Source organism: Nothobranchius furzeri, chromosome 11 (assembly GCF_043380555.1).
Source record: "Nothobranchius furzeri strain GRZ-AD chromosome 11, NfurGRZ-RIMD1, whole genome shotgun sequence".
Taxonomy (NCBI): Eukaryota; Metazoa; Chordata; class Actinopteri; order Cyprinodontiformes; family Nothobranchiidae; genus Nothobranchius; species Nothobranchius furzeri.
This window is the reverse complement of record NC_091751.1, coordinates 11224782-11296205: the sequence shown is the minus strand read 5'-3', so window position 1 is coordinate 11296205 and position 71424 is coordinate 11224782.

Below are 71424 nucleotides of genomic sequence, written 5' to 3'. Positions count from 1 at the left end.
GAGCGTCTTGCCTTATGTCAGCACTCGGTCTGACTGAGCGCCTCCAGGAGAGAGGCCCAAGCAAGACGCGCCCCGAGGAGCGTCTTGCCACATGTCAACAATGGGTCTGACTGAGGGCCTCCAGGAGAGAGGCCCAAGCAAGATGCGCCCGGAGGAGCGTCTTGCCACATGTCAACACTGGGTCTGTCTGAGCGCCTCCAGGAGAGAGGCCCAAGCAAGACGCGCCCCGAGGAGCGTCTTGTCACATGTCAACACTGGGTCTGTCTGAGCGCCTCCAGGAGAGAAGCCCAAGCAAGACGCGCCCCGAGGAGTGTCTTGCCACATGTCAACAATGGGTCTGACTGAGGGCCTCCAGGAGAGAAGCCCAAGCAAGACGCGCCCCGAGGAGCGTCTTGACACATGTCAACACTGGGTCTGACAGAGGGCCTCCAGGAGAGAGGCCCAAGCAAGACGCGCCCCGAGGAGTGTCTTGCCACATGTCACCACTGGGTCTGACTGAGCGCCTCCAGGAGAGAGGCCCAAGCAAGACACGCCCCGAGGAGCGTCTTGACACATGTCAACACTGGGTCGGACTGAGGGCCTCCATGAGAGAAGCCCAAGCAAGACGCGCCCCGAGGAGAGTCTTGCCACATGTCAACACTCGGTCTGACAGAGGGCATTCAGGAGAGAGGCCCAAGCAATACGCGCCCCGAGTAGCGTCTTGTCACATGTCACCACTGGGTCTGAATGAGCGCCTCCAGGAGAGAGGCCCAACCAAGACGCGCCCCGAGGAGCGTCTTCCCACATGCCAACACTGGGTCTGACTGAGCGCCTCCAGGAGAGAGGCCCAAGCAAGACGCGCCCCGAGGAGCGTCTTGCCACGTGTCAACACTGGGTCTGACTGAGCGCCTCCAGAAGAGAGGCCCAAGCAAGACGCGCCCCGAGGAGCGTCTTTCCACGTGTCACCACTGGGTCTGACTGAGCGCCTCCAGGAGAGAGGCCCAAGCAAGACGCGCCCCGAGGAGCGTCTTGCCACATGTCAACACTGGGTCTGACTGAGCGCCTCCAGGAGAGAGGCCCAAGCAAGACGCGCCCCGAGGAGCGTCTTGCCACATGTCAGCACTGGGTCTGACTGAGCGCCTCCAGGAGAGAAGCCCCAGCAAGACGTGCCCCGAGGAGCGTCTTGCCTTATGTCAGCACTCGGTCTGACTGAGCGCCTCCAGGAGAGAGGCCCAAGCAAGACGCGCCCCGAGGAGCGTCTTGCCACATGTCAACAATGGGTCTGACTGAGGGCCTCCAGGAGAGAGGCCCAAGCAAGATGCGCCCGGAGGAGCGTCTTGCCACATGTCAACACTGGGTCTGTCTGAGCGCCTCCAGGAGAGAGGCCCAAGCAAGACGCGCCCAAAGGAGCGTCTTGCAACATGTCAACAATGGGTCTGACTGAGCGCCTCCAGGAGAGAGGCCCAAGCAACACGCGCCCCGAGGAGCGTCAGGCCACATGTCATTACTCAGTTTGACTGAGCGCCTCCAGGAGAGAGGCCCAAGCAAGACGCGCCCCGAGGAGCGTCTTGCCACGTGTCAACAATGGGTCTGACTGAGGGCCTCCAGGAGAGAAGCCCAAGCAAGACGCGCCCCGAGGAGCGTCAGGCCACATGTCACTACTCGGTCTGACTGAGCGCCTCCAGGAGAGAGGCCCAAGCAAGACGCGCCCCGAGGAGCGTCTTGCCACATGTCAACACTGGGTCTGATTGAGGGCCTTCTGGAGAGAGGCCCAAGCAAGACGTGCCCCGAGGAGCGTCTTGCCACATGTCAACAATGGGTCTTACTGAGGGCCTCCAGGAGAGAGGCCCAAGCAAGATGCGCCCGGAGGAGCGTCTTGCCACATGTCAACACTGGGTCTGACAGAGGGCCTCCAGGAGAGAGGCCCAAGCAAGACGCGCCCCGAGGAGCGTCTTGCCACATGTCACCTCTGGTTCTGACTGAGCACCTCCAGGAGAGAGGCCCAAGCAAGACGCGCCCCGAGGAGCGTCTTGCCACATGTCAACAATGGGTCTGACTGAGGGCCTCCAGGAGAGAAGCCCAAGCAAGATGCGCCGGGTGGAGCGTCTTGACGCATGTCAACACTGGGTCTGACAGAGGGCCTCCAGGAGAGAGGCCCAAGCAAGACGCGCCCCGAGGAGTGTCTTGCCACATGTCACCACTGGGTCTGACTGAGCGCCTCCAGGAGAGAGGCCCAAGCAAGACGCGCCCCGAGGAGCGTCAGGCCACATGTCATTACTCAGTCTGACTGAGCGCCTCCAGGAGAGAGGCCCAAGCAAGACTCGCCCCGAGGATCGTCTTGCCACGTGTCAACACTGGGTCTGATTGAGGGCCTTCTGGAGAGAGGCCCAAGCAAGACGCGCCACGAGGAGCGTCTTGCCACATGTCAACAATGGGTCTTACTGAGGGCCTCCAGGAGAGAAGCCCAAGCAAGACGCGCCCCGAGGAGCTTCTTGCCACATGTCAGCACTCGGTCTGACTGAGCGCCTCCATGAGAGAGGCCCAAACAAGACGCGCCCCGAGGAGTGTCTTGCCACAATTCAACACTGGGTCTGACTGAGCGCCTCCAGGAGAGAGGCCCAAGCAAGACGCGCCCCGACGAGCGTCTTGCCACGTGTAAACACTGGGTCTGACTGAGCGCCTCCAGGAGAGAGGCCCAAGCAAGATGCGCCCCGAGGAGCTTCTTGCCACGTGTCACCACTGGGTCTGACTGAGCGCCTCCAGGAGAGAGGCCCAAGCAAGACGCGCCCCGAGGAGCGTCTTGCCACGTGTCACCACTGGGTCTGATTGAGAGCCTCCAGGAGAGAGGCCCCAGCAAGACCGGTCAGGCCTGCAGTGTACACATTAGAGACATGATGTTCTTTCACAGAACTGAGGTTGTTCATTACTAAATGACTTTTACAGGAATATTGTTATTATACTATTCAATAGGTTGATCATAATAATGTGTATTAAACCCACAACCTAGCACTGAGGACAGAGGGACTTTATTTAAATTTGTACTTAATGGAAACGATACATAATGATACATAAGAGCCATGTCATACATTCAGCCTAGGAATAGTAGCATTGTGCACTATTAAAAATGTACACATCAATTGCTCAAATCCCATTGTTGCAAAGTAAAACTCTAATAAAACTCTAGTCTGACATCAACAGAGAAGACTTAGTGTATGTACTACAAATACAGCATTAGGATTTCGAGTGGACCGTGCACCTTGTGAACCATCAGAGGCTTATGACGCAACATATCTTCCAGTTGCTATTAGACAAGTTATAATTTACAGGAATATTGTTATTATACTATTCAACAGGTTGATCATAATAATGTGTATTAAACCCACAACCTAGCACCGAGGACAGAGGGACTTTATTTAAATTAGTACTTAATGGAAACGATACATAATGATACATTAGAGCCATGTCATACATTCAGCCTAGGAATAGTAGCATTGTGCAGTATTAAAAATATACACATCAATTGCTCGAATCCCATTGTTGCAAAGTAAAACTAATAAAACTCTAGTCTGACATCAACAGAGAAGACTTAGTGTATGTACTACAAATACAGCATTAGGATTTCGAGTGGACCGTGCACCTTGTGAACCATCAGAGGCTTATGACGAAACATATCTTCCAGTTGCTATTAGACAAGTTATAATTCTCGACCATTTTTCGGAACTGGTTTCTTGGGTCCGTGAGTAAATGCCAAATGAGATGATAGTCCTTAAGTAAGTTCCTGGCGATCCCATGTCACGCTCTTGCCCATCAGCCGGTGAACGCTGAGACGGAACTCGATGAGAGCGATGTATTTTTTAAGTGCTCCGAATGTACTTCTAACAAGCGTGCGATTCACTTCGTGAGTAAACCGCAGCTGCAGCTGATTCAAACAGTCGAGCCAACTTTCTACATCACAATATTCGTTTTGTAGTTAGTCGAGTTACCTTTTGTGTGGCGCATGCACAGGTAGTTAGCGTCCAGCTCCCAGCTTAGAGAGTCCTGTATTGACACAGACGTCAATACATCTCGATGTCATGCAACACACAAAGTCTGTCGCATACAGGTGGGTTAACACATGTACGATACCTTTTGTGTGGCACATGCACGGGTCGTTAGCGTCCAGCTCCCGGCTTATGGAGAGTCCTGTATTGACACAGACGTCAATACATCTCGATGTCATGCAACACACAAAGTCTGTCGCATACAGGTGGGTTAACACACATGTACGATGTGTGCAATGGCGCGCCCGTTTACAATGGGACACGACGATGATCATTGTTAACCAAACTCTTGTTTCTCACGACAGGTGGTAGCGTTGTCTCCTGCACCTGGTCTTCGTGCACAGAGGGTGTTGTAATGTGCTCGTCATAGTTGCGATCGTTGTCACTCGAATCCGTTGTTCTCACGACAGGTGGTAGCGTTGTCTCCTGCATGTTGTCTTCGCGTGCGGCAAGCGTTGTGCTGTGCTCGTTATAATGGTTGTCTTCGTACAAAGGGGGTGTTGAATACTCCTTTGCGAGTAGTCTAGGAGGTGGTGTGATGGGACGTATCTCAGAGGCGTTATGTGAGCGTACCACCATGGCCTGAGCAACTGCGACTACTGAGAGTACACCCAGTACAGACAGCGAGATCATTTTTTTTCTTGGGTGTTGTACGTGTGGGTACAGCCGCTTTAATGGCAGTGAGAGCAACTGGTCAAATGTATTTATAGGTCACTAGCAGAAACTAAGGCACGTGGTCAGAGTGTAATCGTAACCACCGTAGCTCTTGTCATAATTTAATATACATAGAAATCAGAAACGGGCATGTCAGGATAGACATCGCGAGTGATAATGCGGCCAGTATCTGTGTGCGCTTGAGAGCACCTTGTTGTTCTACTGTGGTGCCCACGCCGCCGGGTCTGTAAATGTCATCGACCTTCTTTATATACGCATACGCTAAAGACCGTATATTCTCTATTGATTTGAACACGTCCTTTGTTTTGCATAACACTTGAGCTGTCTCGAGCGTGATGTTGTGAGTGTACGCCAGTGTTTCGCGTGCACCGAGGTCCGAAAGGGCGTGCGCTACAACTATTAACCAAACGGCCGTCGACGGTCAATGCGAGACACCAACATAACGTTAGACCGCGACCCTCATGCCAGTTTTCTGTAGTACTGGTTGTAGTTTCTGGTGCACACTCGATACGCCATTACGATCACAATTACGTTGATTAATAAATCCAGTGTTGTAGCGACTGAAGCCAGCGCCGTCGCGCAACTCGTGTCGGTGTTATCTCTCGATACCTTCGTTCGTATCCGAGCGTATGCAGAATCTACGGATCTGGTGAAGTTGCTTGTCACTAGCTTGCGCACGTTTGATATGGCACTTTGCGCGAGACTCACACAACCTGCAGTGGCGAACGTCGCGTCAGTGCAAAGTTTTTCCGATATATCGCTCGCAACATCGTTTGTCATTTGCTGTACACTGCGCACACTGGCCGCGAGGTCGCGGAGAGGGTCTTCGTTACGAGTTGTGTAATATCCGCTGACTTGCCGATTCAATTCTGGTGGCGCTGACCCAAACGAGAACACTTTTAAGGCGCATGTCGTGGTAACTCTGGTAGCGCCGTGGTTGACGAGGACGATCATCTTTAGCAATAGTTCATCTCGAAACGCAACGATGGTGAGGGCGACGGGTTGGCCGGTTCTGCCTTCAGGCCACTCGGTTGCCGCTAGATTGCCCAATGCCACACACGCAGACGAACCCTGTACACACTCAATGACCCGTGTGCGATCGTTGATTTCTGCTAGTACGTTTGCTAGTTCTACGTGCTTCCACAGATCGGGCGTGGGCACGCGCTTGTTTTAGAGGCGTTTTTGCGCAGCCTCTACCCTGCACGACCGCTCGTGGCCGCACTAGCTATATTTATCTTTATTTGTTTCACACACACACACACACACACACACACACACACACACACACACACACACACACACACACACACACACACACACAGGCCCTTGCGTGCAAACCCCGGTCAGGCCTGCAGTGTACACATCAGAGACATGATGTTCTTTCACAGAACTGAGGTTGTTCATTACTAAATGACTTTTACAGGAATATTGTTATTATACTATTCAACAGGTTGATCATAATAATGTGTATTAAACCCACAACCTAGCACTGAGGACAGAGGGACTTTATTTAAATTAGTACTTAATGGAAATGATACATAATGATACATAAGAGCCATGTCATTCATTTAGCCTAGGAATAGTAGCATTGTGCACTATTAAAAATATACACATCAATTGCTCGAATCCCATTGTTGCAAAGTAAAACTCTAATAAAACTCTAGTCTGACATCAACAGAGAAGACTTAGTGTATGTACTACAAATACAGCATTAGGATTTCGAGTGGTTCGTGCACCTTGTGAACCATCAGAGGCTTATGACGCAACATATCTTCCAGTTGCTATTAGACAAGTTATAATTCTCAACCATTTTTCGGAACAGGTTTCTTGGGTCTGTGAGTAAATGCCAAATGAGATGATAGTCCTTAAGTAAGTTCCTGGCGATCCCATGTCACGCTCTTGCCCATCAGCCGGTGAACGCTGAGACGGAACTCGATGAGAGCGATGTATTTTTTAAGTGCTCCGAATGTACTTCTAACCAGTGTGCGATTCACTTCGTGAGTAAACCGCAGCTGCAGCTGATTCAAACAGTCGAGCCAACTTTCTACATCACAATATGCGTTTTGTAGTTAGTCGAGTTACCTTTTGTGTGGCACATGCACGGGTTGTTAGCGTCCAGCTCCCAGCTTAGAGAGTCCTGTATTGACACAGACGTCAATACATCTCGATGTCATGCAACACACAAAGTCTGTCGCATACAGGTGGGTTAACACATGTACGATACCTTTTGTGTGGCGCATGCACGGGTCGTTAGCGTCCAGCTCCCGGCTTATAGAGAGTCCTGTATTGACACAGACGTCAATACATCTCGATGTCATGCAACACACAAAGTCTGTCGCATACAGGTGGGTTAACACACATGTACGATGTGTGCGATGGCGCGCCCGTTTACAATGGGACACGACGATGATCATTGTTAACCAAACTCTTGTTTCTCACGACAGGTGGTAGCGTTGTCTCCTGCACCTGGTCTTCGTGCACAGAGGGTGTTGTAATGTGCTCGTCATAGTCGCGATCCTAGTCACTCGAATCCGTTGTTCTCACGACAGGTGGTAGCGTTGTCTCCTGCATGTTGTCTTCGCGTGCGGCAAGCGTTGTGCTGTGCTCGTTATAATGGTTGTCTTCGTACAAAGGGGGTGTTGAATACTCCTTCGCGAGTAGTCTAGGAGGTGGTGTGATGGGACGTATCTCAGAGGCGTTATGTGAGCGTACCACCATGGCCTGAGCAACTGCGACTACTGAGAGTACACCCAGTACAGACAGCGAGATCATTTTTTTTCTTGGGTGTTGTACGTGTGGGTACAGCCGCTTTAATGTCAGTGAGAGCAAGTGGGCAAATGTATTTATAGGTCACTAGCAGAAACTAAGGCACGTGGTCGGAGTGTAATCGTAACCACCGTAGCTCTTGTCATAATTTAATATACATAGAAATCAGAAACGGGCATGTCAGGATAGACATCACGAGTGATAATGCGGCCAGTATCAGTGTGCGTTTGAGAGCCCCTTGTTGTTCTACTGTGGTGCCCACTCCGCCGGGTCTGTAAATGTCATCGACCTTCTTTATATACGCATACGCTAAAGACTGTATATTCTCTATGGATTTGAACACGTCCTTTGTTTCGCGTAACGCTTGAGCTGTCTCGAGCGCATTGTTGTGAGTGTACGCCAGTGTTTCGCATGCACCGAGGTCCGAAAGGGTGTGCGCTACAACTATTAACCTTGGTTTGGGAGTGTGGCGAAACGCTTGCTCCGCTGTAATGGGCGGATGCAATGTTATCACCTGGTACGTTTCGTTAGTCGGGTCGTAACACACCCGTCCGTCACACGGACCGTCACATTGTATGGGGCACAGTAAGGACAACACGCCGCCGACCGTGACTTCGCACTCGACCGCGGTGGTGTTGTCGATTTGCAAAGAATTACATACGCCTCTCCAGTCGCAATGAGGCACATTGTAGTCGACGCGACCGTCGGTCACCATAGCTTTCGTCAGCCAACACACTCGATTGCCCTTCGAAACATCGGCGATCAACGTGAGCGTAGAGGTCGCCGTCGCTTTAATATCCGTGTGTGAGTGCACGCTCGACGTCGATTGACAACCGGTCATGTCAGACCTAATCAGACCTTCCGAACACATGACCATTAGTTGTTGTGCGGCCGAGAGTATCGCGATCATACCGTTGAGATGTGTAGAAAGCGCGTACACGCCAGCCTTCCACGTTTCCATAGTTTCCAGCAGTCTAGAGGGACTTGTCTTAGCGCTACGGCTGTGCTGAATTTGCGTTGAGTAGACACAACGGCTTCGACCTCGCTTAGGATCTGTGGGCTCATGTACTCGTGGTAGGCCAAGACGTGTATAGTCGAGTGCGGTGACGCCCCGAACACTTGACCCGGTTTTGTTGTGGCGATATGCGTGTCCAGTAACGCGGCAAAGTCCGCGTGTCTAGCGTGTATTGATTTTACAGCTCACTCATACCCCAACAGTACGGTCCGTAGAAGTTGGTTCACTTGTTTCCATGCGCTCGTGGAACACAGGACATCGCAACCTCTGTGATACTCAAGTAAAGCGTCACACAGCAGCTGCTTGCACGTTGGAAATACAATCGGTAGTAACTTCTTACTCCACTCTATGTTGAACTCGGATAGTATGTATATGGGCGGTTGCGGCGGTTTGCGCATTTTCTATCTACCCTCCGCTAATATGACTCTGTGGTCTGTCTCCTGAGATGGTGCGGTTGGAACTTGCGAGAGTGCACTATCGACGGTCGGCGTTTCCATTTCGTCAACTGTGCCATTTTCAGCCGCTGGCAAACGGCCGTCGACGGTCGATGCGAGACACCAACATAACGTTAGACCGCGACCCTCATGCCAGTTTTCTGTAGTACTGGTTGTAGTTTCTCGTGCACACTCGAAACGCCATTACGATCACAATTACGTTGATTAATAAATCCAGTGTTGTAGCGACTGCAGCCAGCGCCGTCGCGCAACTCGTGTCGGTGTTATCTCTCGATACTTTCATTCGTATCCGAGCGTATGCAGAATCTACGGATCTGGTGAAGTTGCTTGTCACTAGCTTGCGCACATTTGATATGGCACTTTGCGCTAGACTCACACAACCTGCAGTGGCGACCGTCGCGGCAGTGCAAAGTTTTTCCGATATATCGCTCGCAACATCGTTTGTCATTTGCTGTACACTGCGCACACTGGCCGCGAGGTCGCGGAGAGGGTTTTCGTTACGAGTTGTGTAATATCCGCTGACTTTCCGATTCAATTCTGGTGGCGCTGACCCAAACGAGAACGCTTTTAAGGCGCATGTCGTGGTAACTCTGGTAGCGCCGTGGTTGACGAGGACGATCATCTTTAGCAATAGTTCATCTCGAAGCGCAACGATGGTGAGGGCGACGGGTTGGCCGGTTCCGCCTTCAGGCCACTCGGTTGCCGCTAGATTGCACAATGCCACACACGCAGACGAACCCTGTAAACACTCAATGACCCGTGTGCGATCGTTGATTTCTCCTAGTACGTTTGCTAGTTCTACGTGCTTCCACGGATCGGGCGTGGGCACGCGCTTGTTTTAGAGGCGTTTTCGCGCAGCCTCTACCCTGCACGACCGCTCTTGGCCGCACTAGCTATATTTATCTTTATTTGTTTCACACACACACACACACACACACACACACACACACACACACACACACACACACACACACACACACACACACGCACACACACACACACACAGGCCCTTGCGTGCAAACCCCGGTCAGGCCTGCAGTGTACATATCAGAGACATGATGTTCTTTCACAGAACTGAGGTTGTTCATTACTAAATGACTTTTACAGGAATATTGTTATTATACTATTCAACAGGTTGATCATAATAATGTGTATTAAACCCACAACCTAGCACTGAGGACAGAGGGACTTTATTTAAATTAGTACTTAATTGAAACGATACATAATGATACATAAGAGCCATGTCATACATTCAGCCTAGGAATAGTAGCATTGTGCACTATTAAAAATATACACATCAATTGCTCGAATCCCATTGTTGCAAAGTAAAACTCTAATAAAACTCTAGTCTGACATCAACAGAGAAGACTTAGTGTATGTACTACAAATACAGCATTAGGATTTCGAGTGGACCATGCACCTTGTGAACCATCAGAGGCTTATGACGCAACATATCTTCCAGTTGCTATTAGACAAGTTATAATTCTCGACCATTTTTCGGAACTGGTTTCTTGGGTCCGTGAGTAAATGCCAAATGAGATGATAGCCCTTAAGTAAGTTCCTGGCGATCCCATGTCACGCTTTTGCCCATCAGCCGGTGAACGCTGAGACGGAACTCGATGAGAGCGATGTATTTTTTAAGTGCTCCGAATGTACTTCTAACAACCGTGCGATTCACTTCGTGAGTAAACCGCAGCTGCAGCTGATTCAAACAGTCGAGCCAACTTTCTACATCACAATATGCGTTTTGTAGTTAGTCGAGTTACCTTTTGTGTGGCGCATGCACGGGTCGTTAGCGTCCAGCTCCCAGCTTATAGAGTCCTGTATTGACACAGACGTCAATACATCTCGATGTCATGCAACACACAAAGTCTGTCGCATACAGGTGGGTTAACACATGTACGATACCTTTTGTGTGGCGCATGCACGGGTCGTTAGCGTCCAGCTCCCAGCTTATAGAGTCCTGTATTGACACAGACGTCAATACATCTCGATGTCATGCAACACTAAAAGTCTGTCTCATACAGGTGGGTTAACAAATGTACGATGTGTGCGATGGCGTGCCCGTTTACAATGGGACACGACGATGATCATTGTTAACCAAACTCTTGTTTCTCACGACAGGTGGTAGCGTTGTCTCCTGCACCTGGTCTTCGTGCACAGAGGGTGTTGTAATGTGCTCGTCATAGTCGCGATCGTTGTCACTCGAATCCGTTGTTCTCACGACAGGTGGTAGCGTTGTCTCCTGCATGTTGTCTTCGCGTGCAGCAAGCGTTGTGCTGTGCTCGTTATAATGGTTGTCTTCGTACAAAGGGGGTGTTGAATACTCCTTCGCGTGTAGTCTAGGAGGTGGTGTGATGGGACGTATCTCAGAGGCATTATGTGAGCGTACCACCATGGCCTGAGCAACTGCAACTACTGAGAGTACACCCAGTACAGACAGCGAGATCATTTTTTTTTTCTTGGGTGTTGTACTTGTGGGTACAGCCGCTTTAATGGCAGCGAAAGCAAGTGGGCAAATGTATTTATAGGTCACTAGCAGAAACTAAGGCACGTGGTCAGAGTGTAATCGTAACCACCTAAAGTAGCTCTTGTCATAATTTAATATACATAGAAATCAGAAACGGGCATGCCAGGATAGACATCACGAGTGATAATGCGGCCAGTATCTGTGTGCGCTTGAGAGCACCTTGTTGTTCTACTGTGGTGCCCACGCCGCCGGGTCTGCAAATGTCATCGACCTTCTTTATATACGCGTACGCTAAAGACCGTATATTCTCTATGGATTTGAACACGTCCTTTGTTTCGCGTAACGCTTGAGCTGTCTCGAGCGCATTGTTGTGAGTGTACGCCAGTGTTTCGTGTGCACCGAGGTCCGAAAGGGCGTGCGCTACAACTATTAACCTTGGTTTGGGAGTGTGGCGAAACGCTCGCTCCGCTGTAATGGGCGGATGGAATGTTATCACCTGGTACGTTTCGTTAGTCGGGTCGTAACACACCGGTCCGTGACACGGACCGTCACATTGTATTGGGCACAGTAAGGACAACACGCCGCCGACCGTGACTTCGCACTCGACCGCGGTGGTGTTGTCGATTTGCAAAGGATCACATACGCCTCTCCAGTCGCAGTGAGGCACATTGTAGTCGACGCGACCGTCGGTCACCATAGCTTTCGTCAGCCAACACACTCGATTGCCCTTCGAAACATCGGCGATCAACGTGAGCGTAGAGGTCGCCATCGCTTTACTGTACGCCAGGATATCCGTGTGTGAGTGCACGCTCGACGTGGATTGACAACGGGTCATGTCAGACCTGATCAGACCTTCCGAACACATGACCATTAGTTGTTGTGCGGCCGAGAGTATCGCGATCATACCGTTGAGATGTGTAGAAAGCGCGTACACGCCAGCCTTCCACGTTTCCAAAGTTTCCAGCAGTCTAGACGGACTTGTCTTAGCGCGCACGGCTGTGCTGAATTTGCGTTGGATAGACACAACGGCTTCGACCTCGCTTAGGATCTGTGGGCTCATGTACTCGTGGTAGGCCAAGACGTGTATAGTCGAGCGCGGTGACGCCCCGAACACTTGACCCGGTTTTGTTGTGGCGATATGCGTGTCCAGAAATGCGGCAAAGTCCGCGTGTCTAGTGTGTATTGATTTTACAGCTCGCTCATACCCCAACAGTACGGTCCGTAGAAGTTCGTTCACTTGTTTCCATGCGCTCGTGGAACACAGGACATCGCAACCTCTGTAATACTCAAGTAAAGCGTCACACACTAGCTGCTTTCACGTTGGAAATACGATCGGTAGTAACTTCTTACTCCACTCTATGTTGAACTCGTATAGTATGTATATTGGCGGTTGCAGCGGTTTGCGCATTTTCTATCTACCCTCCGCTAATATGACTCTGTGGTCTGTCTCCTGAGATGGTGCGGTTGGAACTTGCGAGAGTGCACTATCGTCGGTCGGCGTTTCCATTTCGTCAACTGTGCCATTTTCAGCCGCTGGCAAACGGCCGTCGACGGTCGATGCGAGACACCAACATAACGTTAGACTGCGACCCTCATGCCAGTTTTCTGTAGTAATGGTTGTAGTTTCTGGTGCACACTCGAAACGCCATTACGATCACAATTACGTTGATTAATAAATTCAGTGTTGTAGCGACTGCAGCCAGCGCCGTCGCGCAACTCGTGTCGGTGTTATCTCTCGATACTTTCATTCGTATACGAGCGTATGCAGAATCTACAGATCTGGTGAAGTTGCTTGTCACTAGCTTGCGCACGTTTGATATGGCACTTTGCGCGAGACTCACACAACCTGCAGTGGCGACCGTCGCGTCAGTGCAAAGTTTTTCCGATATATCGCTCGCAACATCGTTTGTCATTTGCTGTACACTGCGCACACTGGCCGCGAGGTCGTGGAGAGGGTCTTCGTTACGAGTTGTGTAATATCCGCTGACTTGCCGATTCAATTCTGGTGGCGCTGACCCAAACGAGAACGCTTTTAAGGCGCATGTCGTGGTAACTCTGGTAGCGCCATGGTTGACGAAGACGATCATCTTTAGCAATAGTTCATCTCGAAACGCAACGATGGTGAGGGCGACGGGTTGGCCGGTTCCGCCTTCAGGCCACTCGGTTGCCGCTAGATTGCCCAATGCCACACACGCAGACGAACCCTGTACACACTCAATGACCTGTGTGCGATCGTTGATTTCTGCTAGTACGTTTGCTAGTTCTACGTGCTTCCACGGATCGGGCGTGGGCACGCGCTTGTTTTAGAGGCGTTTTCGCGCAGCCTCTACCCTGCACGACTGCTCGTGGCCGCACTAGCTATATTTATCTTTATTTGTTTCACACACACACACACACACACACACACAAACACACACACACACACACACACACACACACACACACACACACAAACACACACACACACACACACACACGTCAACACTGGGTCTGACAGAGGGCCTCCATGAGAGAGGCCCAAGCAAGACGCGCCCCGAGGAGTGTCTTGCCACACGTCAACACTGGGTCTGACTGAGCGCCTCCAGGAGAGAGGCCCAAGCAAGATGCGCCCCGAGGAGCGTCTTGCCACGTGTCAACACTGGGTCTGACTGAGCACCTCCAGGAGAGAGGCCCAAGCAAGACGCGCCCCGAGGAGCGTCTTGCCACGTGTCACCACTGGGTCTGACTGAGCGCCTCCAGGAGAGAGGCCCAAGCAAGACGCGCCCCGAGGAGCGTCTTGCCACGTGTCACCACTGAGTCTGATTGAGCGCCTCCAGGAGAGAGGCCCCAGCAAGACGCGCCCCGAGGAGCGTCTTTCCTTATGTCAGCACTCGGTCTGACTGAGCGCCTCCAGGAGAGAGGCCCAAGCAAGACGCGCCCCGAGGAGCGTCTTGCCACATGTCAACAATGGGTCTTACTGAGGGCCTCCAGGAGAGAAGCCCAAGCAAGACGCGCCCCGAGGAGCTTCTTTCCACATGTCAGCACTCAGTCTGACTGAGCGCCTCCAGGAGAGAGGCCAAAGCAAGACGCGCCCCGAGGAGCGTCTTGACACATGTCAACACTGGGTCTGACAGAGGGCCTCCATGAGAGAGGCCCAAGCAAGACGCGCCACGAGGAGTGTCTTGCCACATGTCAACACTGGGTCTGACAGAGGGCCTCCATGAGAGAGGCCCAAGCAAGATGGGCCCCGAGGAGTGTCTTGCCACATGTCACCACTTGGTCTGACTGAGCGCCTCCAGGAGAGAGGCCCAAGCAACACGCGCCACGAGGAGCGTCAGGCCACATGTCACTACTCAGTCTGACTGAGCGCCTCCAGGAGAGTGGCCCAAGTAAGACGCGCCCCGAGGAGCGTCTTGACACGTGTCAACACTGGGTCTGATTGAGGCACTTCTGGAGAGAGGCCCAAGCAAGACGCGCCCCGAGGAGCGTCTTGCCACATGTCAACACTGGGTCTGACTGAGCGCCTCCAGGAGAGAGGCCCAAGCAAGACACGCCCCGAGGAGCGTCTTGACACATGTCAACACTGGGTCTTACTGAGGGCCTCCATGAGAGAAGCCCAAGCAAGACGCGCCCCGAGGAGAGTCTTGCCACATGTCAACACTCGGTCTGACAGAGGGCCTCCAGGAGACAGGCCCAAGCAAGACGCGCCCCGAGGAGTGTTTTGCCACATGTCACCACTGGGTCTGACTGAGCGCCTCCAGGAGAGAGGCCCAAGCAAGACGCGCCCCGAGGAGCGTCTTGTCACATGTCAACAGTGGGTCTTTTTGAGCACCTCCAGGAGAGAAGCCCAAGCAAGACGCGCCCCGAGGAGCTTCTTGCCACATGTCAGCACTAGGTCTGACTGAGCGCCTCCAGGAGAGAGGCCAAAGCAAGACGCGCCCCGAGGAGCGTCTTGACACATGTCAACACTGGGTCTGACAGAGGGCCTCCATGAGAGAGGCCCAAGCAAGACGCGCCCCGAGGAGTGTCTTGCCACATGTCAACACTGGGTCTGACTGAGCGCCTCCAGGAGAGAGGCCCAAGCAAGACGCGCCCCGAGGAGCGTCTTGCCACGTGTCAACACTGGGTCTGACTGAGCGCCTCCAGGAGAGAGGCCCAAGCAAGACGCGCCCCGAGGAGCGTCTTGCCACGTGTCACCACTGGGTCTGACTGAGCGCCTCCAGGAGAGAGGCCCAAGCAAGACGCGCCCCGAGGAGCGTCTTGCCACGTGTCACCACTGGGTCTGATTGAGCGCCTCCAGGAGAGAGGCCCCAGCAAGACGCGCCCCAAGGAGCGTCTTTCCTTATGTCAGCACTCGGTCTGACTGAGCGCCTCCAGGAGAGAGGCCCAAGCAAGACGCGCCCCGAGGAGCGTCTTGCGACATGTCACTACTCGGTCTAACTGAGCGCCTCCAGGAGAGAGGTCCAAGCAAGACGCGCCCCGAGGAGCGTCTTGCCACATGTCACTACTCGGTCTGACTGAGCGCCTCCAGGAGAGAGGCCCAAGCAAGACGTGCCCCGAGGAGAGTCTTGCCACATGTCAACAATGGGTCTGACTGAGGGCCTCCAGGAGAGAAGCCCAAGCAAGACGCGCCCCTAGGAGCGTCTTGCCACATGTCAACACTGGTTCTGATTGAGGCACTTCTGGAGAGAGGCCCAAGCAAGACGTGCCCCGAGGAGCGTCTTGCCACATGTCAACAATGGGTCTGACTGAGGGCCTCCAGGAGAGAAGCCCAAGCAAGACGCGCCCCGAGGAGCGTCTTGCCACATGTCAACACTGGGTCTGACTGAGCGCCTCCAGGAGAGAGGCCCAAGCAAGACACGCCCCGAGGAGCGTCTTGACACATGTCAACACTGGGTCTGACTGAGGGCCTCCATGAGAGAAGCCCAAGCAAGACGCGCCCCGAGGAGAGTCTTGCCACATGTCAACACTCGGTCTGACAGAGGGCCTCCAGGAGAGAGGCCCAAGCAAGACGCGCCCCGAGGAGTGTCTTGCCACATGTCAACACTGGGTCTGACTGAGCGCCTCCAGGAGAGAGGCCCAAGCAAGACGCGCCCCGAGGAGCGTCTTGTCACATGTCAACACTGGGTCTTTCTGAGCGCCTCCAGGAGAGAAGCCCAAGCAAGACGCGCCCTGAGGAGCGTCTTTCCACATGTCAGCACTCGTTCTGACTGAGCGCCTCCAGGAGAGAGGCCCAAGCAAGACACGCCCCGAGGAGCGTCTTGCCACATGTCAACAATGGGTCTGACTGAGGAACTCCAGGAGAGAAGCCCAAGCAACACGCGGCCCGAGGAGCGTCTTGCCACATGTCAACAATGGGTCTGACTGAGGGCCTCCAGGAGAGAAGCCCAAGCAAGACGCGCCCCGAGGAGCGTCTTGACACATGTTAACAGTGGGTCTGACAGAGGGCCTCCAGGAGAGAGGCCAAAGCAAGTCGCGCCCCGAGGAGCGTCTTGCCACATGTCACCACTTGGTCTGACTGAGCGCCTCCAGGAGAGAGGCCCAAGCAACACGCGCCCCGAGGAGCGTCAGGCCACATGTCACTACTCAGTCTGACTGAGCGCCTCCAGGAGAGAGGCCCAAGCAAGACGCGCCCCGAGGAGCGTCTTGCCACGTGTCAACACTGGGTTTGATTGAGGGCCTTCTGGAGAGAGGCCCAAGCAAGAGCGCCCCGAGGAGCGTCTTGCCACATGTCAACAATGGGTCTTACTGAGGGCCTCCAGGAGAGAAGCCCAAGCAGGACGCGCCCCGAGGAGCTTCTTGCCACATGTCAGCACTTGGTCTGACTGAGCGCCTCCAGGAGAGAGGCCAAAGCAAGACGCGCCCCGAGGAGCGTCTTGACACATGTCAACACTGGGTCTGACAGAGGGCCTCCATGAGAGAGGCCCAAGCAAGACGCGCCCCGAGGAGTGTCTTGCCACATGTCAACACTGGGTCTGACTGAGCGCCTCCGGGAGAGAGGCCCAAGCAAGACGCGCCCCGAGGAGCGTCTTGCCACGTGTCAACACTGGGTCTGACTGAGCGCCTCCAGGAGAGAGGCCCAAGCAAGATGCGCCCCGAGGAGCGTCTTGCCACGTGTCACCACTGGGTCTGACTGAGCGCCTCCAGGAGAGAGGCCCAAGCAAGACGCGCCCCGAGGAGCGTCTTGCCACTTGTCACCACTGGGTCTGATTGAGCGCCTCCAGGAGAGAGGCCCCAGCAAGACGCGCCCCGAGGAGAGTCTTGTCACATGTCAACACTGGGTCTTTCTGAGCACCTCCAGGAGAGAAGCCCAAGCAATACGCGCCCCGAGGAGCGTCTTGCCACATGTCAGCACTCGGTCTGACTGAGCGCCTCCAGGAGAGAGGCCCAAGCAAGACGCGCCCCGAGGAGCGTCTTGCCACATGTCAACAATGGGTCTGACTGAGGGCCTCCAGGAAAGAAGCCCAAGCAACACGCGGCCCGAGGAGCGTCTTGCCACATGTCAGCAATCGGTCTGACCGAGCGCCTCCAGGAGAGAGGCCCAAGCAAGACGCGCCCCGAGGAGCGTCTTGCCACATGTCAACAATGGGTCTGACTGAGGGCCTCCAGGAGAGAAGCCCAAGCAAGACGCGCCCCGTGGAGCGTCTTGACACATGTCAACACTGGGTCTGACAGAGGGCCTCCAGGAGAGAGGCCCAAGCAAGACGCGCCCCGAGGAGTGTCTTGCCACATGTCACAACTGGGTCTGACTCAGCGCCTCCAGGAGAGAGGCCCAAGCAAGATGCGCCCCGAGGAGCGTCAGGCCACATGTCACTACTCAGTCTGACTGAGCGCCTCCAGGAGAGAGGCCCAAGCAAGACATGCCCCGAGGAGCGTCTTGCCACGTGTCAACACTGGGTCTGATTGAGGGCCTTTTGGAGAGAGGCCCAAGCAAGACGCGCCCCGAGGAGAGTCTTGCCACATGTCAACAATGGGTCTTACTGAGGGCCTCCATGAGAGAAGCCCAAGCAAGACGCGCCCCGAGGAGCGTCTTGACACATGTCAACACTGGGTCTGACTGAGGGCCTCCATGTGAGAAGCCCAAGCAAGACGCGCCCCGAGGAGAGTCTTGCCACATGTCAACACTGGGTCTGACAGAGGGCATCCAGGAGAGAGGCCCAAGCAATACGCGCCCCGAGGAGCTTCTTGCCACATGTCAACAATGGGTCTGACTGAGGGCCTCCAGGAGAGAAGCCCAAGGAAGACGCGCCCCGAGGAGCTTCTTGCCACATGTCAGCACTCGGTCTGACTGAGCGCCTCCAGGAGAGAGGCCAAAGCACGATGTGCCCCGAGGAGCGTCTTGACACATGTCAACACTGGGTCTGACAGAGGGCCTCCATGAGAGAGGCCCAAATAAGACGCGCCCCGAGGAGCGTCTTGCCACATGTCAACAATGGGTCTGACTGAGGGCCTCCAGGAGAGAAGCCCAAGCAAGACGCGCCCAGAGGAGCGTCTTGCCACATGTCAGCACTCGGTCTGACTGAGCGCCTCCAGGAGAGAGGTCCAAGCAAGACGCGCCCCGTGGAGCGTCTTGCCACATGTCAACACTGGGTCTGACTGAGCGCCTCCAGGAGAGAGGCCCAAGCAAGACGCGCCCCGAGGAGCGTCTTGACACATGTCTCCTCTGGGTCTGACTGAGCGCCTCCAGGAGAGAGGCCCAAGCAAGACGTGCCCCGAGGAGCATCTTGCCACATGTCAACACTGGGTCTGACTGAGTGCCTCCATGAGAGAAGCCCCAGCAAGACGCGCCCCGAGGAGCGTCTTGCCACATGTCAACACTGGGTCTGACTGAGCACCTCCAGGAGAGAGGCCCAAGCAAGACGCGCCCCGAGGAGCGTCTTGCCAAATGTCAACACTGGGTCTGACTGAGCGCCTCCAGGAGAGAGGCTCGAGGAGCGTCTTGCCACATGTCACCTCTGGATCTGACTGAGCGCCTCCAGGAGAGAGGCCCAAGCAAGAAACGCCCGAGGAGCGTCTTGCCACATGTCAGCACTCGGTCTGACTGAGCGCCTCCAGGAGAGAGGCCCAAGCAAGAAGCGCCCCGAGGAGCGTCTTGCCACATGTCAACAATGGGTCTGACTGAGGCTCTCCAGGAGAGAAGCCCAAGCAAGACGCGCCCCGAGGAGCGTCTTGCCACATGTCAACACTGGGTCTGACTGAGCGCCTCCAGGAGAGAGGTCCAAGCAACACGCGCCCCGAGGAGCGTCTATCCACATGTCAACACTGGGTCTGACTGAGTGCCTCCATGAGAGGAGCCCCAGCAAGACGCGCCCCGAGGAGCGTCTTGCCACATGTCACTACTCGGTCTGACTGAGCACCTCCAGGAGAGAGGCCCAAGCAAGACGTGCCCCGAGGAGTGTCTTGCCACATGTCAACAATGGGTCTGACTGAGGGCTTCCAGGAGAGAAGCCCAAGCAAGAAGCGCCCCGAGGAGCGTCTTGCCACATGTCAACACTGGGTCTGACTGAGCGCCTCCAGGAGAGAGGCCCAAGCAAGACGTGCCCCGAGGAGCGTCTTGCCACATGTCAACACTGGGTCTGACTGAGGGCCTCCAGGAGAGAAGCCCAAGCAAGAAGCGCCCCGAGGAGCGTCTTGTCACATGTCACTACTCGGTCTGACTGAGCGCCTCCAGGAGAGAGGCCCAAGCAAGACGTGCCCCGAGGAGCGTCTTGCCACATGTCAACAATGGGTCTGACTGAGGGCCTCCAGGAGAGAAGCCCAAGAAAGAAGCGCCCCGAGGAGCGTCTTGCCACATGTCAACACTGGGTCTGACTGAGCGCATCCAGGAGAGAGGCCCAAGCAAGACACGCCCCGAGGAGCGTCTTGACACATGTCAACACTGGGTCTGACTGAGGGCCTCCATGTGAGAAGCCCAAGCAAGACGCGCCCCGAGGAGAGTCTTGCCACATGTCAACACTGGGTCTGACAGAGGGCATCCAGGAGAGAGGCCCAAGCAATACGCGCCCCGAGGAGCGTCTTGCCACATGTCAACAATGGGTCTGACTGAGGGCCTCCAGGAGAGAAGCCCAAGGAAGACGCGCCCCGAGGAGCTTCTTGCCACATGTCAGCACTCGGTCTGATGAGCGCCTCCAGGAGAGAGGCCCAAGCAAGACGCGCCCCGAGGAGCGTCTTGCCACGTGTCACCACTGGGTCTGACTGAGCTCCTCCAGGAGAGAGGCCCCAGCAAGACGCGCCCCGAGGAGCGTCTTGCCACATGTCACTACTCGGTTTAACTGAGCGCCTCCAGGAGAGAGGTCCAAGCAAGACGCGCCCCGAGGAGCGTCTTGCCACATGTCACTACTCGGTCTGACTGAGCGCCTCCAGGAGGGAGGTCCAAGCAAGACGCGCCCCGAGGAGCGTCTTGCCACATGTCACTACTCTGTCTGACTGAGCGCCTCCAGGAGAGAGGCCCAAGCAAGACGTGCCCCGAGGAGCGTCTTGCCACATGTCAACAATGGGTCTGACTGAGGGCCTCCAGGAGAGAAGCCCAAGCAAGACGCGCCCCGAGGAGCGTCTTGCCACATGTCAACACTGGGTCTGAATGAGGGCCTCCAGGAGAGAGGCCCAAATAAGACGCGCCCCGAGGAGCGTCTTGCCACATGTCAACAATGGGTCTGACTGAGGGCCTCCAGGAGAGAAGCCCAAGCAAGACGCGCCCCGAGGAGTGTCTTGCCACATGTCAGCACTCGGTCTGACTGAGCACCTCCAGGAGAGAGGCCCAAGCAAGACGCGCCCCGAGGAGCGTCTTGCCACATGTCAACACTGGGTCTGACTGAGCGCCTCCAGGAGAGAGGCCCAAGCAAGACGTGCCCCGAGGAGCGTCTTGCCACATGTCAACACTGGGTCTGACTGAGGGCCTCCAGGAGAGAAGCCCAAGCAAGAAGCGCCCCGAGGAGCGTCTTGTCACATGTCACTACTCGGTCTGACTGAGCGCCTCCAGGAGAGAGGCCCAAGCAAGACGTGCACCGAGGAGCGTCTTGCCACATGTCAACAATGGGTCTGACTGAGGGCCTCCAGGAGAGAAGCCCAAGAAAGAAGCGCCCCGAGGAGCATCTTGCCACATGTCAACACTGGGTCTGACTGAGCGCATCCAGGAGAGAGGCCCAAGCAAGACACGCCCCGAGGAGCGTCTTGACACATGTCAACACTGGGTCTGACTGAGGGCCTCCATGTGAGAAGCCCAAGCAAGACGCGCCTCGAGGAGAGTCTTGCCACATGTCAACACTGGGTCTGACAGAGGGCATCCAGGAGAGAGGCCCAAGCAATACGCGCCCCGAGGAGCGTCTTGCCACATGTCAACAATGGGTCTGACTGAGGGCCTCCAGGAGAGAAGCCCAAGGAAGACGCGCCCCGAGGAGCTTCTTGCCACATGTCAGCACTCGGTCTGACTGAGCGCCTCCAGGAGAGAGGCCAAAGCAAGATGCGCCCCGAGGAGCGTCTTGACACATGTCAACACTGGGTCTGACAGAGGGCCTCCATGAGAGAGGCCCAAGCAAGAAGCGCCCCGAGGAGTGTCTTGCTACATGTCAACACTGGGTCTGACTGAGCGCCTCCAGGAGAGAGGCCCAAGCAAGACGCGCCCCGAGGAGCGTCTTGCCACGTGTCACCACTGGGTCTGACTGAGCTCCTCCAGGAGAGAGGCCCCAGCAAGACGCGCCCCGAGGAGCGTCTTGCCACATGTCACTAGTCGGTTTAACTGAGCGCCTCCAGGAGAGAGGTCCAAGCAAGACGCGCCCCGAGGAGCGTCTTGCCACATGTCACTACTCGGTCTGACTGAGCGCCTCCAGGAGGGAGGTCCAAGCAAGACGCGCCCCGAGGAGCGTCTTGCCACATGTCACTACTCTGTCTGAATGAGGGCCTCCAGGAGAGAGGCCCAAATAAGACGCGCCCCGAGGAGCGTCTTGCCACATGTCAACAATGGGTCTGACTGAGGGCCTCCAGGAGAGAAGCCCAAGCAAGACGCGCCCCGAGGAGCGTCTTGCCACATGTCAGCACTCGGTCTGACTGAGCACCTCCAGGAGAGAGGCCCAAGCAAGACGCGCCCCGAGGAGCGTCTTGCCACATGTCAACACTGGGTCTGACTGAGCGCCTCCAGGAGAGAGGCCCAAGCAAGACGCGCCCCGAGGAGCGTCTTGCCACATGTGAACACTGGGTCTGACTGAGCGCCTCCAGGAGAGAGGCCCAAGCAAGACGCGCCCTGAGGAGCGTCTTGCCACATGTCAGCACTCGGTCTGACTGAGCGCCTCAAGGAGAGAGGCCCAAGCAAGACGCGCCCCGAGGAGCGACTTGACACATGTCTCCTCTGGGTCTGACTGAGCGCCTCCAGGAGAGAGGCCCAAGCATGACGTGCCCCGAGGAGCATCTTGCCACATGTCAACACTGGGTCTGACTGAGTGCCTCCATGAGAGAAGCCCCAGCAAGACGCGCCCCGAGGAGCGTCTTGCCACATGTCAACACTGGGTCTGACTGAGCACCTCCAGGAGAGAGGCCCAAGAAAGACGCGCCCCGAGGAGCGTCTTGCCACATGTCAACACTGTGTCTGACTGAGCGCCTCCAGGAGAGAGGCCCGAGGAGCGTCTTGCCACATGTCACCTCTGGGTCTGACTGAGCGCCTCCAGGAGAGAGGCCCAAGCAAGAAACGCCCGAGGAGCGTCTTGACACATGTCAACACTGGGTCTGACTGAGCGCCTCCAGGAGAGAGGCCCCAGCAAGACGCGCCCCGAGGAGCGTCTTGCCACATGTCAGCACTCGGTCTGACTGAGCGCCTCCAGGAGAGAGGCCCAAGCAAGAAGCGCCCCGAGGAGCGTCTTGCCAAATGTCAACAATGGGTCTGACTGAGGCTCTCCAGGAGAGAAGCCCAAGCAAGACGCGCCCCGAGGAGCGTCTTGCCACATGTCAACACTGGGTCTGACTGAGCGCCTCCAGGAGAGAGGCCCAAGCAAGACGCGCCCCGAGGAGCGTCTTGCCACATGTCACTACTCGGTCTGACTGAGCGCCTCCAGGAGAGAGGTCCAAGCAACACGCGCCCCGAGGAGCGTCTTGCCACATGTCAACACTGGGTCTGACTGAGTGCCTCCATGAGAGAAGCCCCAGCAAGACGCGCCCCGAGGAGCGTCTTGCCACATGTCACTACTCGGTCTGACTGAGCGCCTCCAGGAGAGAGGCCCAAGCAAGACGTACCCCGAGGAGCGTCTTGCCACATGTCAACAATGGGACTGACTGAGGGCCTCCAGGAGAGAAGCCCAAGCAAGAAGCACCCCGAGGAGCGTCTTGCCACATGACAACACTGGGTCTGACTGAGCGCCTCCAGGAGAGAGGCCCAAGCAAGACACGCCCCGAGGAGCGTCTTGACACATGTCAACACTGGGTCTGACTGAGGGCCTCCATGAGAGAAGCCCAAGCAAGACGGGCCCCGAGGAGAGTCTTGCCACATGTCAACACTGGGTCTGACAGAGGGCATCCAGGAGAGAGGCCCAAGCAATACGCGCCCCGAGGAGCGTCTTGCCACATGTCAACAATGGGTCTGACTGAGGGCCTCCATGAGAGAGGCCCAAGCAAGACGCGCCCCGAGGAGTGTCTTGCCACATGTCAACACTGGGTCTGACTGAGCGCCTCCAGGAGAGAGGCCCAAGCAAGACGCGCCCCGAGGAGCTTCTTGCCACGTGTCAACACTGGGTCTGACTTAGCGCCTCCAGGAGAGAGGTCCAAGCAAGACGCGCCCCGAGGAGCGTCTTGCCACATGTCAACACTGGGTCTGACTGAGTGCCTCCATGAGAGAAGCCCCAGCAAGACGCGCCCCGAGGAGCGTCTTGCCACATGTCACTACTCTGTCTGACTGAGCGCCTCCAGGAGAGAGGCCCAAGCAAGACGTGCCCCGAGGAGCGTCTTGCCACATGTCAACAATGGGTCTGACTGAGGGCCTCCAGGAGAGAAGCCCAAGCAAGACGCGCCCCGAGAAGCGGTTTGCCACATGTCAGCACTCGGTCTGACTGAGCGCCTCCAGGTGAGAGGCCCAAGCAAGACGCGCCCCGAGGAGCGTCTTGCCACATGTCAACACTGGGTCTGACTGAGCGCCTCCAGGAGAGAGGCCCAAGCAAGATGCGCCCCGAGGAGCGTCTTGCCACATGTGAACACTGGTTCTGACTTAGCGCCTCCAGGAGAGAGGCCCAAGCAAGATGCGCCCTGAGGAGCGTCTTGCCACGTGTCACCACTGGGTCTGACTGAGCTCCTCCAGGAGAGAGGCCCCAGCAAGACGCGCCCCGAGGAGCGTCTTGCCACATGTCACTACTCGGTTTAACTGAGCGCCTCCAGGAGAGAGGTCCAAGCAAGACGCGCCCCGAGGAGCGTCTTGCCACATGTCACTACTCGGTCTGACTGAGCGCCTCTAGGAGGGAGGTCCAAGTAAGACGCGCCCCGAGGAGCGTCTTGCCACATGTCACTACTCTGTCTGACTGAGCGCCTCCAGGAGAGAGGCCCAAGCAAGACGTGCCCCGAGGAGCGTCTTGCCACATGTCAACAATGTGTCTGACTGAGGGCCTCCAGGAGAAAATCCCAAGCAAGACGCGCCCCGAGGAGCGTCTTGCCACATGTCAACACTGGGTCTGAATGAGGGCCTCCAGGAGAGAGGCCCAAATAAGACGCGCCCCGAGGAGCGTCTTGCCACATGTCAACAATGGGTCTGACTGAGGGCCTCCAGGAGAGAGGCCCAAGCAAGACGCACCCCGAGGAGCGTCTTGCCACATGTCAACACTGGGTCTGACTGAGCGCCTCCAGGAGAAAGGCCAAAGCAAGACGCGCCCCGAGGAGCGTCTTGCCACATGTGAACACTGGGTCTGACTGAGCGCCTCCAGGAGAGAGGCCCAAGCAAGACGCGCCCTGAGGAGCGTCTTGCCACATGTCAGCACTCGGTCTGACTGAGCGCGTCCAGTAGAGAAGCCCAAGCAAGACGCGCCCCGAGGAGCGACTTGACACATGTCTCCTCTGGGTCTGACTGAGCGCCTCCAGGAGAGAGGCCCAAGCATGACGTGCCCCGAGGAGCATCTTGCCACATGTCAACACTGGGTCTGACTGAGTGCGTCCATGAGAGAAGCCCCAGCAAGACGCGCCCCGAGGAGCGTCTTGCCACATGTCAACACTGGGTCTGACCTAGCGCCTCCAGGAGAGAGGCCCGAGGAGCGTCTTGCCACATGTCACCTCTGGGTCTGACTGAGCGCCTCCAGGAGAGAGGCCCAAGCAAGAAACGCCCGAGGAGCGTCTTGCCACATGTCAACACTGGGTCTGACTGAGCGCCTCCAGGAAAGAGGCCCCAGCAAGACGCGCCCGAGGAGCGTCTTGCCACATGTCAGCACTCAGTCTGACTGAGCGCCTCCAGGAGAGAGGCCCAAGCAAGAAGCGCCCCGAGGAGCGTCTTGCCAAATGTTAACAATGGGTCTGACTGAGGCTCTCCAGGAGAGAAGCCCAAGCAAGACGCGCCCCGAGGAGCGTCTTGCAACATGTCAACACTGGGTCTGACTGAGCGCCTCCAGGAGAGAGGCCCAAGCAAGACGCGCCCCGAGGAGCGTCTTGCCACATGTCACTACTCGGTCTGACTGAGCGCCTCCAGGAGAGAGGTCCAAGCAACACGCGCCCTGAGGAGCGTCTTGCCACATGTCAACACTGGGTCTGACTGAGTGCCTCCATGAGAGAAGCCCCAGCAAGACGCGCCCCAAGGAGCGTCTTACCACATGTCAACTATGGGTCTGACTGAGGGCCTCCAGGAGAGAAGCCCAAGCAAGACGCACCCCATGGAGCTTCTTGCTACATGTCAGCACTCGGTCTGACTGAGCGCCTCCAGGAGAGAGGCCAAAGCAAGACGCGCCCCGAGGAGCGTCTTGACACATGTCAACAGTGGGTCTGACAGAGGGCCTCCATGAGAGAGGCCCAAGCAAGAAGCGCCCCGAGGAGTGTCTTGCCACATGTCAACACTGTGTCTGTCTGAGCGCCTCCAGGAGAGAGGCCCAAGCAAGACGCGCCCCGAGGAGCCTCTTTCCACGTGTCAACACTGGGTCTGACTTAGCGCCTCCAGGAGAGAGGCCCAAGCAAGATGTGCCCCGAGGAGCGTCTTGCCACGTGTCACCACTGGGTCTGACTGAGCTCCTCCAGGAGAGAGGCCCAAGCAAGACACACCCCGAGGAACGTCTTGCCACGTGTCACCACTGGGTCTGATTGAGCACCTCCAGGAGAGAGGCCCCAGCAAGACGCGCCCCGAGGAGCGTCTTGCCACATGTCACTACTCGGTCTGACTGAGCGCCTCCAGGAGAGAGGCCCAAGCAAGACGTGCCCCGAGGAGCGTCTTGCCACATGTCAACAATGGGTCTGACTGAGCGCTTCCAGGAGAGAGGCCCAAGCAAGACACGCCCCGAGGAGCGTCTTGACACATGTCAACACTGGGTCGGACTGAGGGCCTCCATGAGAGAAGCCCAAGAAAGACGCGCCCCGAGGAGACTCTTGCCACATGTCAACACTCGGTCTGACAGAGGGCATTCAGGAGAGAGGCCCAAGCAAGACGCGCCCCGAGGAGCGTCTTGCCACGTGTCAACACTGGGTCTGACTGAGCGCCTCCAGGAGAGAGGCCCAAGCAAGACGCGCCCCGAGGAGCGTCTTTCCACGTGTCACCACTGGGTCTGACTGAGCGCCTCCAGGAGAGAGGCATAAGCAAGACGCGCCCCGAGGAGCGTCTTGCCACATGTCAACACTGGGTCTGACTGAGCGCCTCCAGGAGAGAGGCCCAAGCAAGACGCGCCCCGAGGAGCGTCTTGCCACATGTCAACAATGGGTCTGACTGAGGGCCTCCAGGAGAGAGGCCCAAGCATGATGCGCCCGGAGGAGCGTCTTTCCACATGTCATCACTGGGTCTGACAGAGGGCCTCCAGGAGAGAGGCCCAAGCAAGACGCGCCCCGAGGAGCGTCTTGCCACATGTAACCTCTGGTTCTGACTGAGCGCCTCCAGGAGAGAGGCCCAAGCAAGACGCGCCCCGAGGAGCGTCTTGCCACATGTCAACAATGGGCCTGACTGAAGGCCTCCAGGAGATAAGCCCAAGCAAGACTGCGCCCCGAGGAGCGTCTTGACACATGTCAACACTGGGTCTGACAGAGGGCCTCCAGGAGAGAGGCCCAAGCAAGACGCGCCCCGAGGAGTGTCTTGCCACATGTCACCACTGGGTCTGACTGAACGTCTCCGGGAGAGAGGCCCAAGCAAGACGCGCCCCGAGGAGCGTCAGGCCACATGTCACTACTCAGTCTGACTGAGCGCCTCCAGGAGAGAGGCCCAAGCAAGATGCGCCCCGAGGAGCGTCAGGCCACATGTCACTACTCATTCTGACTGAGCGCCTCCCGGAGAGAGGCCCAAGCAAGACGCGCCCCGAGGAGTGTCTTGCCACATGTCAGCACTGGGTCTGACTGAGCGCCTCCAGGAGAGAGGCCCCAGCAAGACGCGCCCCGAGGAGCGTCTTGCCTTATGTCAGCACTCGGTCTGACTGAGCGCCTCCAGGAGAGAGGCCCAAGCAAGACGCGCCCTGAGGAGTGTCTTGCCACATGTCAACAATGGGTCTGACTGAGGGCCTCCAGGAGAGAGGCCCAAGCAAGATGTGCCCGGAGGAGCGTCTTGCCACATGTCAACACTGGGTCTGACAGACGGCCTCCAGGAGAGAGGCCCAAGCAAGACGCGCCCCGAGGAGCGTCTTGCCACATGTCACCTCTGGTTCTGACTGAGCGCCTCCAGGAGAGAGGCCCAAGCAAGACGCGCCCCGAGGAGCGTCTTGTCACATGTCAACACTGGGTCTTTCTGAGCGCCTCCAGGAGAGAAGCCCAAGCAAGACGCGCCCCGAGGAGCGTCTGGCCACATGTCAGCACTCGGTCTCACTGAGCGCCTCCAGGAGAGAGGCCCAAGCAAGACGCGCCCCGAGGAGCGTCTTGCCACATGTCAACAATAGGTCTGACTGAGGAGCTCCAGGAGAGAAGCCCAAGCAACACGCGGCCCGAGGAGCGTCTTGCCACATGTCAGCACTCGGTCTGACTGAGCGCCTCCAGGAGAGAGGCCCAAGCAAGACGCGCCCCGAGGAGCGTCTTGCCACATGTCAACAATGGGTCTGACTGAGGGCCTTCAGGAGAGAGGCCCAAGCAAGATGCGCCCGGAGGAGCGTCTTGCCACATGTCAACACTGGGTCTGACAGAGGGCCTCCAGGAGAGAGGCCCAAGCAAGACGCGCCCCGAGGAGCGTCTTGCCACATGTCAGCAATAGGTCTGACTGAGCGCCTCCAGGAGAGAGGCCCAAGCAAGACGCGCCCCGAGGAGCGTCTTGCCGCATGTCAACAATGGGTCTGACTGAGGGCCTCCAGGAGAGAAGCCCAAGAAACACGCGGCCCGAGGAGCGTCTTGCCACATGTCAGCACTCGGTCTGACTGAGCGCCTCCAGGAGAGAGGCCCAAGCAAGACGTGCCCCGAGGAGCGTCTTGCCACATGTCAACAATGGGTCTGACTGAGGGCCTCCAGGAGAGAATCCCAAGCAAGACGCGCCCCGAGGAGCGTCTTGCCACATGTCAACACTGGGCCTGACTGAAGGCCTCCAGGAGAGAAGCCCAAGCAAGACTGCGCCCTGAGGAGTGTCTTGACACATGTCAACACTGGGTCTGACAGAGGGCCTCCAGGAGAGAGGCCCAAGCAAGACGCGCCCCGAGGAGCGTCTTGCCACATGTCAACACTGGGTCTGAATGAGGGCCTCCAGGAGAGAGGCCCAAATAAGAAGCGCCCCGAGGAGCGTCTTGCCACATGTCAACAATGGGTCTGACTGAGGGCCTCCAGGAGAGAGGCCCAAGCAAGACGCGCCCCGAGGAGCGTCTTGCCACATGTCAACACTGGGTCTGACTGAGCGCCTCCAGGAGAGAGGCCCCAGCAAGACGCGCCCCGAGGAGCGTCTTGCCACATGTCAACACTGGGTCTGACAGAGCACCTCCAGGAGAGAGGCCCAAGCAAGACGCTTCCCGAGGAGCGTCTTGCCACATGTCAACACTGGGTCTGACCTAGCGCCTCCAGGAGAGAGGCCCGAGGAGCGTCTTGCCACATGTCACCTCTGGGTCTGACTGAGCGCCTCCAGGAGAGAGGCCCAAGCAAGAAACGCCCGAGGAGCGTCTTGCCACATGTCAACACTGGGTCTGACTGAGCGCCTCCAGGAGAGAGGCCCCAGCAAGACGCGCCCCGAGGAGCGTCTTGCCACATGTCAGCACTCGGTCTGACTGAGCGCCTCCAGGAGAGAGGCCCAAGCAAGAAGCGCCCCGAGGAGCGTCTTGCCAAATGTCAACAATGGGTCTGACTGAGGCTCTCCAGGAGAGAAGCCCAAGCAAGACGCGCCCCGAGGAGCGTCTTGCAACATGTCAACACTGGGTCTGACTGAGCGCCTCCAGGAGAGAGGCCCAAGCAAGACGCGCCCCGAGGAGCGTCTTGCCACATGTCATTACTCGGTCTGACTGAGCGCCTCCAGGAGAGAGGTCCAAGCAACACGCGCCTCGAGGAGCGTCTTGCCACATGTCAACACTGGGTCTGACTGAGTGCCTCCATGAGAGAAGCCCCAGCAAGACGCGCCCCGAGGAGCGTCTTACCACATGTCACTACTCGGTCTGACTGAGCGCCTCCAGGAGAGAGGCCCAAGCAAGACGTACCCCGAGGAGCGTCTTGCCACATGTCAACATTGGGTCTGACTGAGGGCCTCCAGGAGAGAAGCCCAAGCAAGACGCACCCCGTGGAGCTTCTTGCTACATGTCAGCACTCGGTCTGACTGAGCGCCTCCAGGAGAGAGGCCAAAGCAAGACGCGCCCCGAGGAGCGTCTTGACACATGACAACACTGGGTCTGACAGAGGGCCTCCATGAGAGAGGCCCAAGCAAGAAGCGCCCCGAGGAGTGTCTTGCCACATGTCAACACTGTGTCTGACTGAGCGCCTCCAGGAGAGAGGCCCAAGCAAGACGCGCCCCGAGGAGCCTCTTTCCACGTGTCAACACTGGGTCTGACTTAGCGCCTCCAGGAGAGAGGCCCAAGCAAGATGCGCCCCGAGGAGCGTCTTGCCACGTGTCACCACTGGGTCTGACTGAGCTCCTCCAGGAGAGAGGCCCAAGCAAGACACGCCCCGAGGAACGTCTTGCCACGTGTCACCACTGGGTCTGATTGAGCACCTCCAGGAGAGAGGCCCCAGCAAGACGCGCCCCGAGGAGCGTCTTGCCACATGTCACTACTCGGTCTGACTGAGCGCCTCCAGGAGAGAGGCCCAAGCAAGACGTGCCCCGAGGAGCGTCTTGCCACATGTCAACAATGGGTCTGACTGAGCGCTTCCAGGAGAGAGGCCCAAGCAAGACGTGCCCCGAGGAGCGTCTTGACACACGTCAACACTGGGTCGGACTGAGGGCCTCCATGAGAGAAGCCCAAGAAAGACGCGCCCCGAGGAGAGTCTTGCCACATGTCAACACTTGGTCTGACAGAGGGCATTCAGGAGAGAGGCCCAAGCAAGACGCGCCCCGAGGAGCGTCTTGCCACGTGTCAACACTGGGTCTGACTGAGCGCCTCCAGTAGAGAGGCCCAAGAAAGACGCGCCCCGAGGAGCGTCTTGCCACATGTCAACAATGGGTCTGACTGAGGGCCTCCAGGAGAGAGGCCCATGCATGATGCGCCCGGAGGAGCGTCTTTCCACATGTCATCACTGGGTCTGACAGAGGGCCTCCAGGAGAGAGGCCCAAGTAAGACGCGCCCCGAGGAGCGTCTTGCCACATGTAACCTCTGGTTCTGACTGAGCGCCTCCAGGAGAGAGGCCCAAGCAAGACGCGCCCCGAGGAGCGTCTTGCCACATGTCAACAATGGGCCTGACTGAAGGCCTCCAGGAGAGAAGCCCAAGCAAGACTGCGCCCTGAGGAGCGTCTTGACACATGTCAACACTGGGTCTGACAGAGGGCCTCCAGGAGAGAGGCCCAAGCAAGACGCGCCCCGAGGAGTGTCTTGCCACATGTCACCACTGGGTCTGACTGAGCGTCTCCAGGAGAGAGGCCCAAGCAAGACGCGCCCCGAGGAGCGTCAGGCCACATGTCACAACTCAGTCTGACTGAGCGCCTCCAGGAGAGAGGCCCAAGCAAGACGCGCCCCGAGGAGCGTCAGGCCACATGTCACTACTCATTCTGACTGAGCGCCTCCAGGAGAGAGGCCCAAGCAAGACGCGCCCCGAGGAGCGTCTTGCCACATGTCAGCACTGGGTCTGACTGAGCGCCTCCAGGAGAGAGGCCCCAGCAAGACGCGCCCCGAGGAGCGTCTTGCCTTATGTCAGCACTCGGTCTGACTGAGCGCCTCCAGGAGAGAGGCCCAAGCAAGACGCGCCCTGAGGAGCGTCTTGCCACATGTCAACAATGGGTCTGACTGAGGGCCTCCAGGAGAGAGGCCCAAGCAAGATGCGCCCGGAGGAGCGTCTTGCCACATGTCAACACTGGGTCTGACAGAGGGCCTCCAGGAGAGAGAACCAAGCAAGACGCGCCCCGAGGGGCGTCTTGCCACATGTCACCTCTGGTTCTGACTGAGCGCCTCCAGGAGAGAGGCCCAAGCAAGACGCGCCCCGAGGAGCGTCTTGTCACATGTCAACACTGGGTCTTTCTGAGCGCCTCCAGGAGAGAAGCCCAAGCAAGACGCGCCCCGAGGAGCGTCTTGCCACATGTCAGCACTCGGTCTGACTGAGGCCCTCCAGGAGAGAGGCCCAAGCAAGACGCGCCCCGAGGAGCGTCTTGCCACATGTCAACAATAGGTCTGACTGAGGAGCTCCAGGAGAGAAGCCCAAGCAACACGCGGCCCGAGGAGCGTCTTGCCACATGTCAGCACTCGCTCTGACTGAGCGCCTCCAGGAGAGAGGCCCAAGCAAGACGCGCCCCGAGGAGCGTCTTGCCACATGTCAACAATGGGTCTGACTGAGGGCCTCCAGGAGAGAGGCCCAAGCAAGATGCGCCCGGAGGAGCGTCTTGCCACATGTCAACACTGGGTCTGACAGAGGGCCTCCAGGAGAGAGGCCCAAGCAAGACGCGCCCAGTGGAGCGTCTTGCCACATGTCACCTCTGGTTCTGACTGAGCGCCTCCAGGAGAGAGGCCCAAGCAAGACGCGCCCCGAGGAGCGTCTTGCCACATGTCAGCAATAGGTCTGACTGAGCGCCTCCAGGAGAGAGGCCCAAGCAAGACGCGCCCCGAGGAGCGTCTTGCCGCATGTCAACAATGGGTCTGACTGAGGGCCTCCAGGAGAGAAGCCCAAGCAACACGCGGCCCGAGGAGCGTCTTGCCACATGTCAACACTGGGTCTGACAGAGGGCCTCCAGGAGAGAGGCCCAAGCAAGACGCGCCCCGAGGAGTGTCTTGCCACATGTCACCACTTGGTCTGACTGAGCGCCTCCAGGAGAGTGGCCCAAGCAACACGCGCCCGAGGAGCGTCAGGCCACATGTCACTACTCAGTCTGACTGAGCGCCTCCAGGAGAGAGGCCCAAGCAAGACGCGCCCCGAGGAGCGTCTTGCCACATGTCAACAATGGGTCTTACTGAGGGCCTCCAGGAGAGAAGCCCAAGCAAGACGCGCCCCGAGGAGCTTCTTTCCACGTGTCAGCACTCGGTCTGACTGAGCGCCTCCAGGAGAGAGGCCAAAGCAAGACGCGCCCCGAGGAGCCTCTTGACACATGTCAACACTGGGTCTGACAGAGGGCCTCCATGAGAGAGGCCCAAGCAAGACGCGCCCCGAGGAGTGTCTTGCCACATGTCAACACTGGGTCTGACAGAGTGCCTCCATGAGAGAGGCCCAAGCAAGACGCGCCCCGAGGAGTGTCTTGCCACATGTCACCACTTGGTCTGACTGAGCGCCTCCAGGAGAGAGGCCCAAGCAACACGCACCCCGAGGAGCGTCAGGCCACATGTCACTACTCAGTCTGACTGAGCGCCTCCAGGAGAGAGGCCCAAGTAAGACGCGCCCCGAGGAGCGTCTTGCCACATGTCAACACTGGGTCTGATTGAGGGCCTTCTGGAGAGAGGCCCAAGCAAGACGCGCACCGAGGAGCGTCTTGCCACATGTCAACAATGGTTCTTACTGAGGGCCTCCAGGAGAGAAGCCCAAGCAAGACCCGCCCCGAGGAGCTTCTTGCCGCATGTCAGCACTCGGTCTGACAGAGGGCCTCCATGAGAGAGGCCCAAGCAAGACGCGCCCCGAGGAGCGTCTTGCCACATGTCAACATTGGGTCTGACTGAGGGCCTCCAGGAGAGAAGCCCAAGCAAGACGCACCCCGAGGAGCTTCTTGCTACATGTCAGCACTCGGTCTGACTGAGCACCTCCAGGAGAGAGGCCAAAGCAAGACGCGCCCCGAGGAGCGTCTTGACACATGTCAACACTGGGTCTGACAGAGGGCCTCCATGAGAGAGGCCCAAGCAAGAAGCGCCCCGAGGAGTGTCTTGCCACATGTCAACACTGTGTCTGACTGAGCGCCTCCAAGAGAGAGGCCCAAGCAAGATGCGCCCCGAGGAGCGTCTTGCCACGTGTCACCACTGGGTCTGACTGAGCTTCTCCAGGAGAGAGGCCCAAGCAAGACGCGCCCCGAGGAGCGTCTTGCCACGTGTCACCACTGGGTCTGATTGAGCACCTCCAGGAGAGAGGCCCCAGCAAGACGCGCCCCGAGGAGCGTCTTGCCACATGTCACTACGTGGTCTAACTGAGCGCCTCCTGGAGAGAGGTCCAAGCAAGACACGCCCCGAGGAGCGTCTTGCCACATGTCACTACTCGGTCTGACTGAGCGCCTCCAGGAGGGAGGTCCAAGCAAGACGCGCCCCGAGGAGCGTCTTGCCACATGTCACTACTCGGTCTGACTGAGCGCCTCCAGGAGAGAGGCTCAAGCAAGACGTGCCCCGAGGAGCATCTTGCCACATGTCAACAATGGGTCTGACTGAGGGCCTCCAGGAGAGATGCCAAGCAAGACGCGCCCAGAGGAGCGTCTTGCCACATGTCAACACTGGGTCTGACTGAGCGGCTCCAGGAGAGAGGCCCAAGCAAGACACGCCCCGAGGAGCGTCTTGACACATGTCAACACTGGGTCGGACTGAGGGCCTCCATGAGAGAAGCCCAAGCAAGACGCGCCCCGAGGAGAGTCTTGCCACATGTCAACACTCGGTCTGACAGAGGGCATTCAGGAGAGAGGCACAAGCAATACGCACCCCGAGGAGCGTCTTGCCACATGCCAACACTGGGTCTGACTGAGCGCCTCAAGGAGAGAGGCCCAAGCAAGACGCGCCCCGAGGAGCATCTTGCCACTTGTCAACACTGGGTCTGACTGAGCGCCTCCAGGAGAGAGGCCCAAATAAGATGCGCCCCGAGGAGCGTCTTGCCACGTGTCACCACTGGGTCTGACTGAGCTCCTCCAGGAGAGAGGCCCAAGCAAGACGCGCCCCGAGGAGCGTCTTGCCACGTGTCACCACTGGGTCTGATTGAGCACCTCCAGGAGAGAGGCCCCAGCAAGACGCGCCCCGAGGAGCGTCTTGCCACATGTCACTACTCGGTCTGACTGAGCGCCTCCAGGAGGGAGGTCCAAGCAAGACGCGCCCCGAGGAGCGTCTTGCCACATGTCACTACTCGGTCTGACTGAGCGCCTCCAGGAGAGAGGCCCAAGCAAGACGTGCCCTGAGGAGCATCTTGCCACCTGTCAACAATGGGTCTGACTGAGGGCCTCCAGGAGAGAAGCCCAAGCAAGACGCGCCCAGAGGAGCGTCTTGCCACATGTCAACACTGGGTCTGACTGAGCGGCTCCAGGAGAGAGGCCCAAGCAAGACACGCCCCGAGGAGCGTCTTGACACATGTCAACACTGGGTCGGACTGAGGGCCTCCATGAGAGAAGCCCAAGCAAAACGCGCCCCGAGGAGAGTCTTGCCACATGTCAACACTCGGTCTGACAGAGGGCATTCAGGAGAGAGGCCCAAGCAATACGCACCCCGAGGAGCATCTTGCCACATGCCAACACTGGGTCTGACTGAGCGCCTCAAGGAGAGAGGCCCAAGCAAGACGCGCCCCGAGGAGCATCTTGCCACGTGTCAACACTGGGTCTGACTGAGCGCCTCCAGGAGAGAGGCCCAAGCAAGACGCACCCCGAGGAGCGTCTTTCCACGTGTCACCACTGGGTCTGACTGAGCACCTCCAGGAGAGAGGCATAAGCAAGACGCGCCCCGAGGAGCGTCTTGCCACATGTCAACACTGGGTCTGACTGAGCGCCTCCAGGAGAGAGGCCCAAGCAAGATGCGCCCCGAGGAGCGTCTTGCCACATGTCAACAATGGGTCTTACTGAGGGCCTCCAGGAGAGAGGCCCAAGCAAGATGCGCCCGGAGGAGCGTCTTTCCACATGTCAACACTGGGTCTGACAGAGGGCCTCCAGGAGAGAGACCCAAGCAAGACGCGCCCCGAGGAGCGTCTTGCCCCATGTAACCTCTGGTTCTGACTGAGCGCCTCCAGGAGAGAGGCCCAAGCAAGACGCGCCCCGAGGAGCGTCTTGTCACATGTCAACACTGGGTCTTTCTGAGCGCCTCCAGGAGAGAAGCCCAAGCAAGACGCGCCCCGAGGAGCGTCTTGCCACATGTCAGCACTCGGTCTGACTGAGCGCCTCCAGGAGAGAGGCCCAAGCAAGACGCGCCCCGAGGAGCGTCTTGCCACATGTAAACAATGGGTCTGACTGAGGACCTCCAGGAGAGAAGCCCAAGCAACACGCGGCCCGAGGAGCCTCTTGCCACATGTCAGCACTCGGTCTGACTGAGCGCCTCCAGGAGAGAGGCCCAAGCAAGACGCGCCCCGAGGAGCGTCTTGCCACATGTCAACAATGGGTCTGACTGAGGGCCTCCAGGAGAGAAGCCCAAGCAAGACTGCGCCCCGAGGAGCGTCTTGACACATGTCAACACTGGGTCTGACAGAGGGCCTCCAGGAGAGAGGCCCAAGCAAGACGTGCCCCGAGGAGTGTCTTGCCACATGTCACCACTGGGTCTGACTGAGCGCCTCCAGGATAGAGGCCCAAGCAAGCCGCGCCCCGAGGAGCGTCAGGCCACATGTCACTACTCAGTCTGACTGAGCGCCTCCAGGAGAGAGGCCCAAGCAAGATGCGCCCGGAGGAGCGTCTTGCCACATGTCAATACTGGGTCTGACAGAGGGCCTCCAGGAGAGAGGCCCAAGCAAGACGCGCCCCGAGGAGCGTCTTGCCACATGTCACCTCTGGTTCTGACTGAGCGCCTCCAGGAGAGAGGCCCAAGCAAGACGCGCCCCGAGGAGCGTCTTGCCGCATGTCAACAATGGGTCTGACTGAGGGCCTCCAGGAGAGAAGCCCAAGCAACACGCGGCCCGAGGAGCGTCTTGCCACATGTCAGCACTCGGTCTGACTGAGCGCCTCCAGGAGAGAGGCCCAAGCAAGACGCGCCCCGAGGAGTGTCTTGCCACATGTCACCACTTGTTCTGACTGAGCGCCTCCAGGAGAGAGGCCCAAGCAACACGCGCCCCGAGGAGCTTCAGGCCACATGTCACTACTCAGTCTGACTGAGCGCCTCCAGGAGAGAGGCCCAAGCAAGACGCGCCCCGAGGAGCGTCTTGCCACATGTCAACAATGGGTCTTACTGAGGGCCTACAGGAGAGAAGCCCAAGCAAGACGCGCCCCGAGGAGCTTCTTTCCACATGTCAGCACTCGGTCTGACTGAGCGCCTCCAGGAGAGAGGCCAAAGCAAGACGCGCCCCGAGGAGCGTCTTGACACATGTCAACACTGGGTCTGACAGAGGGCCTCCATGAGAGAGGCCCAAGCAAGACGCGCCCCGAGGAGTGTCTTGCCACATGTCAACACTGGGTCTGACAGAGGGCCTCCATGAGAGAGGCCCAAGCAAGACGCGCCCTGAGGAGTGTCTTGCCACATGTCACCACTTGGTCTGACTGAGCGCCTCCAGGAGAGAGGCCCAAGCAACACGCGCCCCGAGGAGCGTCAGGCCACATGTCACTACTCAGTCTGACTGAGCGCCTCCAGGAGAGAGGCCCAAGTAAGAAGCGCCACGAGGAGCGTCTTGCCACATGTCAACACTGGGTCTGATTGAGGGCCTTCTGGAGAGAGGCCCAAGCAAGACGCGCACCGAGGAGCGTCTTGCCACATGTCAACAATGGTTCTTACTGAGGGCCTCCAGGAGAGAAGCCCAAGCAAGACGCGCCCCGAGGAGCTTCTTGCCGCATGTCAGCACTCGGTCTGACAGAGGGCCTCCATGAGAGAGGCCCAAGCAAGACGCGCCCCGAGGAGCGTCTTGCCACATGTCAACAATGGGTCTGACTGAGGACCTCCAGGAGAGAAGCCCAAGCAACACGCGGCCCGAGGAGCGTCTTGCCACATGTCAGCACTCGGTCTGACTGAGCGCCTCCAGGAGAGAGGCCCAAGCAAGACGCGCCCCGAGGAGCGTCTTGCCACATGTCAACAATGGGTCTGACTGAGGGCCTCCAGGAGAGAAGCCCAAGCAAGACTGCGCCCCGAGGAGCGTCTTGACACATGTCAACACTGGGTCTGACAGAGGGCCTCCAGGAGAGAGGCCCAAGCAAGACGTGCCCCGAGGAGTGTCTTGCCACATGTCACCACTGGGTCTGACTGAGCGCCTCCAGGAGAGAGGCCCAAGCAAGCCGCGCCCCGAGAAGCGTCAGGCCACATGTCACTACTCAGTCTGACTGAGCGCCTCCAGGAGAGAGGCCCAAGCAAGATGCGCCCCGAGGAGCGTCTTGCCACATGTCAGCACTGGGTCTGACTGAGCGCCTCCAGGAGAGAGGCCCAAGCAAGACGCGCCCCGAGGAGCGTCTTGCCACATGTCAACACTGGGTCTGACAGAGGGCCTCCAGGAGAGAGGCCCAAGCAAGACGCGCCCCGAGGAGCGTCTTGCCACATGTCACCATTGGTTCTGACTGAGCGCCTCCAGGAGAGAGGCCCAAGCAAGACGCGCCCCGAGGAGCGTCTTGTCACATGTCAACACTGGGTCTGGCAGAGGGCCTCCAGGAGAGATGCCCAAGCAAGACGCGCCCCGAGGAGCGTCTTGCCACATGTCACCTCTGGTTCTGACTGAGCGCCTCCAGGAGAGAGGCCCAAGCAAGACGCGCCCCGAGGAGCGTCTTGCCACATGTCAGCACTCGGTCTGACTGAGCGCCTCCAGGAGAGAGGCCCAAGCAAGACGCGCCCCGAGGAGCGTCTTGCCGCATGTCAACAATGGGTCTGACTGAGGGCCTCCAGGAGAGAAGCCCAAGCAACACGCGGCCCGAGGAGCGTCTTGCCACATGTCAGCACTCGGTCTGACTGAGCGCCTCCAGGAGAGAGGCCCAAGCAAGACGCGCCCCGAGGAGCGTCTTGCCACATGTCAACAATGGGTCTGACTGAGCGGCTCCAGGAGAGAGGCCCAAGCAAGACACGCCCCGAGGAGCGTCTTGACACATGTCAACACTGGGTCGGACTGAGGGCCTCCATGAGAGAAGCCCAAGCAAGACGCGCCCCGAGGAGAGTCTTGCCACATGTCAACACTCGGTCTGACAGAGGGCATTCAGGAGAGAGGCACAAGCAATACGCACCCCGAGGAGCGTCTTGCCACATGCCAACACTGGGTCTGACTGAGCGCCTCAAGGAGAGAGGCCCAAGCAAGACGCGCCCCGAGGAGCATCTTGCCACTTGTCAACACTGGGTCTGACTGAGCGCCTCCAGGAGAGAGGCCCAAATAAGATGCGCCCCGAGGAGCGTCTTGCCACGTGTCACCACTGGGTCTGACTGAGCTCCTCCAGGAGAGAGGCCCAAGCAAGACGCGCCCAGAGGAGCGTCTTGCCACGTGTCACCACTGGGTCTGATTGAGCACCTCCAGGAGAGAGGCCCCAGCAAGACGCGCCCCGAGGAGCGTCTTGCCACATGTCACTACTCGGTCTGACTGAGCGCCTCCAGGAGGGAGGTCCAAGCAAGACGCGCCCCGAGGAGCGTCTTGCCACATGTCACTACTCGGTCTGACTGAGCGCCTCCAGGAGAGAGGCCCAAGCAAGACGTGCCCTGAGGAGCATCTTGCCACCTGTCAACAATGGGTCTGACTGAGGGCCTCCAGGAGAGAAGCCCAAGCAAGACGCGCCCAGAGGAGCGTCTTGCCACATGTCAACACTGGGTCTGACTGAGCGGCTCCAGGAGAGAGGCCCAAGCAAGACACGCCCCGAGGAGCGTCTTGACACATGTCAACACTGGGTCGGACTGAGGGCCTCCATGAGAGAAGCCCAAGCAAAACGCGCCCCGAGGAGAGTCTTGCCACATGTCAACACTCGGTCTGACAGAGGGCATTCAGGAGAGAGGCCCAAGCAATACGCACCCCGAGGAGCATCTTGCCACATGCCAACACTGGGTCTGACTGAGCGCCTCAAGGAGAGAGGCCCAAGCAAGACGCGCCCCGAGGAGCATCTTGCCACGTGTCAACACTGGGTCTGACTGAGCGCCTCCAGGAGAGAGGCCCAAGCAAGACGCACCCCGAGGAGCGTCTTTCCACGTGTCACCACTGGGTCTGACTGAGCACCTCCAGGAGAGAGGCATAAGCAAGACGCGCCCCGAGGAGCGTCTTGCCACATGTCAACACTGGGTCTGACTGAGCGCCTCCAGGAGAGAGGCCCAAGCAAGATGCGCCCCGAGGAGCGTCTTGCCACATGTCAACAATGGGTCTTACTGAGGGCCTCCAGGAGAGAGGCCCAAGCAAGATGCGCCCGGAGGAGCGTCTTTCCACATGTCAACACTGGGTCTGACAGAGGGCCTCCAGGAGAGAGACCCAAGCAAGACGCGCCCCGAGGAGCGTCTTGCCCCATGTAACCTCTGGTTCTGACTGAGCGCCTCCAGGAGAGAGGCCCAAGCAAGACGCGCCCCGAGGAGCGTCTTGTCACATGTCAACACTGGGTCTTTCTGAGCGCCTCCAGGAGAGAAGCCCAAGCAAGACGCGCCCCGAGGAGCGTCTTGCCACATGTCAGCACTCGGTCTGACTGAGCGCCTCCAGGAGAGAGGCCCAAGCAAGACGCGCCCCGAGGAGCGTCTTGCCACATGTAAACAATGGGTCTGACTGAGGACCTCCAGGAGAGAAGCCCAAGCAACACGCGGCCCGAGGAGCCTCTTGCCACATGTCAGCACTCGGTCTGACTGAGCGCCTCCAGGAGAGAGGCCCAAGCAAGACGCGCCCCGAGGAGCGTCTTGCCACATGTCAACAATGGGTCTGACTGAGGGCCTCCAGGAGAGAAGCCCAAGCAAGACTGCGCCCCGAGGAGCGTCTTGACACATGTCAACACTGGGTCTGACAGAGGGCCTCCAGGAGAGAGGCCCAAGCAAGACGTGCCCCGAGGAGTGTCTTGCCACATGTCACCACTGGGTCTGACTGAGCGCCTCCAGGAGAGAGGCCCAAGCAAGCCGCGCCCCGAGGAGCGTCAGGCCACATGTCACTACTCAGTCTGACTGAGCGCCTCCAGGAGAGAGGCCCAAGCAAGATGCGCCCGGAGGAGCGTCTTGCCACATGTCAATACTGGGTCTGACAGAGGGCCTCCAGGAGAGAGGCCCAAGCAAGACGCGCCCCGAGGAGCGTCTTGCCACATGTCACCTCTGGTTCTGACTGAGCGCCTCCAGGAGAGAGGCCCAAGCAAGACGCGCCCCGAGGAGCGTCTTGCCGCATGTCAACAATGGGTCTGACTGAGGGCCTCCAGGAGAGAAGCCCAAGCAACACGCGGCCCGAGGAGCGTCTTGCCACATGTCAGCACTCGGTCTGACTGAGCGCCTCCAGGAGAGAGGCCCAAGCAAGACGCGCCCCGAGGAGTGTCTTGCCACATGTCACCACTTGTTCTGACTGAGCGCCTCCAGGAGAGAGGCCCAAGCAACACGCGCCCCGAGGAGCGTCAGGCCACATGTCACTACTCAGTCTGACTGAGCGCCTCCAGGAGAGAGGCCCAAGCAAGACGCGCCCCGAGGAGCGTCTTGCCACATGTCAACAATGGGTCTTACTGAGGGCCTCCAGGAGAGAAGCCCAAGCAAGACGCGCCCCGAGGAGCTTCTTTCCACATGTCAGCACTCGGTCTGACTGAGCGCCTCCAGGAGAGAGGCCAAAGCAAGACGCGCCCCGAGGAGCGTCTTGACACATGTCAACACTGGGTCTGACAGAGGGCCTCCATGAGAGAGGCCCAAGCAAGACGCGCCCCGAGGAGTGTCTTGCCACATGTCAACACTGGGTCTGACAGAGGGCCTCCATGAGAGAGGCCCAAGCAAGACGCGCCCTGAGGAGTGTCTTGCCACATGTCACCACTTGGTCTGACTGAGCGCCTCCAGGAGAGAGGCCCAAGCAACACGCGCCCCGAGGAGCGTCAGGCCACATGTCACTACTCAGTCTGACTGAGCGCCTCCAGGAGAGAGGCCCAAGTAAGAAGCGCCACGAGGAGCGTCTTGCCACATGTCAACACTGGGTCTGATTGAGGGCCTTCTGGAGAGAGGCCCAAGCAAGACGCGCACCGAGGAGCGTCTTGCCACATGTCAACAATGGTTCTTACTGAGGGCCTCCAGGAGAGAAGCCCAAGCAAGACGCGCCCCGAGGAGCTTCTTGCCGCATGTCAGCACTCGGTCTGACAGAGGGCCTCCATGAGAGAGGCCCAAGCAAGACGTGCCCCGAGGAGCGTCTTGCCACATGTCAACAATGGGTCTGACTGAGGACCTCCAGGAGAGAAGCCCAAGCAACACGCGGCCCGAGGAGCGTCTTGCCACATGTCAGCACTCGGTCTGACTGAGCGCCTCCAGGAGAGAGGCCCAAGCAAGACGCGCCCCGAGGAGCGTCTTGCCACATGTCAACAATGGGTCTGACTGAGGGCCTCCAGGAGAGAAGCCCAAGCAAGACTGCGCCCCGAGGAGCGTCTTGACACATGTCAACACTGGGTCTGACAGAGGGCCTCCAGGAGAGAGGCCCAAGCAAGACGTGCCCCGAGGAGTGTCTTGCCACATGTCACCACTGGGTCTGACTGAGCGCCTCCAGGAGAGAGGCCCAAGCAAGCCGCGCCCCGAGAAGCGTCAGGCCACATGTCACTACTCAGTCTGACTGAGCGCCTCCAGGAGAGAGGCCCAAGCAAGATGCGCCCCGAGGAGCGTCTTGCCACATGTCAGCACTGGGTCTGACTGAGCGCCTCCAGGAGAGAGGCCCAAGCAAGACGCGCCCCGAGGAGCGTCTTGCCACATGTCAACACTGGGTCTGACAGAGGGCCTCCAGGAGAGAGGCCCAAGCAAGACGCGCCCCGAGGAGCGTCTTGCCACATGTCACCATTGGTTCTGACTGAGCGCCTCCAGGAGAGAGGCCCAAGCAAGACGCGCCCCGAGGAGCGTCTTGTCACATGTCAACACTGGGTCTGGCAGAGGGCCTCCAGGAGAGATGCCCAAGCAAGACGCGCCCCGAGGAGCGTCTTGCCACATGTCACCTCTGGTTCTGACTGAGCGCCTCCAGGAGAGAGGCCCAAGCAAGACGCGCCCCGAGGAGCGTCTTGCCACATGTCAGCACTCGGTCTGACTGAGCGCCTCCAGGAGAGAGGCCCAAGCAAGACGCGCCCCGAGGAGCGTCTTGCCGCATGTCAACAATGGGTCTGACTGAGGGCCTCCAGGAGAGAAGCCCAAGCAACACGCGGCCCGAGGAGCGTCTTTCCACATGTCAGCACTCGGTCTGACTGAGCGCCTCCAGGAGAGAGGCCCAAGCAAGACGCGCCCCGAGGAGCGTCTTGCCACATGTCAACAATGGGTCTGACTGACGGCCTCCAGGAGAGAAGCCCAAGCAAGACGCGCCCCGAGGAGCGTCTTGACACATGTCAACACTGGGTCTGACAGAGGGCCTCCAGGAGAGAGGCCCAAGCAAGACGCGCCCCGAGGAGTGTCTTGCCACATGTCTCTACTTGGTCTGACTGAGCGCCTCCAGGAGAGAGGCCCAAGCAACACGCGCCCCGAGGAGCGTCAGGCCACATGTCACTACTCAGTCTGACTGAGCGCCTCCAGGAGAGAGGCCCAAGCAAGACGCGCCCCGAGGAGTGTCTTGCCACATGTCAACAATGTGTCTTACTGAGGGCCTCCAGGAGAGAAGCCAAAGCAAGACGCGCCCCGAGGAGCTTCTTTCCACATGTCAGCACTCGGTCTGACTGAGCGCCTCCAGGAGAGAGGCCAAAGCAAGACGCGCCCCGAGGAGCGTCTTGACACATGTCAACACTGGGTCTGACAGAGGGCCTCCATGAGAGAGGCCCAAGCAAGACGCGCCCCGAGGAGTGTCTTGCCACATGTCACCACTTGGTCTGACTGAGCGCCTCCAGGAGAGAGGCCCAAGCAACACGCGCCCCGAGGAGCGTCAGGCCACATGTCACTACTCAGTCTGACTGAGCGCCTCCAGGAGAGAGGCCCAAGTAAGACGCGCCCCGAGGAGCGTCTTGCCACGTGTCAACACTGGGTCTGATTGAGGGCCTTCTGGAGAGAGGCCCAAGCAAGACGCGCCCCGAGGAGCGTCTTGCCACATGTCAACAATGGTTCTTACAGAGGGCCTCCAGGAGAGAAGCCCAAGCAAGACGCGCCCCGAGGAGCTCATTGCCGCATTGCAGCACTCGGTCTGACAGAGGGCCTCCATGAGAGAGGCCCAAGCAAGACACGCCCCGAGGAGCGTCTTGACACATGTCACCACTTGGTCTGACTGAGCGCCTCCAGGAGAGAGGCCCAAGCAACACGCGCCCCGAGGAGCGTCAGGCCAAATGTCAACACTGGGTCTGACTGAGCGCCTCAGGGAGAGAAGTCCAAGCAAGACGCGCCCCGAGGAGCGTCTTGCCACATGCCACTACTCGGTCTGACTGAGCGCCTCAGTGAGAGAGGTCCAAGCAAGAGCGCCCCGAGGAGCGTCTTGCCACATGTCAACACTGGGTATGACTGAGTGCCTCCATGAGAGAAGCCCCAGCAAGACGCGCACCGAGGAGCGTCTTGCCACATGTCACTACTCGGTCTGTTTGAGCGCCTCCAGGAGAGAGGCCCAAGCAAGACGTGCCGCGAGGAGCGTCTTGCCACATGTCAACAATGAGTCTGACTGAGGGCCTCCAGGAGAGAAGCCTAAGCAAGACGCGCCCCGAGGAGCGTCTTGCCACATGTCAACACTGGGTCTGACTGAGCGCCTCCAGGAGAGAGGCCCAAGCAAGACGCGCCCCGAGGAGCGTCTTGCCACATGTCAACACTGGGTCTGATTGAGGGCCTTCTGGAGAGAGGCCCAAGCAAGACGCGCCCCGAGGAGCGTCTTGCCACATGTCAACAATGGGTCTTACTGAGGGCCTCCAGGAGAGAGGCCCAAGCAAGATGCGCCTGGAGGAGCGTCTTGCCACATGTCAACACTGGGTCTGACAGAGGGCCTCCAGGAGAGAGGCCCAAGCAAGACGCGCCCCGAGGAGCTTCTTGACCCATGTCACCTCTGGTTCTGACTGAGCGCCTCCAGGAGAGAGGCCCAAGCAAGACGCGCCCCGAGGAGCGTCTTGTCACATGTCAACACGGGGTCTTTCTGAGCGCCTCCAGGAGAGAAGGCCAAGCAAGACGCGCCCCGAGGAGCGTCTTGCCACATGTCAGCACTCGGTCTGACTGAGCGCCTCCAGGAAAGAGGCCCAAGCAAGACACGCCCCGAGGAGCGTCTTGCCACATGTCAACAATGGGTCTTACTGAGGGCCTCCAGGAGAGAAGCCCAAGCAAGACGCGCCCCGAAGAGTGTCTTGCCACATGTCAACACTGGGTCTGACTGAGCGCCTCCAGGAGAGAGGCCCAAGCAAGACGCGCCCCGACGAGCGTCTTGCCACGTGTCAACACTGGGTCTGACTGAGCGCCTCCAGGAGAGAGGCCCAAGCAAGATGCACCCCGAGGAGCTTCTTGCCACGTGTCACCACTGGGTCTGACTGAGCGCCTCCAGGAGAGAGGCCCAAGCAAGACGCGCCCCGAGGAGCGTCTTGCCACGTGTCACCACTGGGTCTGATTGAGCGCCTCCAGGAGAGAGGCCCCAGCAAGACCGGTCAGGCCTGCAGTGTACACATCAGAGACATGATGTTCTTTCACAGAACTGAGGTTGTTCATTACTAAATGACTTTTACAGCAATATTGTTATTATACTATACAACAGGTTGATCATAATAATGTGTATTAAACCCACAACCTAGCACTGAGGACAGGAGACAACGCTACCACCTGTCGTGAGAAACAAGAGTTTGGTTAACAATGATCATCGTCGTGTCCCATTGTAAACGGGCGCGCCATCGCACACATCGTACATGTGTGTTAACCCACCTGTACGCGACAGACTTTGTGTGTTGCATGACATCGAGATGTATTGACGTCTGTGTCAATACAGGACTCTCTATAAGCCGGGAGCTGGACGCTAACGACCTGTGCATGCGCCACACAAAAGGTATCGTACATGTGTTAACCCACCTGTATGCGACAGACTTTGTGTGTTGCATGACATCGAGATGTATTGACGTCTGTGTCAATACAGGACTCTCTAAGCTGTGAGCTGGACGCTAACGACCCGTGCATGCGCCACACAAAAGGTAACTCGACTAACTACAAAACGCATATTGTGATGTAGAAAGTTGGCTCGACTGTTTGAATCAGCTGCAGCTGCGGTTTACTCACGAAATGAATCGCACGCTTGTTAGAAGTACATTCGGAGCACTTAAAAAATACATCGCTCTCATCGAGTTCCGTCTCAGCGTTCACCGGCTGATGGGCAAGAGCGTGACATGGGATCGCCAGGAACTTACTTAAGGAAAATTATCTCATTTGGCATTTACTCACGGACCCAAGAAACCAGTTCCGAAAAATGGTCGAGAATTATAACTTGTCTAATAGCAACTGGAAGATATGTTGCGTCATAAGCCTCTGATGGTTCACAAGGTGCACGGTCCACTTGAAATCCTAATGCTGTATTTGTAGTACATACACTAAGTCTTCTCTGTTGATGTCAGACTAGAGTTTTATTAGAGTTTTACTTTGCAACAATGGGATTCGAGCAATTGATGTGTATATTTTTAATAGTGCAAAATGCTACTATTCCTAGGCTGAATGTATGACATGGCTCTTATGTATCATTATGTATCGTTTCCATTAAGTACTAATTTAAATAAAGTCCCTCTGTCCTCAGTGCTAGGTTGTGGGTTTAATACACATTATTATGATCAACCTGTTGAATAGAATAATAACAATATTCCTGTAAAAGTCATTTAGTAATGAACAACCTCAGTTCTGTGAAAGAACATCATGTCTCTGATGTGTACACTGCAGGCCTGACCAGGGTTTGCACACAAGGGCCTGTGTGTGTGTGTGTGTGTGTGTGTGTGTGTGTGTGTGTGTGTGTGTGTGTGTGTGTGTGTGTGCGTGTGTGTGTGTGTGTGTGTGTGTGTGTGTGTGTGTGTGTGTGTGTGAAACAAATAAAGATAAATATAGCTAGTGCGGCCACGAGCGGTCGTGCAGGGTAGAGGCTGCGCGAAAACGCCTCTAAAACAAGCGCGTGCCCACGCCCGATCCGTGGAAACACATAGAACTAGCAAACTTACTAGCAGAAATCAACGATCGCACACGGGTCATTGAGTGTGTACAGGGTTCGTCTGCGTGTGTGGCATTGGGCAATCTAGCGGCAACCGAGTGGCCTGAAGGCGGAACCGGCCAACCCGTCGCCTTCACCATCGTTGCGCTTCGAGATGAGCTATTGCTAAAGATGATCGTCCTCGTCAACCACGGCGCTACCAGAGTTACCACAACATGCGCCTTAAAAGCGTTCTCGTTTGGGTCAGCGCCACCAGAATTGAATCGGCAAGTCAGCGGATATTACACAACTCGTAACGAAGACCCTCTCCGCGACCTCGCGGCCAGTGTGCGCAGTGTACAGCAAATGACAAACGATGTTGCGAGCGATATATCGGAAAAACTTTGCACTGACGCGACGGTCGCCACTGCAGGTTGTGTGAGTCTCGCGCAAAGTGCCATATCAAACGTGCGCAAGCTAGTGACAAGCAACTTCACCAGATCCGTAGATTCTGCATACGCTCGGATACGAATGAAAGTATCGAGAGATAACACCGACACAAGTTGCGCGACGGCGCTGGCTTCAGTCGCCACAACACTGGATTTATTAATCAACGTAATTGTGATCGTAATGGCGTTTCGAGTGTGCACCAGAAACTACAACCAGTACTACAGAAAACTGGCATGAGGGTCGCGGTCTAACGTTATGTTGGTGTCTCGCATCGACCGTCGACGGCCGTTTGCCAGCGGCTGAAAATGGCAGTTGATGAAATGGAAACGCCGACCGTCGATAGTGCACTCTCGCAAGTTCCAACCGCACCATCTCAGGAGACAGACCACAGAGTCATATTAGCGCAGGGTAGATAGAAAATGTGCAAACCGCCGCAACCGCCCATATACATACTATACGAGTTCAACATAGAGTGGAGTAAGAAGTTACTACCGATTGTATTTCCAACGTGCAAGCAGCTGGTGTGTGACGCTTTACTTGAGTATCACAGAGGTTGCGATGTCCTGTGATCCACGAGCGCATGGAAACAAGTGAACGAACTTCTACCGACCGTACTATTGGGGTATGAGCGAGCTGTACAATCAATACACTCTAGACACGTGGACTTTGCCGCGTTACTGGACACGCATATCGCAACAACAAAACTGGGTCAAGTGTTCGGGGCGTCACCGCGCTCGACTATACACGTCTCTGCCTACCACGAGTACATGAGCCCACAAGATCCTAAGCGAGGTCGAAGCCGTTGTGTCTACCCAACGCAAATTCAGCACAGCCGTGCGCGCTAAGACAAGTCCCTCTAGACTGCTGGAAACTTTGGAAACGTGGAAGGCTGGCGTGTACGCGCTTTCTACACATCTCAACGGCATGATCGCGATACTCTCGGCCGCACAACAACTAATGGTCATGTGTTCGGAAGGTCTGATCAGGTCTGACATGACCGGTTGTCAATCGACGTCGAGCGTGCACTCACACACGGATATCCTGGCGTACAGTAAAGCGACAGCAACCTCTATGCTCACGTTGATCGCCGATGTTTCGAAGGGCAATCGAGTGTGTTGGCTGACGAAAGCTATGGTGACCGACGGTCGCGTCGACTACAATGTGCCTCATTGCGACTGGAGAGGCGTATGTGATCCTTTGCAAATCGACAACACCACCACGGTCGAGTGCGAAGTCACGGTCGGCGGCGTGTTGTCCTTACTGTGCCCCATACAATGTGACGGTCCGTGTGACGGACCGGTGTGTTACGACCCGACTAACGAAACGTACCAGGTGATAACATTGCATCTGCCCATTACAGCGGAGCGAGCGTTTCGCCACACTCCCAAACCAAGGTTAATAGTTGTAGCGAACGCCCTTTCGGACCTCGGTGCACGCGAAACACTGGTGTACGCTCACAACATCACGCTCGAGACAGCTCAAGCGTTACGCGAAACAAAGGACGTATTCAAATCCATAGAGAATATACGGTCTTTAGCGTATGCGTATATAAAGAAGGTCGATGACATTTACAGACCCGGCAGCGTGGGCACCACAGTAGAACAACAAGGTGCTCTCAAGCGCACACAGATACTGGCCGCATTATCACTCGCGATGTCTATCCTGACATACCCGTTTCTGATTTCTATGTATATTAAATTATGACAAGAGCTACTTTAGGTGGTTACGATTACACTCTGACCACCTGCCTTAGTTTCTGCTAGTGACCTATAAATACATTTGCCCACTTGCTCTCACTGCCATTAAAGCGGCTGTACCCACACGTACAACACCCAAGAAAAAAAATGATCTCGCTGTCTGTACTGGGTGTACTCTCAGTAGTCGCAGTTGCTCAGGCCATGGTGGTACGCTCACATAACGCCTCTGAGATACGTCCCATCACACCACCTCCTACACTACTCGCGAAGGAGTATTCAACACCCCCTTTGTACGAAGACAACCATTATAACGAGCACAGCACAACGCTTGCCGCACGCGAAGACAACATGCAGGAGACAACGCTACCACCTGTCGTGAGAACAACGGATTCGAGTGACAACGATCGCGACTATGACGAGCACATTACAACACCCTCTGTGCACGAAGACCAGGTGCAGGAGACAACGCTACCACCTGTCGTGAGAAACAAGAGTTTGGTTAACAATGATCATCGTCGTGTCCCATTGTAAACGGACGCGCCATCGCACACATCGTACATGTGTGTTAACCCACCTGTATGCGACAGACTTTGTGTGTTGCATGACATCGAGATGTATTGACGTCTGTGTCAATACAGGACTCTCTATAAGCCGGGAGCTGGACGATAACGACCCGTGCATGCGCCACACAAAAGGTATCGTACATGTGTTAACCCACCTGTATGCGACAGACTTTGTGTGTTGCATGACATCGAGATGTATTGACGTCTGTGTCAATACAGGACTCTATAAGCTGGGAGCTGGACTCTAACGACCCGTGCTTGCGCCACACAAAAGGTAACTCGACTAACTACAAAACGCATATTGTGATGTAGAAAGTTGGCTCGACTGTTTGATTTAGCTGCAGCTGCGGTTTACTCACGAAGTGAATCGCACGCTTGTTAGAAGTAAATTCGGAGCACTTAAAAATACATCGCTCTCATCGAGTTCCGTCTCAGTGTTCACCGGCTGATGGGCAAGAGCGTGACATTGGATCGCCAGGAACTTACTTAAGGACTATCATCTCATTTGGCATTTACTCACGGACCCAAGAAACCAGTTCCGAAAAATGGTCGAGAATTATAACTTGTCTAATAGCAACTGGAAGATATGTTGTGTCATAAGCCTCTGATGGTTCACAAGGTGCACGGTCCACTCAAAATCCTAATGCTGTATTTGTAGTACATACACTAAGTCTTCTCTGTTGATGTCAGACTAGAGTTTTATTAGAGTTTTACTTTGCAACAATGGGATTCGAGCAATTGATGTGTATATTTTTAATAGTGCACAATGCTACTATTCCTAGGCTGAATGTATGACATGGCTCTTATGTATCATTATGTATCGTTTCCATTAAGTACTAATTTAAATAAAGTCCCTCTGTCCTCAGTGCTAGGTTGTGGGTTTAATACACATTATTATGATCAACCTGTTGAATAGTATAATAACAATATTCCTGTAAAAGTCATTTAGTAATGAACAACCTCAGTTCTGTGAAAGAACATCATGTCTCCGATGTGTGCACTGCAGGCCTGACCGGGGTTTGCACGCAAGGGCCTGTGTGTGTGTGTGTGTGTGTGTGTGTGTGTGTGTGTGTGTGTGTGTGTGTGTGTGTGTGAAACAAATAAAGATAAATATAGCTAGTGCGGCCACGAGCGGTCGTGCAGGGTAGAGGCTGCGCGAAAACGCCTCTAAAAACAATCGCGTGCCCACGCCCGATCTGTGGAAGCACGTAGAACTAGCAAACGTACTAGCAGAAATCAACGATCGCACACGGGTCATTGAGTGTGTACAGGGTTCGTCTGCGTGTGTGGCATTGGGCAATCTAGCGGCAACCGAGTGGCCTGAAGGCGGAACCGGCCAACCCGTCGCCATCACCATCGTTGCGCTTCGAGATGAACTATTGCTAAAGATGATCGTCCTCATCAACCACGGCGCTACCAGAGTAGCTCGTAACGAAGACCCTCTCCGCGACCTCGCGGCCAGTGTGCGCAGTGTACAGCAAATGACAAACGATGTTGCGAGCGATATATCGGAAAAACTTTGCACTGACGCGACGGTCGCCACTGCAGGTTGTGTGAGTCTTGCGCAAAGTGCCATATCAAACGTGCGCAAGCTAGTGACAAGCAACTTCACCATATCCGTAGATTCTGCATACGCTCGGATACGAATGAAAGTATCGAGAGATAACACCGACACGAGTTGCGCGACGGGGCTGGCTGTAGTCGCTACAACACTGGATTTATTAATCAACGTAATTGTGATCTTAATGGCGTATCGAGTGTGAACCAGAAACTACAACCAGTACTACAGAAAACTGGCATGAGGGTCGCGGTCTAACGTTATGTTGGTGTCTCGCATCGACCGTCGACGGCCGTTTGCAAGCGGCTGAAAATGGCACAGTTGACGAAATGGAAACGCCGACCGTCGATAGTGCACTCTCGCAAGTTCCAACCGCACCATCTCAGGAGACAGACCACAGAGTCATATTAGCGGAGGGTAGATAGAAAATGCGCAAACCGCCGCAACCGCCCATATACATACTATACGAGTTCAACATAGAGTGGAGTAAGAAGTTACTACCGATTGTATTTCCAACGTGCAAGCAGCTGGTGTGTGACACTTTACTAGAGTATCACAGAGGTTGCGATGTCCTGTGTTCCACGAGTGCATGGAAACAAGTGAACGAACTTCTACGGACCGTACTGTTGGGGTATGAGCGAGCTGTAAAATCAATACACGCAGACTTTGCCGCTTTACTGGACACGCATATCGCCACAACAAAACTGGGTCAAGTGTTCGGGGCGTCACCGCGCTCGACTATACACGTCTTGGCCTACCACGAGTACATGAGCCCACAGATCCTAAGCGAGGTCGAAGCCGTTGTGTCTACCCAACGCAAATTCAGCACAGCCGTGCGCGCTAAGACAAGTCCCTCTAGACTGCTGGAAACTTTAGAAACGTGGAAGGCTGGCGTGTACGCGCTTTCTACACATCTCAACGGTATGATCGCGATACTCTCGGCCGCACAACAACTAATGGTCATGTGTTCGGAAGGTCTGATCAGGTCTGACATGACCGGTTGTCAATCGACGTCGAGCGTGCACTCACACACGGATATCCTGGCGTACAGTAAAGCGACGGCGACCTCTACGCTCACGTTGATCGCCGATGTTTCGAAGGGCAATCGAGTGTGTTGGCTGACGAAAGCTATGGTGACCGACGGTCGCGTAGACTACAATGTGCCTCATTGCGACTGGAGAGGCGTATGTGATCCTTTGCAAATCGACAACACCACCGCGGTCGAGTGCGAAGTCACGGTCGGCGGCGTGTTGTCCTTACTGTGCCCCATAAAATGTGACGGTCCGTGTGACGGACCGGTGTGTTACGACCCGACTAACGAAACATACCAGGTGATAACATTGCATCCGCCCATTACAGCGGAGCGAGCGTTTCGCCACACTCCCAAACCAAGGTTAATAGTTGTAGCGCACGCCCTTTCGGACATCGGTGCACGCGAAACACTGGCGTACACTCACAACATCACGCTCGAGACAGCTCAAGCGTTACGCAAAACAAAGGACGTGTTCAAATCCATAGAGAATATACGGTCTTTAGCGTATGCGTAAATAAAGAAGGTCGATGACATTTGCAGACCCGGCGGCGTGGGCACCACAGTAGAACAACAAGGTGCTCTCAAGCGCACACAGATACTGGCCGCATTATCACTCGCGATGTCTATCCTGACATGCCCGTTTCTGATTTCTATGTATATTAAATTATGACAAGAGCTACGGTGGTTACGATTACACTCTGACCACGTGCCTTAGTTTCTGCTAGTGACCTATAAATACATTTGCCCACTTGCTCCCACTGCCATTAAAGCGGCTGTACCCACACGTACAACACCCAAGAAAAAAAATGATCTCGCTGTCTGTACTGGGTGTACTCTCAGTAGTCGCAGTTGCTCAGGCCATGGTGGTACGCTCACATAACGCCTCTGAGATACGTCCCATCTCACCACCTCCTAGACTACTCGCGAAGGAGTATTCAACACCCCCTTTGTACGAAGACAACCATTATAACGAGCTTAGCACAACGCTTGCCGCACGCGAAGACAACATGCAGGAGACAACGCTACCACCTGTCGTGAGAACAACGGATTCGATTGACAACGATCGCGACTATGACGAGCACATTACAGCACCCTCTGTGCACGACGACCAGGTGCAGGAGACAACGCTACCACCTGTCGTGAGAAACAAGAGTTTGGTTAACAATGATCATCGTCGTGTCCCATTGTAAACGGGCGCGCCATCGCACACATCGTACATGTGTGTTAACCCACCTGTATGCGACAGACTTTGTGTGTTGCATGACATCGAGATGTATTGACGTCTGTGTCAATACAGGACTCTCTATAAGCCGGGAGCTGGACGCTAACGACCCGTACATGCGCCACACAAAAGGTATCTTATATGTGTTAACCCACCTGTATGCGACAGACTTTGTGTGTTGCATGACATCGACATGTATTGACGTCTGTGTCAATACAGGACTCTCTAAGCTGGGAGCTGGACGCTAACGACCCGTGCATGCGCCACACAAAAGGTAACTCGACTAACTACAAAACGCATATTGTGATGTAGAAAGTTGGCTCGACTGTTTGAATCAGCTGCAGCTGCGGTTTACTCACGAAGTGAATTGCACGCTTGTTAGAAGTACATTCGGAGCACTTAAAAAATACATCGCTCTCATCGAGTTCCGTCTCAGCGTTCACCGGCTGATGGGCAAGAGCGTGACATGGGATTGCCAGGAACTTACTTAAGGACTATCATCTCATTTGGCATTTACTCACGGACCCAAGAAACCAGTTCCGAAAAATGGTCGAGAATTATAACTTGTCTAATAGCAACTGGAAGATATGATGCGTCATAAGCCTCTGATGGTTCACAAGGTGCACGGTCCACTCGAAATCCTAATGCTGTATTTGTAGTACATACACTAAGTCTTCTCTGTTGATGTCAGACTAGAGTTTTAATTAGAGTTTTACTTTGCAACAATGGGATTCGAGCAATTGATGTGTATATTTTTAATAGTGCACAATGCTACTATTCCTAGGCTGAATGTATGACATGGCTCTTATGTATCATTATGTATCGTTTCCATTAAGTACAAATTTAAATAAAGTCCTTCTGTCCTCAGTGCTAGGTTGTGGGTTTAATACACATTATTATGATCAACCTGTTGAATAGTATAATAACAATATTCCTGTAAAAGTCATTTAGTAATGAACAACCTCAGTTCTGTGAAAGAACATCATGTCTCTGATGTGTACACTGAAGGCCTGACCGGTCTTGCTGGGGCCTCTCTCCTGGAGGCGCTCAATCAGACCCAGTGGTGACACGTGGCAAGACGCTCCTCGGGGCGCGTCTTGCTTGGGCCTCTCTCCTGGAGGCGCTCAGTCAGACCCAGTGGTGACACGTGGCAAGACGCTCCTCGGGGTGCATCTTGCTTGGGCCTCTCTCCTGGAGGAACTCAGTCAGACCCAGTGTTGACACGTGGCAAGACGCTCCTCGGGGCGCGTCTTGCTTGGGCCTCTCTCCTGGAGGCGCTCAGTCAGACCCAGTGTTTACATGTGGCAAGACACTCCTCGGGGCGCGTCTTGCTTGGGCCTCTCTCATGGAGGCCCTCTGTCAGACCCAGTGTTGACATGTGTCAAGACGCTCCTCGGGGCGCGTCTTGCTTTGGCCTCTCTCCTGGAGGCGCTCAGTCAGACCGAGTGCTGACATGTGGCAAGACGCTCCTCGGGGCGCGTCTTGCTTGGGCCTATCTCCAGAAGGCCCTCAATCAGACCCAGTGTTGACACGTGGCAAGACGCTCCTCGGGGCGCGTCTTGCTTGGGCCTCTCTCCTGGAGGCGCTCAGTCAGACTGAGTAGTGACATGAGGCCTGATGCTCCTCGGGGCGCGTGTTGCTTGGGCCTCTCTCCTGTAGGCGCTCAGTCAGACCAAGTGGTGACATGTGGCAAGACACTCCTCGGGGCGGGTCTTGCTTGGGCCTCTCTTCTGGAGGCCCTCGGTCAGACCCAGTGTTGACATGTGTCAAGACGCTCCGCGGGGCGTGTCTTGCTTGGAATTCTCTCCTGGAGGCCCTCAGTCATACCCATTGTTGACATGTGGCAAGACGCTCCTCGGGGCGCGTCTTGCTTTGGCCTCTCTCCTGGAGGCGCTCAATCAGACCGAGTGCTGACATGTGTGAAGACGCTCCTCGGCCGGGTGTTGCTTGGGCTTCTCTCCTGGAGGCCCTCAGTCAGACCCATTGTTGACATGTTGCAAGACGCTCCTTTGGGCGCGTCTTGCTTGGGCCTCTCTCCTGGAGGCGCTCAGTCAGACCGAGTGCTGACATGTGTGAAGACGCTCCTCGGCCGGGTGTTGCTTGGGCTTCTCTCCTGGAGGCCCTCAGTCAGACCCATTGTTGACATGTTGCAAGACGCTCCTTTGGGCGCGTCTTGCTTAGGCCTCTCTCCTGGAGGCGCTCAGTCAGACCGAGTGCTGACATGTGGAAAGACGCTCCTCGGGGCGCGTCTTGCTTGGGCTTCTCTCCTGGAGGCGCTCAGAAAGACCCAGTGTTGACATGTGACAAGACGCTCCTCAGGGCGCGTCTTGGTTGGGCCTCTCTCCTGGAGGCGCTCAGTCAGACCCAGTGGTGACATGTGGCAAGACGCTCCTCGGGGCGCGTATTGCTTGGGCATCTCTCCTGGATGCCCTCTGTCAGACCGAGTATTGACATGTGGCAAGACTCTCCTCGGGGCGCGTCTTGCTTGGGCTTCTCTCATGGAGGCACTCAGTCAGACCCAGTGTTGACATGTGTCAAGACGCTCCTCGGGGCGTGTCTTGCTTGGGCCTCTCTCCTGGAGGCGCTCAGTCAGACCCAGTGTTGACATGTGGCAAGACGCTCCTCGGGGCGCGTCTTGCTTGGGCTTCTCTCCTGGAGGCCCTCAGTCAGACCCATTGTTGACATGTGGCAAGACGCTCCTCGGGGCACGTCTTGCTTGGGCCTCTCTCCTGGAGGCGCTCAAACAGACCGAGTAGTGACATGTGGCAAGACGCTCCTCGGGGCGCGTCTTGCTGGGGCTTCTCTCATGGAGGCACTCAGTCAGACCCAGTGTTGACATGTGGCAAGACGCTCCTCGAGGCGCGTCTTGCTTGGAACTCTCTCCCTGAGGCGCTCAGTCAGACCGAGTAGTGACATGTGGCAAGACGCTCCTCGGGGCGCGTCTTGCTTGGACCTCTCTCCCTGAGGCGCTCAGTCAGACCCAGTGTTGACAATTGGCAAGACACTCCTCGGGGCGCGTCTTGCTTGGGCTTCTCTCCTGGAGGCCCTCAGTAAGAACCATTGTTGACAAGTGGCAAGACGCTCCTCGGGGCGCGTCTTGCTTGGGCCTCTCTCCAGAAGGCCCTCAATCAGACCCAGTGTTCACACGTGGCAAGACGCTCCTCGGGGCGCGTCTTGCTTGGGCCTCTCTCCTGGAGGCGCTCAGTCAGACTGAGTAGTGACATGTGGCCTGACACTCCTCGGGGCGCGTGTTGCTTGGGCCTCTCTCCTGGAGGCGCTCAGTCAGACCAAGTGGTGACATGTGGCCAGACACTCCTCGGGGCGCGTCTTGCTTGGGCCTCTCTCCTGGAGGCCCTCTGTCAGACCCAGTGTTGACATGTGGCAAGACACTCCTCGGGGCACGTCTTGCTTGGGCCTCTCTCATGGAGGCCCTCTGTCAGACCCAGTGTTGACATGTGTCAAGACGCTCCTCGGGGCGCGTCTTGCTTTGGCCTCTCTCCTGGAGGCGCTCAGTCAGACCGAGTGCTGACATGTGGCAAGAAGCTCCTCGGGGCGCATCTTGCTTGGGCTTCTCTCCTGGAGGCCCTCAGTAAGACCCATTGTTGACATGTGGCAAGACGCTCCTCGGGGCGCGTCTTGCTTGGGCCTCTCTCCTGGAGGCGCTCAGTCAGACTGAGTAGTGACATGTGGCCTGACGCTCTTCGGGGCGCGTGTTGCTTGGGCCTCTCTCCTGGAGGCGCTCAGTCAGACTGAGTAGTGACATGTGGCCTGACGCTCCTCGGGGCGCGTGTTGCTTGGGCCTCTCTCCTGGAGGTGCTCAGTCAGACCAAGTGGTGACATGTGGCAAGACACTTCTCGGGGTGCGTCTTGCTTGGGCCTCTCTCCTGGAGGCCCTCATTCAGACCCAGTGTTGACATGTGGCAAGACACTCCTCGGGCTGCGTCTTGCTTGGGCCTCTCTCATGGAGGCCCTCTGTCAGACCCAGTGTTGACATGTGTCAAGATGCTCCTCGGGGCGCGTCTTGCTTTGGCCTCTCTCCTGGAGGCGCTCAGTCAGACCGAGTGCTGACATGTGGCAAGCCGCTCCTCGGGCCGCGAGTTGCATGGGCTTCTCTCCTGGAGGCCCTCAGTCAGACCCATTGTTGACATGTGGCAAGACGCTCCTCGGGGCGCGTCTTGCTTGGGCCTCTCTCCTGGAGGCGCTCAGTCAGACCGAGTGCTGACATGTGGCAAGACGCGCCCCGAGGAGCGTCTTGCCACATGTCAACAATGGTTCTTACTGAGGGCCTCCAGGAGAGAAGCCCAAGCAAGACGCGCCCCGAGGAGCTTCTTGCCACATGTCAGCAATCGGTCTGACTGAGCGCCTCCAGGAGAGAGGCCAAAGCAAGACGCCCCCCGAGGAGCGTCTTGACACATGTCAACACTGGGTCTGACAGAGGGCCTCCATGAGAGAGGCCCAAGCAAGACGCGCCCCGAGGAGTGTCTTGCCAAATGTCAACACTGGGTCTGACTGAGCGCCTCAGGGAGAGAGGTCCAAGCAAGACGCGCCCCGAGGAGCGTCTTGCCACATGTCACTACTCGGTCTGACTGAGCGCCTCAGGGAGAGAGATCCAAGCAAGACGCGCCCCGAGGAGCGTCTTGCCACATGTCACTACTCGGTCTGACTGAGCGCCTCAGGGAGAGAGGTCCAAGCAAGACGCGCCTCGAGGAGCGTCTTGCCACATGTCAGCACTCGGTCTGACTGAGCGCCTCCAGGAGAGAGGCCCAAGCAAGACGTGCCCCGACGAGCATCTTGCCACATGTCAACACTGGGTCTGACTGAGTGCCTCCATGAGAGAAGCCCCAGCAAGACGCGCCCCGAGGAGCGTCTTGCCACATGTCAACAATGGTTATGACTGAGGGCCTCCAGGAGAGAAGCCCAATCAAGACACGCCCCGAGGAGCGTCTTGACACATGTCAACACTGGGTCTGACAGAGGGCCTCCAGGAGAGAAGCCCAAGCAAGACGCGCCCCGAGGAGCGTCTTGCCACATGTCAACACTGGGTCTGACTGAGGGCCTCCAGGAGAGAGGCCCAAATAAGACGTGCCCCGAGGAGCGTCTTGCCACATGTCAGCACTGGGTTTGACTGAGCGCCTCCAGGAGAGAAGCCCCAGCAAGACGCTCCCCGAGGAGCGTCTTGCCTTATGTCAGCACTCGGTCTGACTGAGCGCCTCCAGGAGAGAGGCCCAAGCAAGACGCGCCCCGAGGAGCATCTTGCCACATGTCAACAATGAGTCTGACTGAGGGCCTCCAGGAGAGAGGCCCAAGCAAGAAACGCCTGAGGAGCGTCTTGACACATGTCAGCACTGGGTTTGACTGAGCGCCTCCAGGAGAGAGGCCCCAGCAAGACGCGCCCCGAGGAGCGTCTTGCCACATGTCACTACTCGGTCTGACTGAGCGCCTCCAGGAGAGAGGCCCAAGCAAGAAGCGCCCCGAGGAGCTTCTTGCCACATGTCAACATTGGGTCTGACTGAGGGCCTCCAGGAGAGAAGCCCAAGCAAGACGCGCCCCGAGGAGCGTCTTGCCACATGTCAACACTGGGTCTGACTGAGCGCCTCCAGGAGAGAGGCCCAAGCAAGACGTGCCCCGAGGAGCGTCTTGCCACATGTCAACAATGGGTCTGACTGAGGGCCTCCAGGAGAGAAGCCCAAGAAAGACGCGCCCCGAGGAGCGTCTTGCCACATGTCAACACTGGGTCTGACTGAGGGCCTCCAGGAGAGAGGCCCAAATAAGACGCGCCCTGAGGAGCGTCTTGCCACATGTCAACACTGGGTCTGACTGAGGGCCTCCAGGAGAGAAGCCCAAGCAAGATGCGCCCCGAGGAGTGTCTTGCCACATGTCAACACTGGGTCTGACTGAGCGCCTCCAGGAGAGAGGCCCAAGCAAGACGCGCCCGGAGGAGCGTCTTGCAACATGTCGCCACTCGGTCTGACTGAGCGCCTCCAGGAGAGAGGCCCAAGCAAGACGCGCCCCGAGGAGGGTCTTGACACATGTCTCCTCTGGGTCTGACTGAGCGCCTCCAGGAGAGAGGCCCAAGCAAGACGTGCCCCGACGAGCGTCTTGCCACATGTCAACACTGGGTCTGACTGAGTGCCTCCATGAGAGAAGCCCCAGCAAGACGCGCACCGAGGAGCGTCTTGCCACATGTCAACACTGGGTCTGACTGAGCACCTCCAGGAGAGAGGCCCAAGCAAGACGCGCCCCGAGGAGCGTCTTGCCACATGTCAACACCGGGTCTGACTGAGCGCCTCCATCAGAGAGGCCCGAGGAGCGTCTTGCCACATGTCACCTCTGGGTCTGACTGAGCGCCTCCAGGAGAGAGGCGCAAGCAAGAAACGCCTGAGGAGCGTCTTGACACATGTCAACACTGGGTTTTACTGAGCGCCTCCATGAGAGAAGCCCCAGAAAGACGCGCCCCAAGGAGCGTCTTGCCACATGTCACTACTCGGTCTGACTGAGCGCCTCCAGGAGAGAGGTCCAAGCAACACGCGCCCCGAGGAGCGTCTTGCCACATGTCAACACTGGGTCTGACTGAGTGCCTCCATGAGAGAAGCCCCAGAAAGACGCGCCCCAAGGAGCGTCTTGCCACATGTCACTACTCGGTCTGACTGAGCGCCTCCAGGAGAGAGGCCCAAGCAAGACGTGCCCCGAGGAGCGTCTTGCCACATGTCAACAATGGGTCTGACTGAGGGCCTCCAGGAGAGAAGCCCAAGCAAGAAGCGCCCCGAGGAGCGTCTTGCCACATGTCAACACTGGGTCTGACTGAGCGCCACCAGGAGAGAGGCCCAAGCAAGACACGCCCCGAGGAGCGTCTTGACACATGTCAACACTGGGTCTGACTGAGGGCCTCCATGAGAGAAGCCCAAGCAAGACGTGCCCCGAGGAGAGTCTTGCCACATGTCAACTCTGGGTCTGACAGAGGGCATCCAGGAGAATGGCCCAAGCAATACGCGCTCCGAGGAGCGTCTTGCCACACGTCAACAATGGGTCTGACTGAGGGCCTCCAGGAGAGAAGCCAAAGCAAGACGCGCCCCGAGGAGCTTCTTTCCACATGTCAACAATGGGTCTTACTGAGGGCCTCCATGAGAGAAGCCCAAGCAAGACGCACCCTGAGGAGTGTCTTGCCACATGTCAACACTGTGTCTGACTGAGCGCCTCCAGGAGAGAGGCCCAAGCAAGATGCGCCCCGAGGAGCGTCTTGCCACGTGTCACCACTGGGTCTGACTGAGCTCCTCCAGGAGAAAGGCCCAAGCAAGACGCGCCCAGAGGAGCGTCTTGACACGTGTCACCACTGGGTCTAACTGAGCGCCTCCAGGAGAGAGGTCCAAGCAAGACGTGCCCCGAGGAGCGTCTTGCCAAATTTCACTACTCGGTCTGACTGAGCGCCTCCAGGAGGGAGGTCCAAGCAAGACGCGCCCCGAGGAGCGTCTTGCCACATGTCACTACTCAGTCTGCCTGAGCGCCTCCAGGAGAGAGGCTCAAGCAAGAGGTGCCCCGAGGAGCGTCTTGCCACATGTCAACAATGGGTCTGACTGAGGGCCTCCAGGAGAGAAGCCCAAGCAAGACGCGCCCAGAGGAGCGTCTTGCCACATGTCAACAGTGGGTCTGACTGAGCGCCTCCAGGAGAGAGGCCCAAGCAAGACACGCCCCGAGGAGCGTCTTGACACATGTCAACACTGGGTCGGACTGAGGGCCTCCATGAGAGAAGCCTAAGCAAGACGCGCCCCGAGGAGAGTCTTGCCACATGTCAACACTCGGTCTGACAGAGGGCATTCAGGAGAGAGGCCCAAGCAAAACGCGCCCCGAGGAGCATCTTGCCACATGTCACCACTGGGTCTGAATGAGCGCCTCCAGGAGAAGAGGCCCAGCCAAGATGCGCCCCGAGGAGTGTCTTGCCACATGCCAACACTGGGTCTGACTGAGCGCCTCCAGGAGAGAGGCCCAAGCAAGACGAGCCCCGAGGAGTGTCTTGCCACGTGTCAACACTGGGTCTGACTGAGCGCCTCCAGGAGAGAGGCCCAAGCAAGACGCGCCCCGAGGAGCGTCTTTCCACGTGTCACCACTGGGTCTGACTGAGCGCCTCCAGGAGAGAGTCCCAAGCAAGATGCGCCCCGAGGAGCGTCTTGCCACATGTCAACACTGGGTCTGACTGAGCGCCTCCAGGAGAGAGGCCCAAGCAAGACGCGCCCCGAGGAGCGTCTTGCCACATGTCAGCACTGGGTCTGACTGAGCGCCTCCAGGAGAGAGGCCCCAGCAAGACGCGCCCCGAGGAGCGTCTTGCCTTATGTCAGCACTCGGTCTGACTGAGCGCCTCCAGGAGAGAGGCCCAAGCAAGACGCGCCCCGAGGAGCATCTTGCCACATGTCAACAATGGGTCTGACTGAGGGCCTCCAGGAGAGAGGCCCAAGCAAGATGCGCCGCGAGGAGCGTCTTGCCACATGTCACCTCTGGTTCTGACTGAGCGCCTCCAGGAGAGAGGCCCAAGCAAAACGCGCCCCGAGGAGCGTCTTTTCACATGTCAACACTGGGTCTGTCTGAGCGCCTCCAGGAGAGAAGCCCAAGCAAGACGCGCCCCGAGGAGTGTCTTGCCACATGTCAACAATGGGTCTGACTGAGGGCCTCCATGAGAAAAGCCCAAGCAAGACGCGCCCCGAGGAGCGTCTTGACACATGTCAACACTGGGTCTGACAGAGGGCCTCCAGGAGAGAGGCCCAAGCAAGACGCACCCCGAGGAGTGTCTTGCCACATGTCACCACTGGGTCTGACTGAGCGCCTCCAGGAGAGAGGCCCAAGCAAGACGTGCCCCGAGGAGCGTCAGGCCACATGTCACTACTCAGTCTGACTGAGCGCCTCCAGGAGAGAGGCCCAAGCAAGATGCGCCCCGAGGAGCGTCTTGCCACATGTCAGCACTGGGTCTGACTGAGCGCCTCCAGGAGAGAGGCCCCAGCAAGACGCGCCCCGAGGAGCGTCTTGCCACTTGTCAACAATGGGTCTGACTGAGGGCCTCCAGGAGAGAGGCCCAAGCAAGATGCGCCCGGAGGAGCGTCTTGCCACATGTGAACACTGGGTCTGACAGAGGGCCTCCAGGAGAGAGGCCCAAGCAAGACGCGCCCCGAGGAGCGTCTTGCCACATGTCACCTCTGGTTCTGACTGAGCGCCTCCAGGAGAGAGGCCCAAGCAAGACGTGCCCCGAGGAGCGTCTTGTCACATGTCCACACTGGGTCTTTCTGAGCGCCTCCAGGAGAGAAGCCCAAGCAAGACGCGCCCCGAGGAGCTTCTTGCCACATGTCAGCACTCGGTCTGACTGAGCGCCTCCAGGAGAGAGGCCCAAGCAAGACGCGCCCCGAGGAGCGTCTTGCCACATGTCAGCACTCGGTCTGACTGAGCGCCTCCAGGAGAGAGGCCAAAGCAAGACGCGCCCCGAGGAGCATCTTGACACATGTCAACACTGGGTCTGACAGAGGGCCTCCATGAGAGAGGCCCAAGCAAGACGCGCCCCGAGGAGTGTCTTGCCACATGTCAACACTGGATCTGACAGAGGGCCTCCAGGAGAGAGGCCCAAGCAAGACGCGCCCCGAGAAGTGTCTTGCCACATGTCACCACTTGGTCTGACTGAGCGCCTCCAGGAGAGAGGTCCAAGCAACACGCGCCCCGAGGAGCGTCAGGCCACATGTCACTACTCAGTCTGACTGAGCGCCTCAGGGAGAGAGGCCCAAGCAAGACGCGCCCCGAGGAGCGTCTTGCCACATGTCAGCACTCGGTCTGACTGAGCGCCTCCAGGAGAGAGGCCAAAGCAAGACGCGCCCCGAGGAGCGTCTTGCCACATGTCAACAATGGTTCTTACTGAGGGCCTCCAGGAGAGAAGCCCAAGCAAGACGCGCCCCGAGGAGCTTCTTGCCACATGTCAGCAATCGGTCTGACTGAGCGCCTCCAGGAGAGAGGCCAAAGCAAGACGCCCCCCGAGGAGCGTCTTGACACATGTCAACACTGGGTCTGACAGAGGGCCTCCATGAGAGAGGCCCAAGCAAGACGCGCCCGGAGGAGTGTCTTGCCAAATGTCAACACTGGGTCTGACTGAGCGCCTCAGGGAGAGAGGTCCAAGCAAGACGCGCCCCGAGGAGCATCTTGCCACATGTCACTACTCGGTCTGACTGAGCGCCTCAGGGAGAGAGGTCCAAGCAAGACGCGCCTCGAGGAGCGTCTTGCCACATGTCAACACTGGGTCTGACTGAGTGCCTCCATGAGAGAAGCCCCAGCAAGACGCGCCCCGAGGAGCGTCTTGCCACATGTCACTACTCGGTCTGTTTGAACGCCTCCAGGAGAGAGGCCCAAGCAAAGACGTGCCCCGAGGAGCGTCTTGCCACATGTCAACAATGGGTCTGACTGAGGGCCTCCAGGAGAGAAGCCCAAGCAAGACGCGCCCCGAGGAGCGTCTTGCCACATGTCAACACTGGGTCTGACTGAGCGCCTCCAGGAGAGAGGCCCAAGCAAGACACGCCCCGAGGAGCGTCTTGACACATGTCAACACTGGGTCTGACTGAGGGTCTCCATGAGAGAAGCCAAAGCAAGACGCCCCCCGAGGAGCGTCTTGACACATGTCAACACTGGGTCTGACAGAGGGCCTCCATGAGAGAGGCCCAAGCAAGACGCGCCCCGAGGAGTGTCTTGCCAAATGACAACACTGGGTCTGACTGAGCGCCTCAGGGAGAGAGGTCCAAGCAAGACGCGCCCCGAGGAGCGTCTTGCCACATGTCACTACTCGGTCTGACTGAGCGCCTCAGGGAGAGAGGTCCAAGCAAGACGCGCCTCGAGGAGCGTCTTGCCACATGTCAACACTGGGTCTGACTGAGTGCCTCCATGGGAGAAGCCCCAGCAAGACGCGCCCCGAGGAGCGTCTTGCCACATGTCACTACTCGGTCTGTTTGAGCGCCTCCAGGAGAGAGGCCCAAGCAAGACGTGCCCCGAGCAGCATCTTGCCACATGTCAACAATGGGTCTGACTGAGGGCCTCCATGGGAGAAGCCCCAGCAAGACGCGCCCCGAGGAGCGTCTTGCCACATGTCACTACTCGGTCTGTTTGAGCGCCTCCAGGAGAGAGGCCCAAGCAAGACACGCCCCGAGGAGCGTCTTGACACATGTCAACACTGGGTCTGACTGAGGGCCTCCATGAGAGAAGCCCAAGCAAGACGCGCCCCGAGGAGAGTCTTGCCACATGTCAATACTCGGTCTTACAGAGGGCATCCAGGAGAGAGGCCCAAGCAATACGCACACCGAGGAGCGTCTTGCCACGTGTCACCACTGGGTCTGACTGAGCGCCTCCAGGAGAGAGTCCCAAGCAAGACGCGCCCCGAGGAGCGTCTTGCCACATGTCAACACTGGGTCTGACTGAGCGCCTCCAGGAGAGAGGCCCAAGCAAGACGTGCCCCGAGGAGCGTCCTGCCACATGTCAACACTGGGTCTGACTGAGCGCCTCCAGGAGAGAGGCCCAAGCAAGATGCGCCCCGAGGAGCGTCTTGCCACATGTCAGCACTGGGTCTGACTGAGCGCCTCCAGGAGAGAGGCCCCAGCAAGACGCGCCCCGAGGAACGTCTTGCCTTATGTCAGCACTCGGTCTGACTGAGTGCCTCCAGGAGAGATTCCCAAGCAAGACGCCCCCCGAGGAGCATCTTGCCACATGTCAACAATGGGTCTGACTGAGGGCCTCCAGGAGAGAGGCCCAAGCAAGATGCGCCCAGAGGAGCGTCTTGCCACATGTCAACACTGGGTCTGACAGAGGGCCTCCAGGAGAGAGGCCCAAGCAAAACGCGCCCCGAGGAGCGTCTTGCCACATGTCACCTCTGGTTCTGACTGAGCGCCTCCAGGAGAGAGGCCCAAGCAAAACGCGCCACGAGGAGCGTCTTGTCACATGTCAACACTGGGTCTGTCTGAGCGCCTCCAGGAGAGAAGCCCAAGCAAGACGCGCCCCGAGGAGTGTCTTGCCACATGTCAACAATGGGTCTGACTGAGGGCCTCCAGGAGAGAAGCCCAAGCAAGAGGCGCCCCGAGGAGCGTCTTCACACATGTCAACACTGGGTCTGACAGAGTGCCTCCAGGAGAGAGGCCCAAGCAAGACGCACCCCGAGGAGTGTCTTGCCACATGTCACCACTGGGTCTGACTGAGCGCCCCCAGGAGAGAGGCCCAAGCAAGACGCGCCCCGAGGAGCGTCAGGCCACATGTCACTACTCAGTCTGACTGAGCGCCTCCAGGAGAGAGGCCCAAGCAAGACGCGCCCCGAAGAGCGTCTTGCCACATGTCAGCACTGGGTCTGACTGAGCGCCTCCAGGAGAGAGGCCCCAGCAAGACGCGCCCCGAGGAGCGTCTTGCCTTATGTCAGCACTCGGTCTGACTGACCGCCTCCAGGAGAGAGGCCCAAGCAAGACGCGCCCCGAGGAGCGTCTTGTCACATGTCCACACTGGGTCTTTCTGAGCGCCTCCAGGAGAGAAGCCCAAGCAAGACGCGCCCCGAGGAGCGTCTTGCCACATGTCAGCACTCGGTCTGACTGAGCGCCTCCAGGAGAGAGGCCCAAGCAAGACGCGCCCCGAGGAGCGTCTTGCCACATGTCAGCACTCGGTCTGACTGAGCGCCTCCAGGAGAGAGGCCAAAGCAAGACGCGCCCCGAGGAGCATCTTGACACATGTCAACACTGGGTCTGACAGAGGGCCTCCATGAGAGAGGCCCAAGCAAGACGCGCCCCGAGGAGTGTCTTGCCACATGTCAACACTGGATCTGACAGAGGGCCTCCAGGAGAGAGGCCCAAGCAAGACGCGCCCCGAGAAGTGTATTGCCACATGTCACCACTTGGTCTGACTGAGCGCCTCCAGGAGAGAGGCCCAAGCAACACGCGCCCCGAGGAGCGTCAGGCCACATGTCACTACTCAGTCTGACTGAGCGCCTCCAGGAGAGAGGCCCAAGCAAGACGCGCCCCGAGGAGCGTCTTGCCACATGTCAACAATGGTTCTTACTGAGGGCCTCCAGGAGAGAAGCCCAAGCAAGACGCGCCCCGAGGAGCTTCTTGCCACATGTCAGCAATCGGTCTGACTGAGCGCCTCCAGGAGAGAGGCCAAAGCAAGACGCCCCCCGAGGAGCGTCTTGACACATGTCAACACTGGGTCTGACAGAGGGCCTCCATGAGAGAGGCCCAAGCAAGACGCGCCCGGAGGAGTGTCTTGCCAAATGTCAACACTGGGTCTGACTGAGCGCCTCAGGGAGAGAGGTCCAAGCAAGACGCGCCCCGAGGAGCGTCTTGCCACATGTCACTACTCGGTCTGACTGAGCGCCTCAGGGAGAGAGGTCCAAGCAAGACGCGCCTCGAGGAGCGTCTTGCCACATGTCAACACTGGGTCTGACTGAGTGCCTCCATGAGAGAAGCCCCAGCAAGACGCGCCCCGAGGAGCGTCTTGCCACATGTCACTACTCGGTGTGTTTGAGCGCCTCCAGGAGAGAGGCCCAAGCAAGACGTGCCCCGAGGAGCGTCTTGCCACATGTCAACAATGGGTCTGACTGAGGGCCTCCAGGAGAGAAGCCCAAGCAAGAAGCGCCCCGAGGAGCGTCTTGCCACATGTCAACACTGGGTCTGACTGAGCGCCTCCAGGAGAGAGGCCCAAGCAAGACACGCCCCGAGGAGCGTCTTGACACATGTCAACACTGGGTCTGACTGAGGGCCTCCATGAGAGAAGCCAAAGCAAGACGCCCCCCGAGGAGCGTCTTGACACATGTCAACACTGGGTCTGACAGAGGGCCTCCATGAGAGAGGCCCAAGCAAGACGCGCCCCGAGGAGTGTCTTGCCAAATGACAACACTGGGTCTGACTGAGCGCCTCAGGGAGAGAGGTCCAAGCAAGACGCGCCCCGAGGAGCGTCTTGCCACATGTCACTACTCGGTCTGACTGAGCGCCTCAGGGAGAGAGGTCCAAGCAAGACGCGCCTCGAGGAGCGTCTTGCCACATGTCAACACTGGGTCTGACTGAGTGCCTCCATGGGAGAAGCCCCAGCAAGACGCGCCCCGAGGAGCGTCTTGCCACATGTCACTACTCGGTCTGTTTGAGCGCCTCCAGGAGAGAGGCCCAAGCAAGACGTGCCCCGAGCAGCGTCTTGCCACATGTCAACAATGGGTCTGACTGAGGGCCTCCAGGAGAGAAGCCCAAGCAAGACGCGCCCCGAGGAGCGTCTTGCCACATGTCAACACTGGGTCTGACTGAGCGCCTCCAGGAGAGAGGCCCAAGCAAGACACGCCCCGAGGAGCGTCTTGACACATGTCAACACTGGGTCTGACTGAGGGCCTCCATGAGAGAAGCCCAAGCAAGACGCGCCCCGAGGAGAGTCTTGCCACATGTCAATACTCGGTCTTACAGAGGGCATCCAGGAGAGAGGCCCAAGCAATACGCACACCGAGGAGCGTCTTGCCACGTGTCACCACTGGGTCTGACTGAGCGCCTCCAGGAGAGAGTCCCAAGCAAGACGCGCCCCGAGGAGCGTCTTGCCACATGTCAACACTGGGTCTGACTGAGCGCCTCCAGGAGAGAGGCCCAAGCAAGACGTGCCCCGAGGAGCGTCCTGCCACATGTCAACACTGGGTCTGACTGAGCGCCTCCAGGAGAGAGGCCCAAGCAAGATGCGCCCCGAGGAGCGTCTTGCCACATGTCAGCACTGGGTCTGACTGAGCGCCTCCAGGAGAGAGGCCCCAGCAAGACGCGCCCCGAGGAGCGTCTTGCCTTATGTCAGCACTCGGTCTGACTGAGCGCCTCCAGGAGAGAGCCCCAAGCAAGACGCCCCCCGAGGAGCATCTTGCCACATGTCAACAATGGGTCTGACTGAGGGCCTCCAGGAGAGAGGCCCAAGCAAGATGCGCCCAGAGGAGCGTCTTGCCACATGTCAACACTGGGTCTGACAGAGGGCCTCCAGGAGAGAGGCCCAAGCAAAACGCGCCCCGAGGAGCGTCTTGCCACATGTCACCTCTGGTTCTGACTGAGCGCCTCCAGGAGAGAGGCCCAAGCAAAATGCGCCACGAGGAGCGTCTTGTCACATGTCAACACTGGGTCTGTCTGAGCGCCTCCAGGAGAGAAGCCCAAGCAAGACGCGCCCCGAGGAGTGTCTTGCCACATGTCAACAATGGGTCTGACTGAGGGCCTCCAGGAGAGAAGCCCAAGCAAGACGCGCCCCGAGGAGCGTCTTGACACATGTCAACACTGGGTCTGACAGAGTGCCTCCAGGAGAGAGGCCCAAGCAAGACGCACCCCGAGGAGCATCTTGCCACATGTCAACAATGGGTCTGACTGAGGGCCTCCAGGAGAGAGGCCCAAGCAAGAAACGCCTGAGGAGCGTCTTGACACATGTCAGCACTGGGTTTGACTGAGCGCCTCCAGGAGAGAGGCCCCAGCAAGACGCGCCCCGAGGAGCGTCTTGCCACATGTCACTACTCGGTCTGACTGAGCGCCTCCAGGAGAGAGGCCCAAGCAAGAAGCGCCCCGAGGAGCTTCTTGCCACATGTCAACAATGGGTCTGACTGAGGGCCTCCAGGAGAGAAGCCCAAGCAAGACGCGCCCCGAGGAGCGTCTTGCCACATGTCAACACTGGGTCTGACTGAGCGCCTCCAGGAGAGAGGCCCAAGCAAGACGTGCCCCGAGGAGCGTCTTGCCACATGTCAACAATGGGTCTGACTGAGGGCCTCCAGGAGAGAAGCCCAAGAAAGACGCGCCCCGAGGAGCGTCTTGCCACATGTCAACACTGGGTCTGACTTTGGGCCTCCAGGAGAGAGGCCCAAATAAGACGCGCCCCGAGGAGCGTCTTGCCACATGTCAACACTGGGTCTGACTGAGGGCCTCCAGGAGAGAAGCCCAAGCAAGATGCGCCCCGAGGAGTGTCTTGCCACATGTCAACACTGGGTCTGACTGAGCGCCTCCAGGAGAGAGGCCCAAGCAAGACGCGCCCGGAGGAACGTCTTGCAACATGTCGCCACTCGGTCTGACTGAGCGCCTCCAGGAGAGAGGCCCAAGCAAGACGCGCCCCGAGGAGGGTCTTGACACATGTCTCCTCTGGGTCTGACTGAGCGCCTCCAGGAGAGAGGCCCAAGCAAGACGTGCCCCGACGAGCGTCTTGCCACATGTCAACACTGGGTCTGACTGAGTGCCTCCATGAGAGAAGCCCCAGCAAGACGCGCACCGAGGAGCGTCTTGCCACATGTCAACACTGGGTCTGACTGAGCACCTCCAGGAGAGAGGCCCAAGCAAGACGCGCCCCGAGGAGCGTCTTGCCACATGTCAACACCGGGTCTGACTGAGCGCCTCCATCAGAGAGGCCCGAGGAGCGTCTAACCACATGTCACCTCTGGGTCTGACTGAGCGCCTCCAGGAGAGAGGCGCAAGCAAGAAACGCCTGAGGAGCGTCTTGACACATGTCAACACTGGGTTTTACTGAGCGCCTCCAGGAGAGAGGCCCCAGCAAGACGCGCCCCGAGGAGCGTCTTGCCACATGTCACTACTCGGTCTGACTGAGCGCCTCCAGGAGAGAGGCCCAAGCAAGAAGCGCCCCGAGGAGCTTCTTGCCACATGTCAACAATGGGTCTGACTGAGGGCCTCCAGGAGAGAAGCCCAAGCAAGTCGCGCCCCGAGGAGCGTCTTGCCAAATGTCAACACTGGGTCTAATTGAGCGCCTCCAGGAGAGAGGCCCAAGCAAGACGCGCCCCGAGGAGCGTCTTGCCACATGTCACTACTCGGTCTGACTGAGCGCCTCCAGGAGAGAGGTCCAAGCAACACGCGCCCCGAGGAGCGTCTTGCCACATGTCAACACTGGCTCTGACTGAGTGCCTCCATGAGAGAAGCCCCAGAAAGACGCGCCCCAAGGAGCGTCTTGCCACATGTCACTACTCGGTCTGACTGAGCGCCTCCAGGAGAGAGGCCCAAGCAAGACGTGCCCCGAGGAGCGTCTTGCCACATGTCAACAATGGGTCTGACTGAGGGCCTCCAGGAGAGAAGCCCAAGCAAGAAGCGCCCCGAGGAGCGTCTTGCCACATGTCAACACTGGGTCTGACTGAGCGCCACCAGGAGAGAGGCCCAAGCAAGACACGCCCCGAGGAGCGTCTTGACACATGTCAACACTGGGTCTGACTGAGGGCCTCCATGATAGAAGCCCAAGCAAGACGTGCCCCGAGGAGAGTCTTGCCACATGTCAACTCTGGGTCTGACAGAGGGCATCCAGGAGAATGGCCCAAGCAATACGCGCTCCGAGGAGCGTCTTGCCACACGTCAACAATGGGTCTGACTGAGGGCCTCCAGGAGAGAAGCCAAAGCAAGACGCGCCCCGAGGAGCTTCTTTCCACATGTCAACAATGGGTCTTACTGAGGGCCTCCATGAGAGAAGCCCAAGCAAGACGCGCCCTGAGGAGTGTCTTGCCACATGTCAACACTGTGTCTGACTGAGCGCCTCCAGGAGAGAGGCCCAAGCAAGATGCGCCCCGAGGAGCGTCTTGCCACGTGTCACCACTGGGTCTGACTGAGCTCCTCCAGGAGAGAGGCCCAAGCAAGACGCGCCCAGAGGAGCGTCTTGCCACGTGTCACCACTGGGTCTAACTGAGCGCCTCCAGGAGAGAGGTCCAAGCAAGACGTGCCCCGAGGAGCGTCTTGCCAAATTTCACTACTCGGTCTGACTGAGCGCCTCCAGGAGGGAGGTCCAAGCAAGACGCGCCCCGAGGAGCGTCTTGCCACATGTCACTACTCAGTCTGCCTGAGCGCCTCCAGGAGAGAGGCTCAAGCAAGAGGTGCCCCGAGGAGCGTCTTGCCACATGTCAACAATGGGTCTGACTGAGGGCC